We start from the raw sequence: 72,089 nt of genomic DNA, 5'->3' as shown, positions 1-72,089 counted from the left end.
CTGTTGGCCTTATTACACTATAGTCTTTCTAGTTTTAGTTGTTTGGACAGTCAAGTACTATGTGATCATTTGTGCCACATTTACAGCACTTAATACCCATTTGCCTTTCAAAGGCCTGTTGTAACGAATATGCAATTTTGTCATTATTACCTTTACATTCTAGTCTGTAAATCATGCCAATCAGTCGACATCCTGTCTCCAATTTCAATATCTCCACGCGTGATCAATTTCCATGGGGACTTGATTTCTTGGGAAGTCGAGTCTGGTTAAAATCTCTTAATCGCGCATTTGAACATTATGGTTTGTTATTTATCGCGATTGCGTTATCTAATATCCGAGGGTTATTTCTCCATACCTGTATCCTCATATACCTATCGCAAATTCCTGACGGAAATACGTTTAGTAGTTAAGTCGCCATTATCTATTCCATGTGATCATTTTGCGCAGCGTAATATTTTTCTGCGAGACCTAAAAATCTTTCGGAACACAGTTGAATGTTGTCGTCGCGTTTCTGGCGCGTCCTATAAAGCATAATAAATTCAACTTTTGCATATCACATTAGGCGAAGCCTACTAGAGAGATTGTATTAACGATGGTCTATGTTTGCCTCACATCATCAAAATGTTAACATGAAAGGTACGTATGTCTAGGTAGAATGATTTTGCAGTTTTGAACGACACAATTCAAGAAAACTCATTTTGTGCTTATTCAAGGGCCACCAATCTGGATATACTATGTGCAGCGGCGAACAAAATCACATGTGCATAACTTCATACCCACAGTGTCATGACTCTAGGTTAAACAACGTTTTTGAGTTTTGGTCGACACAGGGCCAGAAATTCCTTTTTGGTCATTCCAAAAGCCATAACTGTACTGCAGGGGGAGAGGAAGTCCAAGATGCAGAATTAAACCACTTAATAAATTTCCACTAGAGCTTCGTGACTCATAGGTCATATGGTTTCGGAGTTTTGAGAGACACAGGTCGTGAAAAGCCATATTTTGCTAAATAACTTACAGTAACTCTGGTTTTAGTAATTGCAGTGGGGACCGAAACCCTAGGCGCACAACTTCATGACATCAATAATATTCCGCAAAGGTTTCCTGCCTGAAGGTGAACTAGTTTTGATGCTTTGCTAATTCAAAGGTCGTAACTCTGGTTTTACTAAGTGCAGTTGGAATGATAGCCCAGGTAAACAACTTCATCACTTTAATAGCATACCGTCGAGGTGTCTTGACTCTTGGTGAAATACTTTTGAGCGACACAAGTCCACAGATGCCAGTATTTGCTAATTCAAGCGCCATAATCTGGTTTTACTTAGTGCAGCGGGAAAAGAAACTTCAGGTGCACAATTCCATCACCAAAATAACATTCCGCCAAGCTCAGAGATGTCAATTGTTTCTAATGCAAGGGTCATAACTCTGTTTTTACTAAGCGCAACGGCAAACAAAACCCCAGATGCAAATTCCTCTCAATAACATTCCACCAAGGTTTCTTGACTCCATGTAACTCCAAATAGTTTTAGAGTTTTCAGCGACACAAGTTCGCCTTTTGCTGAATCATGGACGCACGGACGCACACGCGGAGGGACAAGGGCTACTCCATATCCCCACTCCTATTTTTGAGGGACCACAAAACGTTTATGAAATTTGATACAGCCTCTGAATTTAGTAGATATGCTTACATCTGCTTTTGTTCGTCATATCTTATGGGGAAAATTGTGTTCTGACATCTTTTATCATTTTTTTCAAATGCCTTCGGATTCAAATGAAACACCTTAAATTTGAAAACCTGTAGCACCCCAAACGTACATTTGCATTTCATAAAGTCAAAATCAACCACGTCGGTTAATACGAGTTTTATTGTTTGTAAATATTTACTTACTAGTTGTTCAGTGTTTTGTTTTGCCGAGCGAGAGCAAAGCAGACCTTCAGATTTAAGCTCAGAATCAGATGTGCTTTATGCAATGCGTTGAAAAAAATGGTTTGTTAACCTGATAGAAATGCCATGCCTATATATCTTCTGCTTCCACCATGATGTTTTTTAGTTTAAAATATGTTACATTATAACTTTGACAAGCTGCAACAGTGATATAGAATGAATACATGTAGTTGGGTGTTGTAAATTCCTTTTAGAGAATAAAAGGGTAAATAATTGTTTCGGATAATCGTTTCACATCGGAATCATATAGAAACAATTGGTTTCGCTTCGCTATCGTTTTTTTTATGCGCAATGGATTTCGCTCGCATGCTCGAAAAAATCGGTTTTGTATAGTTGTTGTTTAAATCGCCGCAGTAATTCCATTGTTACGTTCAGAAAATATAATTATTGCGCTCAGGAAAAACAAAGACAAATGTAAAATATAAATTTAATTTGGCCGAAATAATGGGCTGCTAGATTGTAAATGAAATTAACATAGATATAAAGTTTTGTCAAAAGCAGCCAAAAATCCTCAAAGCAAGGATACACTACATCAGAAAGCATAATAAAGTGAAAAAAAAAACATAATATAATATTCAATATCCTTAAATAAAAGAGGGAAGAAAATGGGTAACTATGTAAGCAAAGATAAAATTGAGAACTTGTTCGACAAAAAGAAAGAAAAGAATCGGGCGGGAGGGAGGGAGAAAACACACGTCCGAACCGGATTAAAACTAGAGAACAAGTGAGAAAGGCGCCAAAATAAAGATGGGCGGACAATTAAACATTCGGCGCTAAGAAAGAGTTCCCTCCCTTGATAATTATTCAATTTTCTCAAAATTAGTTAAATTATTGCGCTCAGGAAAAACAAAGACAAATGTAAAATATAAATTTAATTTGGCCGAAATAATGGGCTGCTAGATTGTAAATGAAATTAACATAGATATAAAGTTTTGTCAAAAGCAGCCAAAAATCCTCCCAAAAAACGGCCAAAACCTGAACTTAAATACCAGAATCTAAGTTAGGAAGCCAAAGCGACAAGCCGTGCCGCGTCAGTCATGCTAGAAAATGAAAATCTAAGGTAGCGTAGGTAACAGTCGGATTTCCAGTTACCAAACAATTGAATAAGTTCCCCCGGCACACCGCATTTAAAAAAGAAGGAAGCTCCTCCGCGTCTGAATGAGTGCATGGTGTATTCGTGAGCGTGAGCAATCGGAAGTTGCGTCATAATACGTCGAAACATACGATCAACGCAGCTCGCGTCAAGCGGGATCACCTCCCCAACGGAAACTGTACCAAACAACGGTTCTGAGGGTGCCAAGGGAACTAACCTACACATGTTTTGAAACGCTTTTACTGGACATAAAGAAGAAGAGTCATTTTTACACAACGGAATAACTACGTTGTTGTCCCCGAATTGATTAGTTTTAGCATACTTAAGTAAAACAACAATGCCAAAATCTGTCACTGACACATCGTTTCTACACAGGTATTTAGACTTATCAAACTTAACACTAGAATCAGGAACTATGCTTGATTTCCTGCACATCATGTAAAATGCAAACAAAAATAAGCACCATATCGTAGCATGAAAAGGAATAGCCAAATCTAGAACATCATAAATTTGCTTCAAAATATCTGGCGTTATGGGCGGAGCCTGCTTTGGGGAATGAAATAGTAACTTTCCTAGCCCTCTGTAAGTGAGTTGCAAAGAAATGTTGGAAATATCAGGGAAAACTTCTCCTCGCAAGACATGATAAATACGAGCCCCGTTAATATAGTTTTTAATACTTTGGAGAGATTTCATGGTACGGCTTAAAAATTGGGCATATAAACAAAGTGTTTCAATATTTACAGGACAGTCTTGCAAAGAATAAAATACACAAAATAACAGAAATGAGCGAATTTGAGTCTTTAAGTTCTTGTAGGTCCCGTGCGAATAAGCAGACCGTTGGGTATGAACTAACTGTTGGCGAAGAAGATTAAGCCCCATACTATTGTTCGATCCTTCATCAATCGTTTTCTAAGATAAACACTGAATCATCCACATTTATCTCCGTATATCCATTCAGAAGCGCCTCGTGCGCAAATAGTTCTGCGTAAGAACGATCTAAATGCCAGCGACTGAGTAAGTCTGCAAGTCTGTTGCTGGCCGAGGACAGATGCACTGCTCGAAGCTCGAACTCGCGAGAGCATGCCAAGTATGCTACCTCGCGAAGGCACTTCTGTAAGATTGGATCCTTGGTTCTCCCAGAATTCAAAACAGAGCAAACTGCTTGATTGTCACAAAATATGGATATTTTCATCCCCTGCCATTTCACAGACCACAACTTTAAAGCGACTACAACACTGATACACTCAAACTGAGCTATATTTGAGCACGCTTCAAGCACACATTTGGGAAACGTTTTATGAAAGAATTCACCACACTGATTAATAGCTCCACATCCAGAAAGACAAGCATCTGATGAGAACACTTGATCAACAGTAGACCATTGACTGGTTTTAATCATGGACACACCATTATAGATATGACAAAACTTATCCACCACTTGATATCTTTCCTAAATTCATTACCCAACTTCACTTTTTGATCATTATTTTTCAAACCAAGTAGCAGCACTAATATACGCGATATGAACACACGGCTTGGTTTCACACATTTGCCAATAAACTGAAGTTTTCCAAGAAGTGACTGCAAATCCCTTTTTGAGGCCGATCTCTTCTTCATCCATCTTGGAAGTAGAGAACGAATTTCCTCCAAGCGCTCCGGAGTAATCCGTAACTCCAAACGATCAGAATCCAGATGTACACCGAGAAAAACCATGATGGGCGAGGTTTCACAGGCCTTCTTAACGTTCTCCTGCACACCAACACGGTGCAACGTATCCGACAAAGCACGGAAAGAGTGATGCGCACGAGAGGGTACGTCAGCACCACCGAAATCATCTAAATAATTTACACACAGTACATTTTGCAAAGATACAATATAACAGATCATGGATGTTACTCGCTGACATATAAAAGCTGCAGAACGTAATCCAAACGGAAGTGCACAGTCTATGTAAATCTTACCGCGCCAACTTATAGATAGAAAATGAATATCACCGGGGTCAACGCGAATCTGGCGATATGCACGTGATAAGTCTGTTTTAAACATCAAAGCACCAGGGCCCTGACACAAAAAGATATCCACTAAGGAATCAACGGTTGGAAATGTAAGTTTTATGTCCTCTCCTAAGTACATGTTTTTTAATATTCCACTGTTTACTGAAGTAAATTCTGGCCAGCTCAAATCAACAATCACTCTGCGGCTCGATTCATCTTTCTCAACAGTATTCAACGGCGAAAAAGCCAAGTCACAGCAAAGAGGATTCTTTTGAAATGGACCAACCATAGCAAAATGGCCTAATTCAGTGTCAATGAATTTATCAACATCCAGCGGGAAATTGGTAGCTCCTTTGTGATTTACACTGTCCGATACTGGTGAAATGTCCTTACAATATCCAATAGGTAACCCATATTCAAGAAAATCACATATTTCATAATCATGATAATCTATTAGAACTGACCGCAAAAAGGAAATATTCCAGTTTGTCTTCAACGGTATCCTAACACCTTTGTAATTCGGTACACCTGAATTAAACACAATATCATGAAGCTTTAAAATATCTTGAAATTTATGGTTCACTGAACAATTGATATCGGCACGAGCATTAAGATCACAAGCAACATTTACGTGAGAGTGCATAGACGAACATGATCTCTCAGGGACGAACGACGAAGACGTCGGAGACATACAATCGCTAGACGCAATGCGATTTGACTGTTCAACACACATATAATCCGGATATGACGAAAACGTATCTGACGAAGCTGAGGACGGTTCACAACCCTGAACACGAAAAGGATTATGACATAGCTCAATACATTCAGTTCTTGATGTTTGATGATACGGTAGTCAGGCTTGTTTATGGGGACATGACGCAGAGCTCTCTGGATGGTCTCGTAGTTCCCGATCCTTCAAAAAGCACGTGGCGCAAACGTGCTTCACTGTACGTATCTCCGAACCTATCCGCGCAGAGTGTGGGGATGTCTTGGAGCACTCGCCCTTTTGGAACTTAGAGCAAAACCATGTGCGTTTACCTGGCGTTACGTTCGAGGTTGATGATGATCCAGCCGTTGTTCGAAGACTAGCACTGGTACTACTTCGATCTAACAGGAGATTTAAGCTCTCTATGTCCGAAAAACTGTCATTCCAAGATCTATTGCCACGATCTATATCAATAAGCACCTCTTGGTGAATGTTCAAAATACATGTCCACTGATACACATGAGCAAAACACATTAGAGATTTCAAATGTACCACTCTACGCTTGATTTCCGCGAGCGAATCCCTCGTGCCCGTGGTGAATAAATGTGAGATTATCGCACAATAGCCGGCTACAAACTGGGTCATAGAGAGATCATTATATTCAATTTCTGATTGTTGGCAAAGTTGACTCGGAACAAAGGAATGAGGCCAGAGTTGAGTTTTTTTAACTTTAATGTCTGCACATTTATTGACTTTACCAGACTTAATTTTCTGAGAACTTTGCGAATGATGGATACCTTCTAAGGAATCGCTGATCTCTGTAGGCATTTTTATATCCGCCTTCCGGTTAAGCACATCAGAAGCTCGCAGATCATGAATTGTGTCGGGGCCTCTCGGGCCAAACTCTGGGAAGGCTGACTTGCTGCTATCTGCTATGTCGACGTCATCAAGTTGGCGTCGTAGCTCCTCGATCTCTTTACGCAGTCTTCGAGTCTCAGCCGACTGACGACGGTCTTCAACCAGCTGTTGAAGCCGCGCACGCTCACGCAAAAGTTCATCACGTAAATTAACATCAGGAGAGGGTTTCTTTGGCGTCAGCTTTTGTAAGTCTGATTTCAAACGCACCTCTTCATTTTCAAGACCAACCAGCTGATCTTGAATGCTTGCAGTATGCTTTGATACTTTTTCTTTGGGACGAGCCCCAGTATCCGCCATTTCTGGCAACGAACAAAGAAAACACACGTCCGAACCGGATTAAAACTAGAGAACAAGTGAGAAAGGCGCCAAAATAAAGATGGGCGGACAATTAAACATTCGGCGCTAAGAAAGAGTTCCCTCCCTTGATAATTATTAAATTTTCTCAAAATTAGTTAACTATACATTGGAATTTGTATTAATCTTAATAAACGTATGTTTTGTGGTTTTATGTATCGTTTTAATAAGAACATACACCAATTGCTATATGAACTGCAATAATAAAGTAAAACTTGGATAAGCCTTACACTTTTTAGCATTGATCAATAAAAGCAAAAAATGTTCTGAAGTTGATTAGGAAATACTAATTTTATATTTTGTCCTAGGGATGTTTGCACCAAAACATGGAGCGGGCAAATAAAATAAAAATATAAAATCAAACATTTCTTTTTCATTTTGTTTTAAAGCAGAAGTGGTGGAAGGTTAAACCATTATTTACATCTATAGGTTGTTTAAGCGTGATAATCCAGAATTATAAATGTTTTATTTCTTCTTAGGGTGATGTAAACAAAAACGCTACAGAGTTTTCATATTCTGTTACTGTTGCAGTATTTTGCAAGTTGATACAGATGTTTAATAGCGTTGCTTGTGTTTCATGTCAATTTGCGAGTTTTTGTAAAATATAGATGCGGTCGCATTAAATCAAAATATTTTGCTTTTCATAAAAAAGAGCGGAAAATCCGGTTACATCAATTTGGTGTGACTTTAAGTTACAGTTGCATTTTTGGAAACTTTCAAACAATGTATCACTTACCATGGAGTCGATATAGTCATATTTTAACTCATAGTCATCTAATATTCCCGGGCGGGCTTGTATATCCTCCAATGCCATTTTCACAGGCGGCAGGCACGCCATTCCCCCCGGCCAGGCACTTCCAGTCATCGGCAGCTGTCCCAGGAGTCGTAGCTCCCTCAAACCGAAAGTGGTGTTGACAATTTCTATAGCTATGATCACCATCACGAATGTGAAATATTGTTCATTCAACTTCATGTCGATTTAAGTCATAACCCTCAATCGTTCACACTTATATTCACTAACTTTAAATTAATTTTAAATTCCTTCAGTACTTTTGAGCAAGCATGGAAATAAACAAACGCTTTTGTACATGTGTTTTCTTTGAGTTATTATTTTCAATTGGAATGAAAATCTTGAAAGAAATCCTCTTTATTTCATTTGTTTTGTACAATTCCCCGCCTTTCCAAATTATTTTCATGTAATTGCCTTTAACTCGTAATGAAACGTGCTTTTAGCGACATATTTTTTATCAAGACAAATTTGATAACGGCTTTGTCAAAGTTATAAAGCTTCCATTAGTTATATATCAGCTAGCATCAGAGACATTCTGAATTAGCGATATCAATATTCGAATATATACCAGGTTGTCTCAGGTGAGGTTTTGATGCGAAAGGCAAAAAATACTCAAATGACATGACTTGATCATTCCTGTACAGAATGCAGTTGTTAATGTTTCCGATTCCTAAAAGCTTTCTTTTTCAATATTGGTCTTAGTCGCAGGTAAAACCAGGTATGCATAGAGCAATTAACTGGATTAAAAACCAGTGTTGTATTTAATATGATTAAAGAAAGAAACCGTTGTGGCACGGCATGCAATTTCCATTACGCTTATTAAATATCATCCGTTGAGGCTCTTTCAATTCTATTGAAGGTGTATATACAGTTACATTACAGTTGTGCCAAATTGTTAAAATTTAATCGTTTTTTTCATGCAAAATTACAGCTCTGCCTGTGAAGGCGTGTCGGTACCGACACTCGATAAGGTCATGGGGAAAAGACTGAATAAAGATGAGTTTAAGGAGACCTAAAGGTATGATGTTGTCTAGTTTCTTACAATTCAGTTAATTTACATGGTTTCTGAATGAAAAGGAACTATCATTAAACAAATACCTGGCCATGGAAAACCAGCGATTGACCAGTGTTTGAAGGTGGTTTGAATATTGGACGGAATTAGAGATTGTTTCTGATTAAGATGTTGACCGGTAATAGATATTTATGCGTTCATTGTTTATGCGAAAGAAGAGAATAAACTATGTCCAATACGGCATAGGTTGACCTTGACCTATAGCAATCCGTCTATCAGATCAATCCAGAAACTGTTTCATATTTTGTCATTTTTCTCGTTATGTATTGCCGAAATATAGCAATTGTCTTTTTTGGGGGGTAAATCGTTCGCGAAAAATTATTTGTTTAAGTTTTTTTAACAGCCACAGGGCTGAAAAAAAGCATTCGATTTTTATTCCATAATACTTTATTTTACTTAACTCTCTTAACAATAGAATTATTAAGAGGGCAATGAAATTTCAAGTTTCATTTCATAATGACCAACGAAACTATTTTTTTAAGTTCATGTTAATCTATGTTCATTTCATAGGAATTCAGGGTAAATTCAGTGGGTTATGGCCGAAAATCAAACAGCAACAGGAAAATACTCACTTTTACCGGATAAGTAAAACGAGGCCTAAAATTAACCCATTTTAAAAAGCGATACTAACGCTTTTTTGGCAAAAAATAATTAGTATTTTCCGGATAAATTTAAGACTTTGTTCAAATGGAGCCTTCTTTTCGCTTTTTGTTGTGCGTGTCTCGTTTGTTGTCATTTTCACTAATTTTTGCCAAATTTAACCTTATAAGTAAGAATTTAATAACTTAAAATTTAAAAACGTTTTATTGAAATAAATACAGTTTAAAACAAAAAAGCCTTTTATTCATGATTCTCACGAATAAGTTTACATTCTAAGACGTGAATGAGTCCATATCATTGCATTTGAACATATGTTGTTTGATCCTTGTAAAGCGAGATAATGAATAGCACATGCAAACACAATTTGACAATTTCATGAAAAATCTCATTTTTAAACAAACAACTTTCTTAATGCCGAATGTTAAACACACTACTTGGCATAGGTATGGCATGTTAAAATTGGACCAAAGAGCAAATGGCATATTGACATTTGCATGACCATATTGCGATTACTGAAAAATAGCATAGTTAGATGGTTTTGAAAGGAGCAATGTTTGTGTTGTATCCGTGAACTAAGGATAGCACACTTGACTGTCAATCTAGGAGCTGCAGGTTTGATTCCAAACCGCGCCAATAAAATACAAATTGTGTTCCGGGTGGGACGTTAAATAGGTCCCGTTTGACAGTGCTGTACACTTGTGCACGTTAGCGTTTAACAGGGTTAAATTCTGTGCAAAAAAACTCATATGACTTACAATCTTATCAGAGCTTTCGCGGAATGGGCATTGCCCGAGTAAGCGTATAAACAAACTTAAAAACGGAGGAATAGAAATTGTGTTACCTCGTGTTATACCAAGTCCAGTATACCAACTCTGTTATACCAACTCTGATAGTCATGAATCAACATAATAAGAAAACAGACACACTTTAAAGAAACTAGTCCTTATATTTCTTTATCAAAGTCCAACTGTTCAAAAAAATATTAGTGATAATGTCCATGTAGCTACGACATTGTGTCTGCGAATAACCAAACAGGTGTTTATCTTAAAGTGGTTTGTGACATATGAAGGTTAAACGTCTAAATGTACAAAATTTGTTTTGCACCTGTAACAAGTAAGCCGCTGTGTTGACGTTTTGTGTACCTCTTAGCCTTAGCACAACAGGATAGGTTGGGAAAGATCATGCACCAGCTGACGCAACTGCTGAACACGGAGCATCCATGGTCAGGAGAGTTTATGTTCCTGATGTACCGTGTTTGTTTGTTTATAGGCGGTTATTGACCAACCATTGATTCGGAATTCATTCTGGTTGCACAGAAAAGAAACCGCATTCATTTTAAATATCTCTGATCACTCAATATATTGACCGATATCCTTACCTGTCCATTTGAGTAAGTGTTACCTTACATCTGAATCTGTGGCTTACATGTATTTATTTTTTAAAAACCTTAATCAATTTATAGCAGTTAATCTGATTCGTTACAAAATACGGTTTATAATATACGGATGATTGCTTAATAATATCCTCCTGAAAAGGCTTACCAGGTTTGAAGGGAAATTGCTGAAGGAAATTGGAACTTATTAAGTGTTGTAATTTAAAATCGAGTTATAATGAAGTTTCTCCCTATACATTTTCAAGGAATTAGCACCAGGTTTTAAATCGCGGCTGTATGAGGGTTTCAAAAAGCATTGAGGAGAACATTATCATAATCGTTAATCACATGTTACAGAATGTCATTAAAACCAAAATGTCTATACCATATTATTCAAAAGATTTAGATAATAAAAGATGAGTGCCACAGAACCGGCTTTTGAGCATCTTTAGCCAATGATGCAAAACGTTAACACATAAAGTAGATCATGTAGTCCCAACATTTTTCTCGAGAATGTTCACTCAAAAAACTAGTTCAGTTTATAACCTATGTATACTGAAAGGATCTGCTTCCTGATTTGGTAAAAACATTCTTTCATTTTGTACAATGTTTTAGCAAATAGGGGAAAAAGCATGTTACACTGAAAAGTCACTTCCGAATTGAATTTGTGTTTTATAGGACCTTTCCGAAGCAGCACTGAGTTCATTAGAATTGTACAACACTTTAGAGAATGCATCGCAGTCTATCCTGGGGCAGTTTTACAATAGCATCGTTCACAAATCAAACTTTTTATCCATAAAGTCAGGCGAGAATAACAAAATAATGCATTACATAAATGTAATATCAACATAAATTGTGTCCCTTTAAAGATGCACTATTACTCCCAAATAAGATTTAACACATTTAATACAAATGTTTTAATATACCAAAACGGATGAACAAATGTCTAAAAAAATGATGCTTATGAAGTATACCGAGTGTAATTTAAAAGAAATGTGCAGTAAACACGGTATTGCTACCTTATTAGACCATGGTAATCTCAGTAAAACTATCAGCATTCACCAATCATATAATATTTTGCGATTGCAGCTAATAATTACACCGTTATAATATTGTTAATAGTAATTATTATTTTCCATAAATGCATTATTTAGTAAGTAGTCGAGGGTGTACCACTCAAAATTTATGTTTGTTTTACATATGTATGTTTTGATTTTGAATAAGAGTGTCACTTTAATACGAGGAAATGTTTGATGCTTTCAAAGAATCTCCAAAGAATGTGTTTAAGTTATAGTAACGGCACCAACAACCCGAAGTTTGAGTTAATATACAATCACTTTAAAGCGAGTGTAAACTTAAATGTGTTAGCAAGAGGGTACGGTTAACGTCACTGTTTTATACCATGTTGTCAAGGGCAACGTTCTATAAATAACGTGAGGTATAATTGAAAAGCATTGTAATATATCCTCACGGTAGTTACCGTCTCCGTGGACTAATGGTTAAGGCGTCCGCCTACGTAGCGGGAGGTTGTTGGTTTGATCTCTGGCCGCGTCATACCGAAATACGTTCAAAGCTGGTAGAAGTAGCTCCCTTGCCTGGCAATCGGCATTTAAAGGGTAGTGCTTGGGAAAGTGGTGTACTCAGTACTGGTTCAACGCAGGAAAGTTGTATCCCGTGTATCGGTGCTTTACAAAAAGCACAATAAAGAACCAAGAGGTTTCTTTGCAAATAGCTACGGTATCGTATCCGGATCTCTTGTATCCCACTATGTTTCTTCAAGTCTTCCAATGCCTGGAGTTGACGGCAGATTGCTGTCATTTCTATCTTATGTCACTTATGGCATTTACAAACAATTTAAGTCGTGATGGCGTCACGGCGGGGTCAAGCCATAATGCAGCAAATGGGCGCGGGCAGACCTTGAATAGACAAAGAGGGGGAAATAACTAAGTCTTATAGTATCATGCTCGTAGAACAGATCGTTGATGCTATGCGTACCGCACCTTATTTATCTTGATTAAGCATTATCGAACCTCTGATAAATGGGAACGTATATTGTCTGTTTGCTTTCCCATTTTATAATATATATTGAAAATAGTTTGACTGTTTATTTGTTTTCTTTTGTTGTTGTTTTTTTAAAAATGCCGAGATTTCGCAAAATACCCTGCGCGAGGGTCGGGATGAACCTATCTTATACGAGCGGCTATGGTAGATGCTTTTTCTCTCAGTTAAACAAAATTAAGTGAAATTGTATTTTTTGTCGGACGTCTTTTGTGCTAAGTGAAAGTAATTGCGTATGGATATGCGATAGCACGTGGTTGTCATGGATATGGCGTGAGACCACAGTTATTTTTACTATATGTTTAATATAGACACTTACCTGGCTTTTGACTTTATACACATCCCAATTGAAAAACAAGGACATGGCATCTCCAGAACAATTCAAGGCACAAAATATAATCACAAGAAAACACCATGTTGACCATTGACCCGACTGTCAAAATTGAGTTCAAATACATAACCCTTCCGCCAAGGAGTCAATCGGCTACAGACAACTAATTTTCAGACTTCCACAAGCTATGATTTTTCCAATATTTACACTGAAAAATATCAATTTCTGCAATGGAGTGTCAAATTCAGTCAAGTTCTTTGCAAAAAGAACATTTTTTGCTTCTTTTTCATTCAATTTTAATAAAATATTGATACTTGAACACAAGCACTTTTTTGTGTATTCACATCCTGATCTTGGTCAACGGGGGGCAGATAACTGTGGTCTTGAACCATATGCGCGCAGTTAATGTTAAAAGTCAAATCGTTCGTTTTAAATAGTTCTAAGAAGAATGAAGCATTATTTCTTGAATAGTGCGTAAAAACTCTTTTATGGTGACATTTGAGGCGAGAATTAATTAGCGTTTTAAATATTACCATAAGACAAGATTTCCTTGATGCTACTGACGACAATCTTCAACAAGGGAGGTAATTACAATGTGGTGACCATTAAAAAGGACTTCCATACGGGCATTTTATCTTCGCCCGTGGGCAAGATAAGAATATCTAGCATAGTTCAATTATTGGATCTACTTATCTGAGGTGGGAGAAAACCTTTGTTCACTTTCGATAGGATATAATGCCTTATTGCCTCCCTTTGGTAATAGACATTGCAGGTAATACAGCATAAATAGAATTCTCGGGTGCATAAAAATACCTAGATGTGGTCGTTCTTCGGAAAAATCAAGAAGCTTGCGGTGTTAGTATGCCACTTTACCTATAATTACGGAATGTTTAGATACTGGCGCTTTGCGTATGCCACGTAACCTTAAGTAACAAATTGCATACCTGTTTATGCGTTTCTTTTTAACCTTGCTTAATTTTATGCGTCCGATTCAACCCTGTAAGAATATTGTTCTGCTCTTGAGCTTGTTCAGGGCCAGATACCATCAACAGAAGATTAACATTTTCATGACGAAAATTTCCTTGAAATTATTTGAGCTTTATTTGCAAATTATTTAGCGTGTATAATTGTGCCCCCGCCGTGTTGCAGTGTTTGTTTTTGTGAATAACAAACAGACAATAATAACCTCCACTTTTATGCAATGAATATTGCTGAGTGTTTTTAATAATAATTTACCATAATGTGTTGTTGTCGAATTCACAGGCGGTAATATATTGGTTTCTTGCAAATAATGAAGTGTAAAGCTTGATACAAGAGAGGTAGCTTCTGTCCTTTCTGTCTTCCTTAATAAAACACTATTCATTTCATTATCAATCGATCAAGATCGGGTTAATGCCGACACTTAACGTGCGGCTTCATATTAAATTATTTGTATTTCTCTTCTTTTTCTTTTTCATACACTGTACATCTATAACACACCACATCACATTCTTGAAGAAGCCGCACATATGAAATAAATATATTGTTGAGAGTTGTTTTGTTGACTTTGAATTTGATCATCATCATTTTATTAAATACACTTGATGCTAAATTCTGTAATTTGGCATTTAAAGTCATCGCTAAGTGTAAGACCTACGTGCTTGCGTTTCTTTGAAAAAATATATCATACTGACCCTAGAGGTACACCAGCTTTTGTTTGTAGTAATGACGAAGTGGTATTTCCAACTCCAACTTGTTGTACCACAGTAAAACTGTTTCTGTTGTTCAACCTTGTCGTTTGCAGCTAATAAATACTCCGTTATAATATTGTTAATAGTAATTATTATTTTCCATAAATGCATTATTTAGTAAGAAGTCGAGGGTGTATTTCTCAAAATTTATGTTTGTTTTACATATGTATGTATTGATAGTCCAGTATGCCAAACTCAATTAAATGCTTAAGAAGTAACACAGAATATCATACATGCTCTTTCCTTATTGTCAGCTGAATAACATATGTGATTATATACATCTACAAGTTGACACACGGTAAAATACCCTGGAAGAAATCCAGATTGATTTTAAAGTATAACTTCGTTTCTTACTAAAACGTTATAAATATAATTAAATAAAAAAAAATCCGAAACCTTTGCAACAAAACTAACTAATGACATATGGTCTGTAGTAAGATGGCTTTGATGTGTATCATTTTTAAATAGTGGATAATATATTTTGACTTCAATTTAGTTGTCCGGTTAGTGCAGTGGTTCGAGTACTCGCTTCTCACCCAGGCGACCCGAGTTTGATTCCCGGCCTGGGCGCATGTGAGTTTGGTTAGTGGTCACCAAGCCGGACATTTCCTCCGGGTACTCCGGTTTCCCCTACAACACAAGACCGCACTCTCGGGCAACATAGCTTTCTCCACAATCGTTGTATATAAATATATGAAGCTTAAACTAACCTCAATTTACCTGGAAACTAACTATTTGCCAGTGATTTATTAAAAAAAGTTGACATAATGGTTTGATGTTTTATTTTAGCAGGTCCAATCACTTTTTCACGTCAAAATTACGACGTATTTCGATTATATATTGTTCTGGTGATATTTCAAAATTATAAGACGAACGAAGGTTACTCCACTCTTTTATTGTCAATTGTAGGAATGGATGCAAAATATTCCTGAAGTTCGTCTGTCTTATCTTTAAAAGTAAAGAAATAATTACTGTCATCTAATTAAAGGATGTATTTCATCTAGTTCAGTGTCGTTTAGACCCGCTTTGCCTCATTCCTCTAAGGAGGTTTTATATTTGAGTATTCGGCATATGTGCTTGTCCCTGTCGTTTTATTGTATTATTAACACACGAGAAATAAAGAAATGACGTTTGTTTCTTAACGATATTTAATCCACTTTATTCTTGTCTTTTTTCCTTTTTTTGATTCGTTTATTTTTCAAGTTCCTATTAATGCAAATTTATACGTGATGGCTAAGGAGGAAGTGGAAAATAAAACAGTATGTCAAGCTGTTCGAACAAGTGAATCTCCATAGGAAAGCTCCATATACATCGTAATTATATTTATAATGGAAACTGTGCTTTTACAATAAGAAAAAAATACTATTGGCTCTTCCGTTTATTTTATCCATTTGGATATTAAAAGAATCTATATTTCTTGAGGATCGTTCTGCTATGCCTTATATTCTTTGTGTATATCATAAGTTCTTATGTTTTATATATAAATATATATATATATATATACAAAGATAATAATATGGTTTGTATATTATTGATAATTTACATGTAACATGATGGTCCAGGTAACATGGCAAAGAAATCGACCTATAAAAGCCATTTTGGCTCCATTACCACGAGGGGTACCATCTCATGGTCTCTCAAAATGTACACTATGAGTACCAACAACCTCGGATGTATTTGGACGGTTTACATACTCAAAACGCGGTACGTTTAAGTCCGCTGCAAATAGATCGCGTAGTAATCTTATTTAGCAGTTAAACTTTATGACTTAACTCTTGGGAATCTTAATTATGTTTGCAATAAAACACTTCACTGGCAATCAATTTAAACTGATATCAATTAATACAGCTCGTAAACCCTACATTTAATTAATGATATTATTCAAAAATCTACGAACTACTTCAGCTGATGTACCGGCATACATCCGACGTTGTTTTCGATAAAATGGCTGAGGAGTTCCGAATGCATGAGTACTAGTCTCCCGAGCGTGATTCTATAAGCTGTCAGCTATCGTCATTGTTCTTAAATCAGCTTTGCCGCGATTTCATCTAATATTTGGTGGGGATATTGTACGTTTAAAAACAGTCCATTACGTTAATGTATAGTGTCATGGGTGAGCAACTATTGTTGACCAACAATTATCTCTCAAGGGTTCAGCGCCCTTATAAATACGCGCAAACTGAAGCGTGCAAATAGTATTGAACAAGAGTTTCGTTCGTTGCATATGATTTTTTTTTAATATAGTTAATTTAATATCAGAGGGTATTATGAAATTCGGTGGTCAGTGTTTGGGAACACAGTCGGATGTTTTATACTTTAATAAACTTATACATCTCACGATAGTAATCACAGTTCTTCATGTACAAAACCTTCAGCAATACAAAGAATTAAACCTAATATTAGGTAATCATAGCAGCAAGTTCTATGAATGGAATAGCAATCAAAGGTTTACAAACAATTGTGATTCAGCATCGTGTGTCAACATAAATAATTGTAATATTTAAATATGTAAAATTTATAAAGAGGGTTGCAAACACTTTCTTAAGACGTCAAAGCGCGAGAGGAGGATAACAGCACAGATGACGGTAGGTGAACGATTAAGCACTTAAATCTTACTTTTGGAAAAACTTTTAATCATATTTTGTATACCATGACACAAACACCAGATCGCGAAATGCATAAAGATTGGCGAAACATGCAAAGAGACACAGTTCTCCTACAAATGTAATGAATCGAATTGCTAGATTTGTCAGTTGAAGTTGAACCCTTACTCCCAAATAAGATTTAACACAATTTATTTCAGGTTATCCCTTTAAGGATAGCTTTCGTTATTGGTATCTTGGTAATACATCTAATTAATAGTGCTCTACAACCATATCGCCAGCAATTACATGACGTAACTTAGTACACTGTTCTGATTGGCCGCAGTGCGCGCCCCCTACAAAGCACATGGTTATTCAGGTCTCTTTTGTTCTGATTATCGTAAGAGAAAGGTCAGTCTGTGGCAGCTCTTATATTAAATTCTGATTTATTTTGATTTAATGACTTTTTTATTTTTTATTTCTTTTTTTTTGTTGTTGTTCTCTAACATCTGTTAAACATTATTTAGTTTTATAGTGGCACGTTTAGTTTATATACACCGAAATTAATATTTTTACGAATTATCGTCCAATTTCTTACTGTCATTTTCGCGTACTGGCAGTGACTCGTCTCCATACTAATTCTAAGTTATAACAAAGCTAACTTATTTGAAGAATATTAAATGTTTATATTTCGTGTTTCATGTTGAGATGACTGAAATGTTTCGAATGGTGGAGGAGATCCGGTCCGCCAAGCGTGCCCGGCTGAATCCTCCTGCACCACCGTACGCTCCCAGGGTTGAACTCCCGCAACCAGACCCCCCACGTGTTGTTCCAGTCCAGTACGAGGATCAAGCTGCCGAAACAACGACCCCCGGGACCAGGTATCCACGCAGTCTCCCCACCACGTTACAGCAACTTCCGGCCAGAGTCAGCCGCCGACAACCAGTGCCTCGCCAACGGCCGTTCAAACGCATGCGATAGCTGAGCCAGACCATGGGCAAGGTATGATTACCCCTCCCCAGTTATGTCTTGATTTCGATGTGCCCGCTATGCTACCTAGCATACACGCGCAGTTAGGGTACTCTGTCTCTTCGTCTATACGAGATAAGATCGTCTCGGGGTATTATGTCGAGTTTGCGTCCCTGCTTGGAGAGACGCACACTGCGAACGAGCAAGAACTAACACTTGGTCCGAACGGGGAAATTTTAATGAAAGCAAAATCATCTCGATCAAAAATTAAAGATAAATCATCATGGACGGACGCTTTTTTTATTTATGCGTCCATCTTTTTGGCCGCACATCCACATAGAACCCAAGAGATACTTAAGTACGGCAGGGACATTCGGCTTGGGGCTAAAACATATCCCGGCCTGGGATGGCTTGAATACGACCAGCAGTTTCGTTTGCGTCTCTCCAGCGACCCGACTGGCCTTTCATTTTCAAAAATCGATTATGAATTGTGGCTCCTTTGTATGAGCTCTCCCAACTCATCTGCAGATTTAGCGAGAACCTTGCCCAAGAAATGCAATGATTTTAATTACAGACAGTGCACACGATATCATTGCAACTTCTTGCATAAATGCTTTAAATGTAGCTCAGATCATCCTTTTAGATCCTGTCCAAATAACCGACGCCTCGGCTCATACGGAGCATCATATCAGGCCCGTGGCGCAGCATACCACGCCCGGCCTGCCCCTCCGCAGTTCGCGCCATCCCGTCCGCAGTTCCGACCTAGGTTCCCCGCTAGATACCAATGAAAAATTCGCTCGGTTAAAAGCCCCGGGATATAGTCCAATAAACGTAAATGCAATCGAACATTACCTTTTTTCATACCCAAACAAGGATCACGCCGATATACTTCTAAACGGGTTTAAGCATGGTTTCCGGTTAGGCTATTTAGGTCCGCGCCGCTATTATGAGGCGAGGAATTTACAATCGGCGGTAACAAACGCAGATGAAGTTTTAGAAAAGATATTAAAGGAAGTAGATGCGGGTCAAATGACTGGTCCCTTTTCAACTCCTCCCATAAATAATTTAAGAATCTCACCCGTGGGACTAGTCCCGAAATCTGATGGGTCGTTCAGACTTATTACACACTTAAGTTTCCCAAGAAATGACAATACAAGTGTAAATGAAAATATAGACGTAGAACTGAAAAGCGTATCTTATACATCATTTGACAAAGTTGCCGACATGGTATTCGAATTGGGTAAAGGTTCACTCTTGGCAAAACGCGACATTAAATCGGCTTTTCGGCTTCTCCCGATTATACCAGATGATTTCAATTTACTAGGAATTAAAATAAATGGGAAAATATTCATAGATCGGAATCTCCCCTTTGGCGTGAGTTGTGCCCCATTTTATTTCGAGTGTTTTTCAAAATTTATTCACTGGTCAGTTGCGACACTATCCGGTCAAAATACACTCGATCATTACTTGGATGACTTTTATTTTTGCGGTCAACATGGAACGGGAAACTGCCAAAGCCTGGTGACAACATTTACTACCGTATGCAATGAATTAGGCGTTCCAATTTATACTGATAAAAGCGTAGGGCCGACAACAGTGATGTCTTTTCTTGGAATGGAAATTGACTCGGAAAAAATGTGATACGCATACCTCTTGAGAAGCTCTCGGAATTAAAAGCTATTATATTACAAATTTTACCCCAGAAAAAAATCACTGTTCGAAATTTGCAATCCTTTGCCGGCAAACTTTATTTTTTCGGTCGAGCAATACGATCAAGCAGAGCTTTCACTAGACGCTTTTACGATGCAATGTCGGGTGCACGAAAAGAGTTATTACCGAGTCAAAATAACGCGAGGCATGAAAGAAGATCTATTGATGTGGTTAGAATTTTGGCACGACAGCAAAACCCTGCAGCTTTTCACCGACAGCGCTGGCAATCCAGACTTAGGTTGTGGTTGCTATTTTCAAGGGAAATGGGCATATTTTCAATGGCCGGTACACTGGAAAAATGAGGACATTATGCGAGACATAACATTCTTGGAAATGGTCCCGGTATTGTTAGCTACGACCTTATGGGGTACCAAACTATCCAATTGCTTAGTTCTCTTACATATTGACAATAACGCACTAGTATCTGTGTTAAACAGTCAGTCGTCAAAGTCAAAAAGACTAATGCATTTAGTCAGGCAATTTGTATTGGCATGCATGCGCAAAAATATACTGTTTAAGGCTGTCCATATAACATCTAAACACAATTTTATCGCTGATTTTATTTCCCGTTAACAGTGGGACAGACTCTTCCACAGCGTGCCGCTGTCAACCTTCCCTGAAGTAATTCCAGACGCTTTTCGGAAAATGATCTCCGGAATGAAGTTAAACGACTAATTAAATCATCCTTGTCAGAAAATACTTTATCATCTTACGCTGTAGGTGTAAGGCGGTTCGAAACATTTAGAACTAAGCATGAACTATCTCAAGCCTGGCCTCCAACAGTTGAGGAAATTATTTTGTTCCTATCATCACTGTCCTTGGAAGGGGTGTCGCATAACACCGCCAGACAATTGTTAGGTCATGATGACATAACAGATAACTATATTGTGAACAAAGTATTAATAGGTATTCAGAGATCAAAGCCGTCAATAAAAACTAGACTACCAATTACCGTCAATCTGCTTACGGACATTGTTCGGAACTTACCATCTGTCTGTCATAATGCTTATGAGAGCTGTTTTTTACCGCTGCTTTCACGTTAGCATTCTTTGGGTTCTTCAGGGTCGGCGAAATAGCTTTAACCAGCCGGGGCTTAAGTGATAGGGTTCTGACCAACAGGGACGTATCGTATGATCCTGTCGAAGATGCGCTTTTGCTTACTTTAAGGGGGTCCAAAACCGATCAACAATCAAAAGGGCAGGTCATCAAACTCAAGAAAACTGGAAAGTCACTATGTCCAATAATTAGCTTTGAACAATACGCGATACCCAGACCGAAAGTAAGCGGTACACTGTTTTGTCATCCAAATGGCATGCCATTAACTCGTACACAATTCTCTACAGTTTTAAAGAAAGCGTTGATTCTTTTAAACGTCGATTTTGGAGAATACAACACTCATTCCTTTCGTATTGGGGCTGCAACAACCGCCGCAATGCTAGGCTGCTCTGCGGATACAATAAAGGCCGCGGGTAGATGGAAATCAGGGGCATATAAGTCGTATATTCAAGCAACTACCTCTGGAGTTATCCCGAAATTGATTTAACTCTCTCCTTCTCATTTAGGTGTCAGACACGTGTGGATTGTGGGCTCCTCAATCATAAAATCAGCGTTTTGCCACGCCAGAAATAAGAACATAAATCTTCATATTCCCAAATGTGACATATGGTGGAAAGGATACGGTGGTATGCGATTAATGGATGTCGGAAGAAAGCTACAACACTTGGTCCGCGCTAATACTAACCTTCCATCCGTCTTGGTTATCCACTGCGGCGGTAATGACATTGGAAAACGTAAACTAAAAGTAGAGATGGGTGAATACATTTCTTTGCTCGACAAGGTCAACCGCTTACTTCCTAACGTTAAAGTAGTATTTTCTCAAATTTTACCACGAACCCGATGGCGTCATTCTTCCAATAATGTCGCTATGAATAAAACGAGGCGGCGCCTTAGTAGTTTTTGTAAAAACGCCACTCTGTCAAAAGGCGGTTTCTACATTTCCCATACAGTTAATAGATCGCACCTACTTCCCGACGGCGTTCATTTAACGCCGGAAGGAAACGACTTGTTCACAAATGCCACCGCGTCTAAACTTCTTGAAATCCTCCGCTCATTATGATTTGCATAATACATGCGCAGTCATTTCATCTTCCACGTATATTCCATTGCGTGTTGCAAATTACTTTCTTTGTCCCAGCTTCATATATTTACATTAGAACCATGCTTTAACTATTTTACTTCAAAGTCCCTTGCTGTGAAACACTTTTGCGCATGAAACATTAACAATACAATAATAAGCATGAAAAAGCAGACGGACAATGTCATTATATACTCTATGCTATGTCATTATACACGCTATGCTATGTTTGCCTGCTATGCTAGCAAGACCCATTGTACGCCATACTTGTCTATGCAAAATCATATTGCTGCAATTTTATCGCGTCGCCATGAAAACGCCAACCAAATTATTGGCAGGTGACACAATTATTAAAACTTTCCTGAGGCTACTTTGGCCCGGCCTCAGCTCTTTGCAATACATGATTAAGATGGGTATAAAACAGATATCCAACATTCAGCTTTTAAATCTTGCGAAATGCTTAATGCTCATGCTCTTCATTACGCAATTTATTTATACATATATGTATGCATGTCGGCTACGCTATGCTATGTTTGCTACAGCCGTGACAAAGTCATTTTACTATGTGCATAACATTTGGCGCTTTGCAAAAAACACACAAAAAACAGCACGCTCCATTTGTAACATTTCGTGTTACCAAGCCAAAAAAATCCAAAATATTTGACCCACTCAGTTTAGTATTTGGTGTTGTTGTTGTTGTTGTTTTTGGGCAGATCGGCTTCTACTATCTCAGCCTCTCATTGGCGATTGGCAACTCTCAAAGAACTGTTTATGGACAATTTGTGGTATTTAAATAGATTGGTCGGATCTGATCATAGGTATACCCTGACAGAACCGTTGATGTTTTATCTACTTTTCGTCCGAGCCTTGTCCATTATTTTCCAAACATAAGATAAAGACAATGAAAATGAAATAAATATTGAAAAGGCTATGTTTTCCTTGATTGAAATGATGGGTAATAGGATATCCACTACGGGCTTGCCCTAGTTGCTGATCTACTTCCGATCATAAGTATACCAATAATTCAAGTTATCCCTTTAAGGATAGCTTTCGTTATTGGTATCTTGGTAATACATCTAATTAATAGTGCTCTACAACCATATCGCCAGCAATTACATGACGTAACTTAGTACACTGTTCTGATTGGCCGCAGTGCGCGCCCCCTACAAAGCACATGGTTATTCAGGCCTCTTTTGCTCTGACTATCGTAAGAGAAAGGTCAGTCTGTGGCAGCTCTTATATTAAATTCTGATTTATTTTTCCCACCCTCCCAAAACCCCAAGCTTCGCCTACGTACATGCATATATGTTATGAATGATACTTTTTTCGATACATGTGTTCTGCTTGCTTACTATATATATTTTCAGTGAATTCGGAAATTGACTCGAAGTTACAAACGAAATCGTACTGCACATCGGGCTGACCACTCGGCTTTCTACCTCATGCCGAATTCCAGCTGACTGATTCCAATTCAAGATGTGCTGCTCCTATTGTGTTTCTTTTGCTATTTGCCATTACAATATTTTGATGTTGCTTTGTTCGTTTTTTTGTTTTTTTGCTTTGTATTTTTCTTCTTCTCTGGTAAGGCTCTGACGATTTAAATTACAATCACACCTAGCAGCTGAGTATTCAGAGGGAGTAGTATACCGCTTCCTCAGCATATTCTTTTGCTCGGCGATTGGCAACTCTCAAAGAACTGTTTATGGACAATTTGTGGTATTTAAATAGATTGGTCGGATCTGATCATAGATATACCATGACAGAACCGTTGATGTTTTATCTACTTTTCGTCCGAGCCTTGCCCATTATTTTCCAAACATAAGATAAAGACAATGAAAATGAAATAAATATTGAAAAGGCTATGTTTTCCTTGATTGAAATGATGGGTAATAGGATATCCACTACGGGCTTGCCCTAGTTGCTGATCTACTTCCGATCATAAGTATACCAATAATTCAAGTTATCCCTTTAAGGATAGCTTTCGTTATTGGTATCTTGGTAATACATCTAATTAATAGTGCTCTACAACCATATCGCCAGCAATTACATGACGTAACTTAGTACACTGTTCTGATTGGCCGCAGTGCGCGCCCCCTACAAAGCACATGGTTATTCAGGCCTCTTTTACTCTGACTATCGTAAGAGAAAGGTCAGTCTGTGGCAGCTCTTATATTAAATTCTGATTTATTTTTCCCACCCTCCCAAAACCCCAAGCTTCGCCTACGTACATGCATATATGTTATGAATGATACTTTTTTCGATACATGTGTTCTGCTTGCTTACTATATATATTTTCAGTGAATTCGGAAATTGACTCGAAGTTACAAACGAAATCGTACTGCACATCGGGCTGACCACTCGGCTTTCTACCTCATGCCGAATTCCAGCTGACTGATTCCAATTCAAGATGTGCTGCTCCTATTGTGTTTCTTTTGCTATTTGCCATTACAATATTTTGATGTTGCTTTGTTTGTTTTTTTGTTTTTTTTGCTTTGTATTTTTCTTCTTCTCTGGTAAGGCTCTGACGATTTAAATTACAATCACACCTAGCAGCTGAGTATTCAGAGGGAGTAGTATACCGCTTCCTCAGCATATTCTTTTGCTCGGCGATTGGCAACTCTCAAAGAACTGTTTATGGACAATTTGTGGTATTTAAATAGATTGGTCGGATCTGATCATAGATATACCATGACAGAACCGTTGATGTTTTATCTACTTTTCGTCCGAGCCTTGCCCATTATTTTCCAAACATAAGATAAAGACAATGAAAATGAAATAAATATTGAAAAGGCTATGTTTTCCTTGATTGAAATGATGGGTAATAGGATATCCACTACGTGCTTGCCCTAGTTGCTGATCTACTTCCGATCATAAGTATACCAATAAACATTTGTTATAATACACCGAAAAGGATGAATAAATGTCGAAAACAATGGTTCGTATGAATGACCAATATATCCTCCAAGGCCATTTTCACAGGCGGCAGGCACGCCATTCCCCCCGGCCAGGCACTTCCAGTCATCGGCAGCTGTCCCAGGAGTCGTAGCTCCCTTAAACCGAAAGTGGTGTTGACAATTTCTATAGCTATGATCACCATCACGAAGGTGAAATATTGTTCATTCAACTTCATGTCGATTTAAGTCAGAACCCTCAATCGTTCACACTTAAATTCACTAACTTTAAATTAATTTTAAATTCCTTCAGTACTTTTGAGCAAGCGTGGAAATAAACGAACGCTTTTGTACATGTGTTTTCTTTGAGTTATTCTTTTCAATTGGAATGAAAATCTTGAAAGAAATCCTCTTTTTCTCATTTGTTTTCTACAATTCCCCGCCTTTCCAAATAAGTTTCATGTAATTGCCTTTAACGTGCTTTTAGCGACATAGTTTTTATCAAGACAAGTTTGAAAAACGGCTTTCTCAAAGTTATAAAGCTTCCATTAGTTAGTCCATCAGCTAGCATCAGAGATATTCTGAATTAGCGATATCAATATTCGAATATATACCAGGTTGTCTCAGGTGAGGTTTTGATGCGAAAGGCAAAAATACTCAAAGGACATGACTTTATCATTCTTGTACAGAATGCAGTTGATGCTTCCGATTCTTAAAAGCTTTCGTTTTCAATATTGGTCTAAGTCGCAGGTAAAACCAGGTATGCATAGTGCAATTAACTTGATTAAAAACCAGTGTTGCATGGTGCAAATAATTGAATTAAAGAAAGAAACCGTTGTGGCACGGCATGCAATTTCCATTACGCTTATTAAATATCATCCGTTGAGGCTCTTTCAATTCTATTGAGAGTGTATATACAGTTACATTACAGTTGTGCCAAATTGCTAAAGTTTAATCGTTTTTATTTTTCATAAAAAATTACAGCTCTGTCTGTGAAGGCGTGTCGGTACCGACACTCGATAAGACCTAAAGGTATGATGTTGTCCAGTTTCTTACAATTCAGTTAATTTACGTGGTTTCTGAATGAAAAAGAACTATCATTAAACAGATACCTTGCCGTGGAAAACCAGCGATTGACCAGTGTTTGAAGGTGGTTTGAATATTGGACGAAATTACATATTGTTTCTAATTAAGATGTTGACCGGTAATAGATATTTAGGCGTTCATTGTTTATGCGAAAGAAGAGAAAAAACTACGTCCAATACGGCATAGGTTGACCTTGACCTATAGCAATCCGTCTATCAGATCAATCCCGAAACTGTTTCGTATTTTGTCATTTTTCTCGTTATGTATTGCCGAAATATAGCAATTGCCTTTTTGGGGGGGAAATCGTTCGTGAAAAATTATTTTTTTTAAAGTTTTTTAACAGCCACAAGGCTGAAAAAAGCATTCGATTTTTTATTCCATAATTCTTTATTTTACTTGACTCTCTTAACAATAGAAATATTAAGAGGGCAATGAAATTTCAAGTTTCATTTCATAATGACCAACGAAACATTTTTTTTAACTTTATGTTCATTTCATAGGAATTCAGGGTAAATTCAGTGGGGTATGGCCGAAAATCAAACAGCAACAGGAAAATACTCACTTTTACCGGATAAGTAAAACGAGGCCAAAAATTAACCCATTTTAAAAAGCGATACTAACGATTTTTTGGCAAAAAATAATTAGTATTTTCCGGATAAATTTAAGACTTTTTTCAAATGGGGCCTTCTTTTCGCTTTTTGTTGTGCGTGTCTCGTTTGTTGTCATGTTCATTAATTTTTGCCAAATTTAACCCTATAAGTAAGACTTTAATAACTTAAAATTTAAAAAAAAACGTTTTATTGAAATAAATACAGATTAAAACAGAAAAGCCTTTTATTCTTGATTCTCACGAATAAGTTTACATTCTAAGACGTGAATGAGTCCATATCATTGCATTTGAACAGATGTTGTTTGATCCTTGTAAAGCGAGATAATGAATAGCACATGCAAACACAATTTGACAATTTCATGAAAAATCTCATTTTTAAACAAACAACCTTCTTAATGCCGAATGTTAAACACACTACTTGGCATAGGTATGGCATGTTAAAACTGGACCAAAGAGCAAATGGCATATTGGCATTTGCATGACCATATTGCGATTACTGAAAAATAGCATAGATGGTTTTGAAAGGAGAAATGTTTGTGTTGTATCCGTGAACAAAGGGTAGCACACTTGACTGTCAATCTAGAGGCTGCAGGTTTGATTCCAAACCGCGCCAATAAAATACAAATTTTGTTCCGGGTGGGACGTTAAATAGGTCCCGTTTGACAGTGTTAAACACTTGTGCACGTTAGCTTTTAACAGGGTTAAATTTTGTGCAAAAAAAAAGCTTATATGACTTACAATCTTATCAGAGCTTTCGCGGAATGGGCATTGCCCGAGTAAGCGTATAAATAAACTTTAAAACGGAGCAATGGAAATTGTGTTACCTCGTGTTATACCAAGTCCAGTATACCAACTCTGTTATACCAACTCCGATAGTCATGTATCAACATAATAAGAAAACGGACGCATTTTAAAGAAACTAGTCCTTATATTTCTTTACCAAAGTACAACTGTTCAAAACAATATTAGTGATAATGTCCATGTAGCTACGACATTGTGTCTGCGAATAACCAAACAGGTTTTTATCTCAAAGTGATTTGTGACATATGAAGGTTAAACGTCTAAATGTACAAAACTTGTTTTGCACCTGTAACAAGTAAGCTGTGTTGACGTTTTGTGTACCTCTTAGTCTTAGCACAACAGGATAGGTTGGGAAAGATCATGCACCAGCTGAAGCAACTGCTGAACACGGAGCATCCATGGTCAGGAGAGTTGTGTTCCTGATGTACCGTGTTTGTTTGTTTATAGGCGGTTATTGACCTACCATTGATTCGGAATTCATTCTGGTTGCACATAAAAAAAACCGCATTCATTTTAAATATCTCTGATCACTCAATATATTGACCGATATCCTTACCTGTCCATTTGAGTAATTGTTACCTTACATCTTAATCTGTGGCTTACATGTATTTATTTATTTTAAAACCTTAATCAATTTATAGCAGTTAATCTGATTCGTTACAAAATACGGTTTATAATATAAAGATGATTGCTTAATAATATCCTCCTGAAAAGGCTTACCAGGTTTGAAGGAAAATTGCTGAAGGAAATTGGAACTTATTAAATGTTGTAATTTAAAATCGAGTTATAATGAAGTTTCTCCCTATATATTTTCAAGGAATTAGCACCAGGTTTTAAATCGCGGCTGTAGGAGGGTTTCAAAAAGTATTGAGGAGAACATTATCATACAGAATGTCATTAAAACCAAAAGAACCGGCTTTTGAGCATCTTTAGCCAATGATGCAAAACGTTAACACATAAAGTAGATCATGTAGTCCCAACATTTTTCCCGAGAATGTTCACTCAAAAAATTAGTTCAGTTTATAACCTATGTATACTGAAAGGATCTGCTGTCCTGATTTGGTAAAAACATTCTTTCATTTTGTACAATGTTTTAGCAAATAGGGGAAATAGCATGTTACACTGAAAAGTCACCTCCGAATTGAATTTGTGTTTTATAGGATCTTTACGAAGCAGCACTGAGTTCATTAGAATTGTGCAACACTTAAGAGAATACATCGCAGTCTATCCTGGGCAGTTTTACAATAATATCGTACACAAATCGAACTTTTTATCCTTAAAGTCAGGTGAGAATAACAAAATAATGCATTACATAAATGTAAATCAACATACATTTTGTCCCTTTAAGGATGCACTATTACTCCCAAATAAGATTTAACACATTTAATACAAATGTTTTAATATACCAGACGGGATGAACAAATGTCGAAAAAAATGATGCTTATGAAGTATACCGAGTGTAATTTAAAAGAAATGTGCAGTAAACACGGTATTGCTACCTTATTAGACCATGGTAATCTCAGTAAAACTATCAGCATTCACCAATCATATAATATTTTGCGATTGCAGCTAATAATTACACCGTTATAATATTGTTAATAGTAATTATTATTTTCCATAAATGCATTATTTAGTAAGTAGTCGAGGGTGTACCACTCAAAATTTTTGTTTGTTTTACATATGTATGTTTTGATTTTGAATAAGAGTGTCACTTTAATACGAGGAAATGTTTGATGCTTTCAAAGAATCTCCAAAGAATGTGTTTAAGTTATAGTAACGGCACCAACAACCCGAAGTTTGAGTTAATATACAACCGCTTTAAAGCGAGTGTAAACTTAAATGTGTTAGCAAGAGGGTACGGTTAACGTCACTGTTTTATACCATGTTGTCAAGGGCAACGTTCTATAAATAACGTGAGGTATAATTGAAAAGCATTGTAATATATCCTCACGGTAGTTATCGTCTCCGTGGACTAATGGTTAAGGCGTCCGCCTACGTAGCGGGAGGTTGTTGGTTTGATCTCTGGCCGCGTCATACCGAAATACGTTCAAAGCTGGTAGAAGTAGCTCCCTTGCCTGGCAATCGGCATTTAAAGGGTAGTGCTTGGGAAAGTGGTGTACTCAGTACTGGTTCAACGCAGGAAAGTTGTATCCCGTGTATCGGTGCTTTACAAAAAGCACAATAAAGAACCAAGAGGTTTCTTTGCAAATAGCTACGGTATCGTATCCGGATCTCTTGTATCCCACTATGTTTCTTCAAGTCTTCCAATGCCTGGAGTTGACGGCAGATTGCTGTCATTTCTATCTTATGTCACTTATGCCATTTACAAACAATTTAAGTCGTGATGGCGTCACGGCGGGGTCAAGCCATAATGCAGCAAATGGGCGCGGGCAGACCTTGAATAGACAAAGAGGGGGAAATAACTAAGTCTTATAGTATCATGCTCGTAGAACAGATCGTTGATGCTATGCGTACCGCACCTTATTTATCTTGATTAAGCATTATCGAACCTCTGATAAATGGGAACGTATATTGTCTGTTTGCTTTCCCATTTTATAATATATATTGAAAATAGTTTGACTGTTTATTTGTTTTCTTTTGTTGTTGTTTTTTTAAAAATGCCGAGATTTCGCAAAATACCCTGCGCGAGGGTCGGGATGAACCTATCTTATACGAGCGGCTATGGTAGATGCTTTTTCTCTCAGTTAAACAAAATTAAGTGAAATTGTATTTTTTGTCGGACGTCTTTTGTGCTAAGTGAAAGTAATTGCGTATGGATATGCGATAGCACGTGGTTGTCATGGATATGGCGTGAGACCACAGTTATTTTTACTATATGTTTAATATAGACACTTACCTGGCTTTTGACTTTATACACATCCCAATTGAAAAACAAGGACATGGCATCTCCAGAACAATTCAAGGCACAAAATATAATCACAAGAAAACACCATGTTGACCATTGACCCGACTGTCAAAATTGAGTTCAAATACATAACCCTTCCGCCAAGGAGTCAATCGGCTACAGACAACTAATTTTCAGACTTCCACAAGCTATGATTTTTCCAATATTTACACTGAAAACTATCAATTTCTGCAATGGAGTGTCAAATTCAGTCAAGTTCTTTGCAAAAAGAACATTTTTTGCTTCTTTTTCATTCAATTTTAATAAAATATTGATACTTGAACACAAGCACTTTTTTGTGTATTCACATCCTGATCTTGGTCAACGGGGGGCAGATAACTGTGGTCTTGAACCATATGCGCGCAGTTAATGTTAAAAGTCAAATCGTTCGTTTTAAATAGTTCTAAGAAGAATGAAGCATTATTTCTTGAATAGTGCGTAAAAACTCTTTTATGGTGACATTTGAGGCGAGAATTAATTAGCGTTTTAAATATTACCATAAGACAAGATTTCCTTGATGCTACTGACGACAATCTTCAACAAGGGAGGTAATTACAATGTGGTGACCATTAAAAAGGACTTCCATACGGGCATTTTATCTTCGCCCGTGGGCAAGATAAGAATATCTAGCATAGTTCAATTATTGGATCTACTTATCTGAGGTGGGAGAAAACCTTTGTTCACTTTCGATAGGATATAATGCCTTATTGCCTCCCTTTGGTAATAGACATTGCAGGTAATACAGCATAAATAGAATTCTCGGGTGCATAAAAATACCTAGATGTGGTCGTTCTTCGGAAAAATCAAGAAGCTTGCGGTGTTAGTATGCCACTTTACCTATAATTACGGAATGTTTAGATACTGGCGCTTTGCGTATGCCACGTAACCTTAAGTAACAAATTGCATACCTGTTTATGCGTTTCTTTTTAACCTTGCTTAATTTTTTGCGTCCGATTCAACCCTGTAAGAATATTGTTCTGCTCTTGAGCTTGTTCAGGGCCAGATACCATCAACAGAAGATTAACTTTTCATGACGAAAATTTCCTTGAAATTATTTGAGCTTTATTGGCAAATTATTTAGCGTGTATAATTGTGCCCCCGCCGTGTTGCAGTGTTTGTTTTTGTGAATAACAAACAGACAATAATAACCTCCACTTTTATGCAATGAATATTGCTGAGTGTTTTTAATAATAATTAACCATAATGTGTTGTTGTCGAATTCACAGGCGGTAATATATTGGTTTCTTGCAAATAATGAAGTGTAAAGCTTGATACAAGAGAGGTAGCTTCTGTCCTTTCTGTCTTCCTTAAAAAAACACTATTCATTTCATTATCAATCGATCAAGATCGGGTTAATGCCGACACTTAACGTGCGGCTTCATATTAAATTATTTGTATTTCTCTTCTTTTTCTTTTTCATTCACTGTACATCTATAACACACCACATCACATTCTTGAAGAAGCCGCACATATGAAATAAATATATTGTTGAGAGTTGTTTTGTTGACTTTGAATTTGATCATCATCATTTTATTAAATACACTTGATGCTAAATTCTGTAATTTGGCATTTAAAGTCATAGCTAAGTGTAAGACCTACGTGCTTGCGTTTCTTTGAAAAAAATATATCATACTGACCCTAGAGGTACACCAGCTTTTGTTTGTAGTAATGACGAAGTGGTATTTCCAACTCCAACTTGTTGTACCACAGTAAAACTGTTTCTGTTGTTCAACCTTGTCGTTTGCAGCTAATAAATACTCCGTTATAATATTGTTAATAGTAATTATTATTTTCCATAAATGCATTATTTAGTAAGAAGTCGAGGGTGTATTTCTCAAAATTTATGTTTGTTTTACATATGTATGTACTGATAGTCCAGTATGCCAAACTCAATTAAATGCTTAAGAAGTAACACAGAATATCATACATGCTCTTTCCTTATTGTCAGCTGAATAACATATGTGATTATATACATCTACAAGTTGACACACGGTAAAATACCCTGGAAGAAATCCAGATTGATTTTAAAGTATAATTTCGTTTCTTACTAAAACGTTATAAATATAATTAAATAAAAAAAATCCGAAACCTTTGCAACAAAACTAACTAATGACATATGGTCTGTAGTAAGATGGCTTTGATGTGTATCATTTTTAAATAGTGGATAATATATTTTGACTTCAATTTAGTTGTCCGGTTAGTGCAGTGGTTCGAGTACTCGCTTCTCACCCAGGCGACCCGAGTTTGATTCCCGGCCTGGGCGCATGTGAGTTTGGTTAGTGGTCACCAAGCCGGACATTTCCTCCGGGTACTCCGGTTTCCCCTACAACACAAGACCGCACTCTCGGGCAACATAGCTTTCTTCACAATCGTTGTATATAAATATATGAAGCTTAAACTAACCTCAATTTACCTGGAAACTAACTATTTGCCAGTGATTTATTTAAAAAAGTTGACATAATGGTTTGATGTTTTATTTTAGCAGGTCCAATCACTTTTTCACGTCAAAATTACGACGTTTTTCGATTATATATTGTTCTGGTGATATTTCAAAATTATAAGACGAACGAAGGTTACTCCACTCTTTTATTGTCAATTGTAGGAATGGATGCAAAATATTCCTGAAGCTCGTCTGTCTTATCTTTAACAGTAAAGAAATAATTACTGTCATCTAATTAAAGGATGTATTTCATCTAGTTCAGTGTCGTTTAGACCCGCTTTGCCTCGTTCCTCTAAGGAGCTTTTATATTTGAGTATTCGGCATATGTGCTTGTCCCTGTCGTTTTATTGTATTATTAACACACGAGAAATAAAGAAATGACGTTTGTTTCTTAACGACATTTAATCCACTTTATTCTTGTCTTCTTTCCTTTTTTTGATTCGTTTATTTTTCAAGTTCCTATTAATGCAAATTTATACGTGATGGCTAAGGAGGAAGTGGAAAATAAAACAGTATGTCAAGCTGTTCGAGCAAGTGAATCTCCATAGGAAAGCTCCATATATATCGTAATTATATTTATAATGGAAACTGTGCTTTTACAATAAGAAAAAAATACTATTGGCTCTTCCGTTTATTTTATCCATTTGAAATTAAAAGAATCTATATTTCTTGAGGATCGTTCTGCTATGCCTTATATTCTTTGTGTATATCATAAGTTCTTATGTTTTATATATAAATATATATATATATATATATACAAAGATAATAATATGGTTTGTATATTATTGATAATTTACATGTAACATGATGGTCCAGGTAACATGGCAAAGAAATCCACCTATAAAAGCCATTTTGGCTCCATTACCACGAGGGGTACTATCTCATGGTCTCTCAAAATGTACACTATGAGTACCAACAACCTCGGATGTATTTGGACGGTTTACATACTCAAAACGTGGTACGTTTAAGTCCGCTGCAAATAGATCGCGTAGTAATCTTGTCTAGCAGTTAAACTTTATGACTTAACTCTTGGGAATCTTAATTATGTTTGCAATAAAACACTTCACTGGCAATCAATTTAAACTGATATCAATTAATGCAGCTCGTAAACCCTACATTTAATTAATGATATTATTCAAAAATTTACGAACTACTTCAGCTGATGTACCGACATACATCCGAGGTTGTTTTCGATAAAATGGCCGAGGAGTTCCGAATGCATGAGTACTAGTCTCCCGAGCGTGATTCTATAAGCTGTCAGCTATCCTCATTATTCTTAAATCAGCTTTGCCGCGATCTCATCTAATATTTGGTGGGGATATTGTGCGTTTAAATACAGTCCATTACGTTAATGTATAGTGTCAGGGGTAAGCAACTATTGTTGACCAACAGTTATCTCTCAAGGGTTCAGCGCCCTTATAAATACGCGGAAGCAAACTGAAGCGTGCAAATAGTATTGAACAAGATTTTCGTTCGTTGCATATGATTTTTTTTTAATATAGCTAATTTAATATCAGAGGGTGTTATGAAATTCGGTGGTCAGTGTTTGGAAACACAGTCGGATGTTTTATACTTTAATAAACATATACATCTCACGATAGTAATCACAGTTCTTCATGTACAAAACCTTCAGCAATACAAAGAATTAAACCTAATATTAGGTAATCATAGCAGCAAGTTTTATGAATGGAATAGCAATCAAAGGTTTACAAACAATTGTGTTTCAGCATCGTGTGTCAACATAAATATTTGTAATATTTAAATATGTAAAATTTATAAAGAGGGTTGCAAACACTTTCTTAAGACGTCAAAGCGCCAGAGGAGGATAACAGCACAGATGACGGTAGGTAAACGATTATGGGCCTTAAAATGGCTAGGTACCAGATGGGCCCAAAATCGGCAAATACATTGTTTCCACAAAACAAGCCTAGAATTGTCAATACGAGCTAGAATGAGGTCGATTATACATTATCTAACATAATAAATATGATGTTTTGTCGATGTCTTAGATGCGTTAACTCGTTTAAAAATAACGCATAATGGTTTCTCCTTCACAGTGTGTATATTTAGTAAGTAGTACAGATACATATACTGAAGTTTTTTTTAAAAATAACTTGGATTAACGTGGCAGACAAGCCAAGTAAATTGCGAACTGGAACAATACGCAAAAACTGCGAAAGATACATGTGTTGTGACCGATATGATACATCAGTACATAAGATTAAATACTTGTACACAACGATATCAATTGTATGTAAGTTTTTGAACACAATTTTCTTCATTTTTCTTGCAATTGTATCATCTGGTGCACTTAAATCTTACTTTTGGAAAAACCATTAATCATATTTTGTATTCCATGACACAAACACCAGATCGCGAAATGCATAAAGATTGGCGAAACATGCAAAGAGACACAGTTCTCCTACAAATGTAATTAATCGAATTGCTAGATTTGTCAGTTGAAGTTGAGCCCTTACTCCCAAATAAGATTTAACACAATTTATACATTTGTTATAATATACCGAAAAGGATGAATAAATGTCGAAAACAATGGTTCGTATGAATGATACCGAGTTTAATTTAAAAGAAAAGTGCAGACAACACGGTATATCTCTTTATGACACGATTGTAGATCACAGTAAATATTTTAGCACTCACCAATCATTTACTATTTTGTGCTTTCAGCTATAAAAACACGATTACAATCTTGTTATTAGCGATTTATATTTTCATAAATGTATTATTTAGTAAGTAGTACAAGACGTGACACTAAACATTTCTGTTTGTTATACATTTGTATGTATTGATTTTGAATAAGAGTTGATTAAGGATTTAAAGTTATGATATAGATAGGTGTCAGAGAATATCGAATATGATTTTTATGTTTTTTCAAAGGTACCATTAAAGACCTAAAAATTGCCTCACATATATATTTTAAAACCACTGAAAGGAATTATATGTTTCTTGTTTATGCTTGTTTGTTTTGTTTTTCCGTTCCGTCATTAGCGTTGACCCTATGCCATTGGAGGGGGTTTTGTTTACACTTTCGACTTCTGGATTTGTTTCCGTAGTTTTTCATATAAATATTGGGGGAATATTATAGTGCCGATAAAAATGATTTAGTTAAGTAAATATTGCTATAAAATAAGTAATAAATGATACGTAATACAATATCGTTGTTACTTTGATCAAGATAAGGCGGGTAAACATTGCAGAATGTTAACTTCTGTATTGCCTTATTGGCCTCGCTCCTGACTGTAAAAGACAAAAACAACACAACACCAAACTTTGTTCTTAGCATCGCGCATCGATAACTGTAGAGACAATGGCTCAAACATAATATTATAACATTGTGGCAAACACTCGACTGTTTCATTTGTTGTACGACCCTTTAAACCTCGTTTACGAATGGTATGGGCATCGTGTGGCATCGTACTGTCCTATATGTTATTGAGTGAACAACTGAACAAATATTCATTTCGGAGTATTGGTGGTGCTTGACTTTGGCGCCTGGTTATTTATGGCGCGTGTTGCCCCTGTTACCGTGCTTGCCCCAGGAGCCGAAGAGTGTCCGATCGTCTGTATTTTGTTGTGTACAGCATGAATCTGTAAAGCAACACATAGCGAATATATTTTCAGTTGTAGTATTGTGTTTAAGGCTTAATTAAGTCACAATTCCCATTGAATACCAAAACAGAAATGAATCTACGTATAAGACCATCTGTACTTTATCATAATTATAACGATTGTGAAAGGATTTGAAAGTGGTAACATTTTTGATGCATTTATAAAAGATACGTCTGATAGATACAAAAAGCCCTGTTAAATCTGAAATATAAAGTTCGTCATGCAGAATTGAGTAATGGTTAAGGATTGTTAGAACGAAAAATATGATTTGTTTGGACGCGGTCGCATGATCCTTTCTATTTAGTGAGTACTTACACTCTTAACGTTTGTAGTGGTCTACATCATATTGGGTAATCTATAATTCCCATTATCTATGCAATGCCATGTGTACGTTGAACTGGTAATTTTTTTATAATTAGATCTTACTATTAATTGCCATACCCTCTCTCACTGTCTATTCAATGAGCATTAGCTCCAGTATAAAAGAGCTTTGTTCTCGTCGATTTATTACTGCAACTCACCTTTGGAATGAAGACGACCATCTGAGTAACAAACGTGCCGATAATGAGACAACCGGAAGTGATTCCGTAGAGCAAAACCGCTTGGTCGTTAAGAACAAGGGACAGAGTGAGGCCAACTGCGCTGAGGACGACAACGTTGTAAAGGCAAAGGCCGATTTGTTGGGAGTCATTGAGGGCCTCGATTTTCACCTAAACGAGTATAATGTTGCTCAAACAATTGACATACATGTTTTTTGAATAATCGAAATAATGAAGAACTTTTTTAACAGTTTTAACTTGAAGGATGGTGTCGCCCTTAAAAGTGAAAGGCTTTCTTATACTCATTCCATACCAATTTGGAATTTAAATGTGTGTATGTTTTGTATATGGAAATTGCTCGTGATGTTTATATATCCGATATATATCCGATACTCAGTTAAGTGTCTATGACGGATGACATATCCTTTAAACGGGCTGTAAGTTTAGAAGCTTACGTAAATATTATACATAAACATATATTACAAAAGGCACAATTTATCTTGAAAGATTGCAAAGTGAGCCAATAATTATCGTCACGTTTTAGATAGAAATAAAGAACAAAAAAACTCCAGTAACTAGATCGGGCAATATATATGTTCAGTCGTTATTTGTTTTATTTTTTGTTCTTTACTATACATACCCGTCTCGTCTCCCAGGCAAGAAACGCTCCAAATGAAAGCAATGTACCCTCTATTATGTAAATGACCCAGTTATAATAGGCGCCGTTCTCCGAAAAGCAAACACGCACATACGGATGTACCTCCTCGTCGTTTCCAATTTGGTAAATCTTTGGGAAGGACATAAATAAACATGAAAACGTACCAAGAGAAAAAATATTAATCATTATAAAATAATAATAATAATAATAATAATAATAATAATAATAATAATAATAACTATAATAAAAATAACAATAATAATAGTAATAATAATAAAATTAATAATAATCATAATAATCATACTACTACTACTACTTATAGCAATAATAACAATTCTTACTGTAATAATAATAATAAAAATCATAATTATATAATAATATTCATAATAGTTATAATAAGTATACAAATATTTTATTGCAAAGTTCACATATACGTTGAATATATTTTAAAATGGTAAACTCAATTAGGTGTCCTTATATAGAAACTGTTCATGACATTGCCAAAGTCTCAACGCGTGTCACTTGATTATGAAATTAATGTTGTCAGCAAAACACGTAAAGGTGCATGTTGTTACAAATGTATACAAGTTAATCATGGTTATGACCAGGATCAAAACTCAAACTTGCCATTATCAATTTCGTTGTAAAATTGCTATTTGAAGGTTAAGTATACAATTAGTTAAAATATGTTTATCTTAAAATAATTGACACATTTTTGATGTACAAACTAATAAGATAGTGTGTAGAAATTGCTAAAAATGGCTTTTCTTTGTGTGAATTCTAACATTGATTGACGTTAGCAAGTTTCAAAGTTTCAAAGTTTTTTGGCAGATCGGCATAAAATAACCTTTGGCCATTAACAACATTAATATGGCAAAAACATAAATAAACTATAAAGAGGAAAGGAATAATAATAAATATACATCACATAATTAAATATGACAATATAAATTGTTAAACACTTAGAAGGAAAAAGCATAAATAAACAAAGGTTAACATAAGGAGGATTACTATTGTACAAGGAAAGTATTTCTTAAATTCATGGCTTCTTTAATGTAGATTGCTATCTTAGTTTGTCTTTTGCTTAACATTAGTCGTTAAAACATATTTAAATTTGGCCATGATATATTTTCTAGATATCTTAAGCGTACGAGTCCAAATTTACTACAGCATAATACAAAATTATAAGTTAGCAATTATGGGCTCCGGAGTCATGGTTACGATCTGCTCAAATCATGATCTAGACTATGAATCAGAAAATTACTTTAAATATAATACAAAATCTCCTCAATTTCTGTCCTTTTATAAACATAAATGGGATTTTTTTACAATTTCGAAAGTAATAATGTTCCGCAAATTTCATCATTAAAACTCAACTCAAAAGAAAATGAAAATGAGAAAAAAAAAATGAAGATTTGCAATTTTGCCACTTCAGTTTGGCCCAAACATAACGTCTGTTTTAATCGTCATATATTAAAAACTGTAACTTGTGGATTACAAATACTTTATTATATGCTATCCTGTGGTTTAAACAGGTTTATAAGTGAAAGAAATATGACATTTCACTGTTTCAAAAACTGAAAAAACACTTTGATAATTTTTTTTAAATTTGAGCACCATCAAATAGGGCTGTGACACAATTTAAACGATGTCATTTCCGCATTTTTGCGCAATTTTCTAAAAACTAGCAATTAATATCCTTCATGTCCTTTTAAGGCATAAAAATGAAAAGAAGGAAATTTTGTTTCAGTCAAAAATATTTCACCTCGTGAATGCCGAAAGTAATATAGCTTTAAAATATAGCAGTTGGGGCGAATTAGGTGAAATATATACTGATATTACACTGAACATTACATATTGTTACTATATATTGGTGCTTACCTCCTTTTTGAGAAATTCTGTTACGATGGAATGCGGAGAGAGTATACCCCAAATGATTAACACTGAGGACACGACGCCGACCAGAATTGCATTTATAGCTAGAAGTTGCCTATCCTTTATTGTCTGTGAAAAATATACGGTATAATAAATACGTGTACGTGATCATGACTATTTTTACACAGCCAATATAAAACCTTTTACTTCATTAACTGCGTCGAAACATTGACGAGAGTAATGGCTGATGTTATGTAGTTGACTTAATTTATACATCTATAAAAGCCCCGAGTTCATTTAAAGCTGCGCTGTCACAGATGAACTGGTTTGTTACCTTTTTCGTCTTAGAATAAGCCAATTTTGGGGTAAAGGTCTAGAAACTAGAGTAAGAGGAAATAGCAGTATTTTTAGATTTACGCTCGAATTTTGATGCTTTATGTCGAAAAACTCTTTTTTTCTTAAAGCGTTTGTAACGCTTTTGGCCATAAATCTTTTTTCGACCGGGAACGTTTAGACCCTCGTAACATATCACTGGTTTCCAGATATAAACGCAAAAATCGGTTCATTCCAAGACAAAAATTAAAACAAAAGTTGTTAAAATGGTCAATCTGTGATCGTGCAGGCTAAGGCAAGCAAGCACCTAATTAAGATAAAGTTACAGAAATGTTTTGTTCTGTATCCCTTTTGCATCGCAACGTATACGCTGCAAGCGGGAAACCAATGCCGCAAATGCTTTATCTGAACGAAGGGCTGAATTCAATTATTACACTCAAAATTAAAGTTGCCCTTTGTGATAAACAACAAAGAAGATGAAGGGGTGTGTATCAACTCGTTCTATTGCATGTTGGCTGACTAATACTTGCCACATAACAAACGAAGGTGGGATAGACTATCGTTTGATCAAATATCTATTTCATGCTTTTTGATTAAATATGAAGTTTTATTAGTAAAATAACAACAGTGAAAATATTTCACTGCAAACTAAGGAGTGAAAATATCGACTTTAAGAACACATTTTGAAATCCTTTGCAGTAACTACCCTTTGATCGAAACTGACCACGTCACTTTTGAATAAAAAATGTTGAACAAAATCATGTTTAAAAAAGGCTGCATAATATAAAATAAAAATATAATTGAAAAAAAACCCACAACAAATAACCATTAATAAGACACATGGCAATTCTACCTTTTTAATGTTTTCTTAAATTTGAAGCTGAATGTTCGAACATTTGCATTTATACCAACTTATTATAGACGAACACAACTGCTCGAAAATAATATATGATGTTATAAATCAATGTTCAAATATATTTTTGTACTGTTTGTCGTTGTTATACGAGATACAACCTTACAGATTTACTGCAGATTTTTTTTTTTCTCCCTCCTCAGATAACTAGATCCAATAATTTAACCATGCTAGATATTCTTATCTTGCCCACGGGCGAAGATAAAATGCCCGTATGGAACTCCTTTTAATGGTCAACACATTGTAATTACCTCCCTTGTTGAAGACTGTCGTCAGTAGCATCAAGGAAATCTTGTTTTATGGTAATATTTAGAACGCTAAATAATTATTTCTCGCTTCAAATGTCACCATAAAACAGTTTTCACGCACCATTCAAGAAATAATGCTTCATTCTCCTTAGAACTATTTAAAAAGACCGATTTGTCTACTAACATTTACTTGATCACTGCGCGCATATCCATGACAACCACGTGCTGTCGCATATCCATACGCAGTTATTTTCACTAAGCACAAAAGAGTTCAGCACAAAAAACATTTTTACTTAATTTTGTTTAACCGAGGTGGGAGAAAAAGCATCTACCATAGCCGCTTGTGTAAGATAGGTTCACCCCGACCCTCGCGCAGTGTGTTTTGCGGAAACTCGGTAAACATCGTTTCCGCAAAACACCCTACGCTCGGGTCGGAATGAACCTTTCTTACACTCTCGGCCACGTGGATATCCCATCCACGGCTCACAATAAGTCAATAGCCAAATGCGACCATCACTCGTTATCTTAAAAACAACCTGTGTTCAAGCGAATCAGTTTTGTCTCTGACAAGTACGGAAAACTGAATACCTATGTGTCATAAAAATAATTACCCTAAATCTAAGTAAACTGTTTTTATCTAATGATTTTCCGCAATTATTTGCTAAAATGTTCGACATTTCAAATTTTCTTTCAATATATAAAAAAAAAATCATGTTTAAAAAAGGCTGCATAATATAAAATAAAAATATAATTGAAAAAACCCCACAACAAATAACCATTTATAAGACACATGGCAATTCTGCCTTTTTAATGTTTTCTTAAATTTGAAGCTGAATGTTCGAACATTTGCATTTATACCAACTTATTATAGACGAACACAACTGCTCGAAAATAATATATGATGTTATAAATCAATGTTCAAATATATTTTTGTACTGTTTGTCGTTGTTATACGAGATACAACCTTACAGATTTACTGCAGATTTTTTTTTTCTCCCTCCTCAGATAACTAGATCCAATAATTTAACCATGCTAGATATTCTTATCTTGCCCACGGGCGAAGATAAAATGCCCGTATGGAACTCCTTTTAATGGTCAACACATTGTAATTACCTCCCTTGTTGAAGACTGTCGTCAGTAGCATCAAGGAAATCTTGTTTTATGGTAATATTTAGAACGCTAAATAATTATTTCTCGCTTCAAATGTCACCATAAAACAGTTTTCACGCACCATTCAAGAAATAATGCTTCATTCTCCTTAAAACTATTTAAAAAGACCGATTTGTCTACTAACATTTACTTGATCACTGCGCGCATATCCATGACAACCACGTGCTGTCGCATATCCATACGCAGTTATTTTCACTAAGCACAAAAGAGTTCAGCACAAAATACATTTTTACTTAATTTTGTTTAACCGAGGTGGGAGAAAAAGCATCTACCATAGCCGCTTGTGTAAGATAGGTTCACCCCGACCCTCGCGCAGTGTGTTTTGCGGAAACTCGGTAAACATCGTTTCCGCAAAACACCCTACGCTCGGGTCGGAATGAACCTTTCTTACACTCTCGGCCACGTGGATATCCCATCCACGGCTCACAATAAGTCAATAGCCAAATGCGACCATCACTCGTTATCTTAAAAACAACCTGTGTTCAAGCGAATCCGTTTTGTCTCTGACAAGTACGGAAAACTGAATACCTATGTGTCATAAAAATAATTACCCTAAATCTAAGTAAACTGTTTTTATCTAATGATTTTCCGCAATTATTTGCTAAAATGTTCGACATTTCAAATTTTCTTTCAATATATGGCGAAATATCAATTAGGTCATGCAATCATGCCCCGTTTCATTAAAAAGGAATTTAGTGCATTAACTTTTATTACTTGGAACGTAGATGCACTAAAAGTTCATTAACTAATGTTCCAGAAAGGTTTGCTCTAAAAACAAGTGAATTTAACTATAAAAAATATCGAAGAGCTTTTTCTCCACGAACCGGAAAAAAAGATAATTGACAGCTTCATCCTCTTTAATCTTACGTGAGGGGCGTTAAACGATAACAGGGTATAGAAAAAACGTGTTATTAAAAATACATATCTGAAACAAACACACATTAGAAAATATGCATAACATAAATAATAAATATGTTGCTTTCATTGTAAGATCGCATTTTATTTCACTAGTTATCATTGAAAAACTATATTTACCCACGTGGCGTCGCCATTGTAAATGTATGTTTTTTTCTATGACACTCATAAAATAACACTTGATCTTATCAGCAAATTTCATCTATTCCATGTATAAAGTAGTAAGTGTCATAAATTATATTGAGTGTTTTACTGGCGAAAACAAGTACACTTCGCCTTTACAGACCAATGGTGCCCTTAATTCCAAAAATATATTCTAGCCATTGATTAATCCCACCTAAAAAAACACACGATCGAATGGTACTTCCGTTGATAAGTATGCCTCAAGCACTTGGTAACTTACTACTTTGGCACATTCAGGTAAAGAATGGAAAATAATTATATTTAAACCCCGTTGACCCCGTGTTTTACTGATTGTTCCAAGGCGGAATTCCTATATTTTATCGGTAAAGCTAGTTTAATCTGTGCGTGGTCTGTTCAAGGTCTTCGTATTTGTGTAAGTGGTTTTCATACGTTTGTGTCTCTTGTTCATTGTCGTTAGGGCCCTTGTCTTGTGCCTCTTGTTCATTGTCGTTTGGGCCCTTGTCTTGTGTCTCTTGTTCATTGTCGTTTGGGCCCTTGTCTTGTGCCTCTTGTTCATTGACGTTTGGGCCCTTGTCTTGTGCCTCTTGTTCATTGTCGTTTGGGCCCTTGTCTTGTGCCTCTTGTTCATTGTCGTTTGGGCCCTTGTCTTGTGCCTCTTGTTCATTGTCGTTTGGGCCCTTGTCTTGTGCCTCTTGTTCATTGTCGTTTGGGCCCTTGTCTTGTGTCTCTTGTTCATTGTCGTTTGGGCCTATGTATTGTGTCTCTTGTTCATTGTCGTTTGGGCCTATGTATTGTGTCTCTTGTTCATTGTCGTTTGGGCCTATGTATTGTGCCTCTTGTTCATTGTCGTTTGGGCCCTTGTCTTGTGCCTCTTGTTCATTGTCGTTTGGGCCCTTGTCTTGTGCCTCTTGTTCATTGTCGTTTGGGCCCTTGTCTTGTGCCTCTTGTTCATTGTCGTTTGGGCCCTTGCCTTGTGCCTCTTGTTCATTGTCGTCTGGGCCCTTGCCTTGTGCCTCTTGTTCATTGTCGTTTGGGCCCTTGCCTTGTGCCTCTTGTTCATTGTCGTTTGGGCCCTTGTCTTGTGCCTCTTGTTCATTGTCGTTTGGGCCTATGTATTGTCCCTCTTGTTCATTGTCTTTTGGGCCCTTGTCTTGTGTCTCTTGTTCATTGTCGTTTGGGCCCTTGTCTTGTGTCTCTTGTTCATTGTCGTTTGGGCCCTTGTCTTGTGCCTCTTGTTCATTGTCGTTTGGGCCTATGTATTGTGTCTCTTGTTCATTGTCGTTTGGGCCCTTGTCTTGTGCCTCTTGTTCATTGTCGTTTGGGCCCTTGTCTTGTGCCATTTGTTCATTGTCGTTTGGGCCCTTGTCTTGTGTCTCTTGTTCATTGTCGTTTGGGCCTATGTATTGTGTCTCTTGTTCATTGTCGTTTGGGCCCTTGTCTTGTGTCTCTTGTTCATTGTCGCTTGGGCCCTTGTCTTGTGTCTCTTGTTCATTGTCGTTTGGGCCTATGTATTGTGTCTCTTGTTCATTGTCGTTTGGGCCTATGTATTGTGTCTCTTGTTCATTGTCGTTTGGACCTATGTTTTGTGTCTCTTGTTCATTGTCGTTTGGGCCCTTGTCTTGTGTCTCTTGTTCATTGTCATTTGGGCCCTTGTCTTGTGTCTCTTGTTCATTGTCGTTTGGGCCCTTGTCTTGTGTCTCTTGTTCATTGTCGTTTGGGCCCTTGTCTTGTGTCTCTTGTTCATTGTCGTTTGGGCCCTTGTCTTGTGTCTCTTGTTCATTGTCGTTTGGGCCCATGTATTGTGTCTCTTGTTCATTGTCGTTTGGGCCCTTGTCTTGTGTCTCTTGTTCATTGTCGTTTGGGCCCTTGTCTTGTGTCTCTTGTTCATTGTCGTTTGGGCCCTTGTCTTGTGTCTCTTGTTCATTGTCGTTTGGGCCTATGTATTGTGTCTCTTGTTCATTGTCGTTTGGGCCTATGTATTGTGTCTCTTGTTCATTGTCGTTTGGGCCTATGTATTGTGCCTCTTGTTCATTGTCGTTTGGGCCCTTGTCTTGTGCCTCTTGTTCATTGTCGTTTGGGCCCTTGTCTTGTGTCTCTTGTTCATTGTCGTTTTGGGCCCTTGTCTTGTGCCTCTTGTTCATTGTCGTTTGGGCCCTTGCCTTGTGCCTCTTGTTCATTGTCGTTTGGGCCCTTGCCTTGTGCCTCTTGTTCATTGTCGTTTGGGCCCTTGTCTTGTGCCTCTTGTTCATTGTCGTTTGGGCTCTTGTCTTGTGCCTCTTGTTCATTGTCGTTTAAGCCTATGTATTGTGCCTCTTGTTCATTGTTGTTTGGGCCCTTGTCTTGTGCCTCTTGTTCATTGACGTTTGGGCCCTTGTCTTGTGTCTCTTGTTCATTGTCGTTTGGGCCCTTGCCTTGTGCCTCTTGTTCATTGTCGTTTGGGCCCTTGTCTTGTGCCTCTTGTTCATCGTCGTTTGGGCCCTTGTCTTGTGCCTCTTGTTCATTGTCGTTTGGGCCCTTGTCTTGTGCCTCTTGTTCATTGTCGTTTGGGCCCTTGTTTTGTGCCTCTTGTTCATTGTCGTTTGGGCCCTTGTCTTGTGTCTCTTGTTCATTGTCGTTTTGGCCCTTGTCTTGTGCCTCTTGTTCATTGTCGTTTGGGCCCTTGTCTTGTGCCTCTTGTTCATTGTCGTTTGGGCCCTTGTCTTGTGCCTCTTGTTCATTGTCGTTTGGGCCCTTGTCTTGTGCCTCTTGTTCATTGTCGTTTGGGCCCTTTTCTTGTGCCTCTAAACAAGGTTAGTTTTTGAATGTTCGAATACTGGACTGTCCCTGTAGATTTCATTGTATAAATGACACTATTTTATGATATGCAAAGCCAATATCTTCTATTTAGGCTAGCATTAAAATCTAAGTGTTTAATTACAGTGTGACAATTGGGGAGGTCTATAGAAATCCCTTATCTGGATTAGTTTCCTTACCATTCTAAGAAGTTTCTTGTTTGTGAAGATCCTGTACACTCGCCAGGTTTTTGAGAAAAGGGAGCCAAAGGTGATGGTGAAGCCCAGGCAAAAACACCAGGTACGGGCCTAAAAAAGAACATGTCAAAGACCTAATTCTACGTTGCCTTTTGGAAACAGGCAATATTTCCATTCCACGATTCAGATTGGTTAAAAAGATTTTACCAATAAAAACCACTTACTATCGAGAAATGTAATAAGGTTAGACTTTAAAATACTGTGTATAAATTGATTTAAGTGTTGCATTTTTATTTGTATGACCACGGTATTGTATAACTTATCTACAAAACTATTAAACGTTCACGGATTTATATAAGTTAAAATTTGCGACGATATAAACAGCAAGTTTGTGACGGAATGTTCACAAACTTCGCTACGTTCATTATATACATTTGTTACTGGAATTAGATTGCACATTTAACAAGTGCGTTAGAATAGCTAGTATTACTACAAAGAAGTATTGATTGGAAAATATTTCGTACGATACGATCATTGGAATGATGCCCCCTGTTACGAAATCCAATACAATTAATAATTCAATCTTGTCTTCATGTAATTGCTATGTCTCTAAGGAATTTGTATTTCATAATACTCTTTCAACGTGTCAAATCAAAAGATAATGTTTTGTTATTATTTTGTTTTTGTCCCTTTTCTCGGATCTAATACGAAATGCAATCATCAGAATTATTATGATTGCGTTTTTTCCAAAATATTTCAAATGTAATATCATAACCGTATTTTCAGATCATACTAAGTAATTATTATTAACAGTGGTATATTTTGAGCAAACGTAATTGGCATGTTCAAGGTGCACTACGTAGCAGATCTGCTAGAAGACGCCTAGTGTTATAGCACATATGCCAAAAAAACACGCTTGACCCAATTTTTTTAAATCAGAACAAAATACAATGAATGCATATGATCAGCAACGATAAACACAATTATTGAGCACACACACATTTGAGGGAAAGTAAAAAGGATTTTGGTTTGGATAGCCAACACACTTTACTTCTGTACGTTTATACTTTGATATGATGTTTTACTGTACAGTATGCAACTGTATAGCATAGGCACGCTGAAAGAAACAACCCTATACCTCACACACAGATGTGTTATCGGTGCCGGTCGTTTTGATGAAGACGGTGGTGTAGCACAGAAAACATCCGAGCAACAGAACATTGTTGATGTTAGGGGATGACAGCTTTACAAATCTGCAACATAAATGGAAATGAAAAAAACAAAAACATTTTTTTTATGGATATCATTTCGTTTAAAAATAATTTAAACCTATAAGTTATGCCAAATTGTATCTATTATTTATAATGAGACTGTATTTAATGACACACTGGGTGAAATCTAGTGAACTTACGATGTTACTCATGACCTTTAAGGCCTTTTTGAACGGAACGTTCGTCCTGCTTTATCAATACCAACAATGACCTTTATTTGGTATAACGTCGATTTGACATAGCAACAACCATGAAAACAATCAACTGAAGTTAACACGATAAAGGAACCCAAATGTCATTTCAAAATTGGTAAAACCGATTGGTATAAAAAAATATAAATTGATTATAAAATTCACTTACTGATTGCAGTAATTTATCGAAAATTCAAGGAAATGGTAGTATAATAAAATAACGTAAATTTACGTTTCGTTAGCGAGCGGATTTTTGTTTTTACATTTGCCTAGCCGGGCCCAATATTTGGTTGACGTGCAGATGGCACGATTTCTGCTGTTTATCCTTTTCGTATACTTATGTCGAATGTTTAAACTAAAATAAATTCATGTTCTGTTCCAAATTAAACAGCGGTCACTTTCTCCAATATCATTATATCCTTATCATCAACAAAACTTTTAATATTGTTTATTATTTGTGAAGAACAAGTTAGAACATTTACATCAAACAGCTGATTCATAACGGCATCCCATCACCCTTCCATACGATTTGTCAACATCAATTGGGTAAAAATTAATTCACAATTAAGAAACTTATTCATTCATATCCAAATTGAAACGTTTAGATACAGCCATATATGCTAGTTTTGTATTAACCAGCTCTATTCAAATAATTCAGCAAGTTTCACGAAATTGATTTTTTTTTTTTGCTTTTGATATCTCGTGGTTTTGGCACAAGAGGCTTTGAATAGTACATTTAATGCAATAATAAACATGTTTACACTTGTAACCATCTGCATAGGTCATAAACATAGGTAACACAAACCCTGGAACGATTTGTCAGCCTGAGTTGGTATCAACTGAAAAACGGCGTATAAACTCATTGATTGCAAGTCAACCTACTTGTTGTTTCTATAGACGATATTGAAGGCGAGAAGGCCTGCGGTGACACACATACCGATTCCCGCTATGGCACACATGCTGATGTACATGGGCCATGGAATAATAACCTCCTCGTACTTTTTTGATGTGGAATCCCGAGGTATTTGGTTGTCTGGAAAAAAGAAGACTTATTCAGTTATGCCTTTTCTCTGACAATTTGAAGCCGTTCGATTTCATTATTTGTTATGGCGTTGAAATCGCTGCACCAATTGCTGTTGTCAATAGCATAGTTCTCTTACCTCAGACTGCAATTCGTTAATTCGTTATGGCGTTGACATTTGTGCACTTGTCATTGTTGTCAATAGCTTAGTTCTCACAGACTGCAATTTTCATACTTGGTGTCTTGTTTGTGCTTTCGAGTTCCCGTGCGAAAGGTTTTTGTCTTATTTTTTCCAACGACAAAAAAGAAGAATAACAGTGTCATTACATCGTTCTAGCGGTGACATGATATGTATCGTAGCATAAGTTTGTGAAAAGGGGTTAAGTGTCCCGGTGTGATTTAAATGAAGAACATATACAGTAGTTAATTCATTAACTAAAGAATTATATTAACTCACCATAATGGTGTTAGCTTGAATCGATACCATTTTATTGATTTACTGGCATTCATTGTTAATCATCGTTATATTCCCTCTAGCTGTAACTGTGTGAAAATGCCGATCAGCTGTACTCACTTTAAACAGATTGCATTTTTATCATTTTTCGTTAAGCAAACTTCATACAAACAAAACTTTCAGGTTAATAATTACATTGCTTTCTATAATAATTCATCACATTGAAAACGTTGTTAATTTTCTTAAGTCTTAACTAAGGACACGGTTTTCCTGCAGTTTTAAGCTGTTATTGTAATTTCAATCTATTTTTGTATTATTTTTCGACGAATATTCCTTAATAATTGCTATCATCATCTTGTCAAGGAATTCTAACATGCACTCACGTGACACGGAAACAACTGCGATTTCATACCAAGAATGAGATAAAAACAATAATCATAATTCATTTATCATTAAATAAATGTGGCACACTGTGAGTTAAGCTTAGAGTCACGCCGAGTTCATAACTCGTCTTTTGTAGCATGTTAGTTAAATTGATGTTGTTAATGGGTTCGCCTCGGGAATTAACTACGAAATTTAAAATCGTTTCGATATCCCGCCGTTAAAACACTCTTCGTACGAAACTCGCGATGCATTTTTGCAATCTGTTGCACACGTTGTCGCCTTTCGTCGTACTTGATCGCCTGTTCTCACCGTCAAAAAAAAAACACCTTCGGAATCTTTGCTACAATGGGTAATACAACGCAGATAATAACATGTTGCCATATATTGTTTTAAGCGATGGAGGATTCACTACGACATTTCTTCAACGAGTGTATTCGACGTCTGTTGAATACTGCGCGAAAATGCTACGAGTTACCTGTAAAATGCTCAAAACCCCGTACAAAACTCGTCATATAACGTACTCATGGTACTTTATATCGTATCATATTGTAAATAATCGTACTAATAATTGTACAAAACTTCTTGAGATGCATCGTACAAATCTGCCGTAACACGAATCATATCGTACTAGGGGGGCTTCATGCTCGTGCATTCCGTAATAATATCGAATACATTTAGAGTGAGTTTCGTACTTATGTTGAAGCAACTCGTGAAATATTGTAACAAACTCGTAACTTTGGCCGAATATCACGGAGTTTTAGTAGAATACGCTGGCAATCATATTACCATCCTTGGTGATATCTTGCGATTTCTATTTCGCATAATATCAAAGCATGTCTGGCAAAATATCTATTCAGTATGACAGAGGTCTTCACCTAGACCATTCGTGGCCATCTGCGGTGACTACAGTTCATGATCGCAACTACGTATCTTAAGCATTCGTTCATAGACATAATACTAAATATTACAAAGAAAGGCAAAGCGAACTGATACGGCTCCATGAAAATACTTACATTTTAAGAGAAAGCTAATTCGTGTATGCTATTAACTGATTTAAATAAATGTAAGTACTAGACATCACAAAATACCATTGACCGGTTGATGCACGTTACTAATTATACGAGAAGTATCAGTTGAATGAACACAGATAGAATCTACCCGTCGAATATCACACTGCTTTGCAATTTGGCATACACATACATGAACACAAAACATATATATGCTTTCTTTCAACACGTCTAGATATTAAATGATAGCTTATTCCTAGCATCTTTTTGCATATAACAAAAGCAAGAACAATCTTCTAGACTTGGGCGATTCCAAGGCAAGGTGTTTTACTTGACTAGATTTTAAGAACATTTTGTCCCTAGTATTTCCGAGCAATCATTCAAGACACCGACTAGGGTGGAGAAAATAACCCGGTCACCAATGCGTCCAATACATACTCTTCAACAAAAGAGCAACCTCAACCAATTTAAAGTAAGGCGGCCATTAATGCGTCCAATACATACATTTCTACACAAGAGCTCCTCGACCAATTCAAAGTAGGGCGGCCCTCAATATGTTTCATACACACCTTTCCATTCAAGAGCTCCGTCGACCCATTCAAAGTAGGACGGTCGTTTGTCCTGACGATAGTAAGCGATAAGCACTCTTTTTCCACCTGTAAAACCACAGTCACTATAATATGGTTAGCAAGAAGGGATCTTTTACCACAGAAGATATTGCTAAATTTTTTATCGTACTGAATAATAATTTTAAATATTAATATATCAATCATATTCATTCTTGCATTTATGCTGTATAAACGCTGTAGGCCAAGCGAACATGTATCAAAAAGCGCTAGCGCGCTTCATGGAATTTCCTCGCGAGCCCCACTGCGTGCATACAGCATAAACCTTTAAGAATGCGATCTATTCTTAATTGGAATACAGAAATTGGTCAAGATAAATCAGGCGTACAATAACATTCAAATGAACATTCGAGACATCGTACTATAATATCGTTTATGGGGAAAAGATAACGAGTCAATAGACAAGCGAACAAAGGAGAAAATGTATTGTGAAGGTAAATGACACATAATTGACAGTAATTGTACTAGATCATGTACCAACAATTGCTGGATATGGTAAGCAGTACACATAACAGGCAATAGTTAAAGAAGAAAGAAAAGCTTTGAAAAGCTATGTTTTGTGAAACCAAAATAATAACATATGGTCCCTCGCGAAATTTGAGTAGTATATATACGCATTGCCATTTAAGAGTATGAAAGACGGAAAATTATCTATGTACCTGATTTAAGCAGTAAAAACACTACACTCGTCAATAGAAAACAGCTACGTTTGTTCACATTTGAACCTTAACTCGAAATAAATAATAGTGTTCACATTTTACTGTATGTTGAATGCCAAGTAACGAACATATACCTTGCACTCGCTCAATCCGGACAATTTTGTTCGGGTCTGCACTCTCACGGAAAGAGATTCTGCCCGACGTGCCGACAATGGAAGACTGTGTCATGCACTCGAATATCTCCTCCCCGATGTCCGCGTCAGCGTATGTGAACTGATCTAGGGTCTTGTTGTGACCTAAAATACGTACAAGACATTTTGTCACCACAATAAGACATTTCTTAAGCTTGGATAAGTGTGAGGTTGTGCATGGAAACAAGTCAAAATCCCAGTAAAAATATTTTTCGCCGACAGTTCCAAGGCGGTACCGCAACAAACCTTGATGAACACACCTAGTTTTATACATTCAACATGTTGTTTGTGGATGCGTGTGTTGTTGTTCTGTGTTTCTGGCTTGGCCCTGGATCATTGTGCGATGTTTATGTTTAAGCGTTTGACTCTATTCTATTTGTATACAAAAAATCAAATGAGTTCGGGTTACGGTATGAGAAAGCGTATATTTTAGTTTTGTAATTATTGGTAAATGTTGGTACAAGTGTGAGGATCTGACCATACAGACTAGATTTAGGCCAAAGTAAACTCGGGTCCCAGTGAACTCGTGTTTCAGTGACACGTGTTTCGTGTTTTTAGCCAATGCAGTTATCCAATGAATTATCGGTAAATCTATTCTGATACGCGTTTGGTCTGTTTGGGCTGTTGGTAATTGTGAATATGGTGTTTACACGTGTGTGGCTCTAGTTCATTGTCGTTTAGATCCCTTGCCCTGTGTCTATAAAAAGGGTTTATTTTTATTGTTAGAAAACTAGGGTTTTCCCTGTAGTTTCCAGTGTATAATTGTGCCAAAAATGTTAAATTTCACGTTCATTAATTGCTGCACTTCAATGGATGATTGGAAGTAATATAACACGTCCAGCTATGCAAACATTAAGCTTGCATAAGCATGGGCATACAGCAAAATAGTTTAGAGAAATTATTGAATCGTTTGGTAAATTAGCATAGACTTTCTCTACCCTATTTTTGACATGGCAATAATTAGCAGGAGCGCTTTGTTGTAATTGCTTATTTGAGAAGAACTTCTATATCAGAATAATTAAATGTCTATTCACAATCATTCATGCCTGTAAATCGTAGTTCCATGCAGATAACAGCAATTACTGCTGATATATTGTTTTGAGAGTTCTTGTTACCTATGCAAACCATAAGTTGGTGCAATTGCTCTCATTATGTTTCTTTAAACACGAATGGAGAGTGAAATTCAAGCCGACAATCTCCAAGAAATATAAATATGGTGATTTAAAATCGTCAAAACTCACAGTAATGTGATCCGGACAGTGTTGAAGGGATATTGCATTGCATAGCATTAAGACAATCCCTTACCCATCGTCATAAGTCGTTCGTTTGTGCAGTTCAGAGCTAATGCCGCAAGCCATATATGGTCATAGCACTGCGCCGCTACTATGTCATACGGCTTAGAACCTTCATTGTACTCGGGGTGGCTGAGGAACCTCTGCACGAACTCTGAATCTATAACAAAGGTCGTAATGATATATATATATATAGAAATAATACAATGAGAAACAAACATAAATAACACATTAAACATTTCCAATCATGATATGTGGAAAGTTTTCGTATTTTGGGCGAGGCGACCCATTTCGCGACGTTAACGGTGAGAAAACCTGCACACAATGCGACCAGTGCTTGGGAAGACGTATTTGATTGTATGGCATTATAAAGCAATCAAGTAAAATCTAGAAAGATTTTTATCATTATCATTATGCCGGCAGTTGCAGCGTTTGCTTCTACAGTGTGTGTATACCACGTGATAAAATTCGTCATAAATGCTCCGTCCGCAGGCAATATTTTGCTTCGAATAAATACTTTAAATAGATAACTTAACTTGTTTTTCACCATTTAAATGAGACCTAAAGCAGTCCACGCCGCTAACAGGGCCCCTCCTTCGATCTTTCACTAGTCTAAGAGTTTGTTTAGTTTCTTAAAACACTTCGACAAACCTTTTCACAGACCCGCCGCCTGACGGATTAGCACTGTCAAAACAGTATTTTGGAAAAAGTTTTGTGGAAGTGTCTGTGAAAATAATCACATAATCAAGTTCCGGGAATAACACGAAGACTGGACTCTTTAAGCGGCATACACTGCCCTTTGTTTCATTTAAAATTTTGAAGATAAATAAAAGTTATCTTTAAGTCTTCCTTCGAAGCAAAATATTGCCTTCCGACGTTACATTTATGATGAAATTTATCACGTGGTATACACACTCTTTTCCCACTCTTGTGCACAGTGGTCAGAAATTGGCTCAGTGTGAGCATTATTTGATAAGCTCATAGAGAGCTGAATTTTCGACCATCTGTACCTTGTGCGTAGGAGTGTTCCAGCATGTTGCGATAACGCGGTTAACAGATGTTGTTTTCTCAAGCTATGATTTATCGAAAAGAAACACAATTATGCACCTAGTCACATGAAGATATTAATAAGGATGTTTCAAAAGGACTTTAAATGAGCATAATTACCAATACAATTAGCGTGGTGCTGCACTTATAGTTTATAAGAAATATAGTACTTAAAAGTATAAATAGGTTTGATTATAAGAAAATTGTACGCTATACGAGTTTCAGACATTCAACTAATGATTATGAGAAAAATGTACTTTATGTGAGCATCAAGCAGTCTACTAATGATTATGGGAAAATTGTAGGCTATGCGAGCTTGAAACAAGTAACCTAAAAATTCGTGAACTGTATTCCGTTAATTAGTGTACGTGAACGTCGATCCATATATTGGACGTCGCACTAATGAACTGAGTTTCCGCGGGAAATTATATGCCGTTTATAATTCACGAATTACAAATTTCAGATAACATATATTTTGTTCCCACCTCAGATAAGTAGATCCAAAATTTTGCCAGGTTAGGATATCCTTATCTTGCCCACGGGTAAACATATAACGAATACCCGTATGGAATTCCTTTGTTAATGTCATTATACAATTACCTCCCTTGTTGAAGACTGTCATCTGTGGCATCATGGAAACATTGTTTTGTGGCAATATTTAAAACCAAATTAATAATTTCTCGCTTCAAATGGCACCATAACAAATCTTCAATCTGCATTCAAGAAATAATGCTGTACTCCCCTCAGAACTTTTTCAAGAACGATTTGACAATTTACATATTAATCCATGACAACCACGTATCATCAAATATCTATACGCAAATTATTTTTCTACGCACAGATGATCCAGCAAAAAAAAATACATTTTTACTTTATTTCGTCTAACTGAGGTTGGACAAAAAGCATCTACCATAGCCGCACGTGTAAGATAGGTTCATCCCAACTTTCGCGCAGGGTGCTCTACGGAAACTCGGTAAACCCTACGCTCGGGTTCGGATGAACCTATCCTACACTCTCGTTCATGAAAGATACTTATAATCTTAGATGTAGGTGCATATTTATACAAAATTAAAGTAATTCGAATCACGTGTACGAACACGTGCACTTTATGAATTTCTTGTTTAATTACAGTGTGTGTTAATCTTTAATGGCCGTCCACAGTGCACAAGAAGTGTGAAGGACTTCTTTTCATTCTTGAGGTTCAATATTTACCAAACATAATACAAATATCCTTTTGTAACATCAGTAGTCATGAAAAAGAACTTGAGCGAATTTGACAAAAGAAGATGTTATCAGATTTTTGCTAACATATGTGCATTGTTTTGAAAAAGTCTTCTTACGAAATACATACGAGTTTGATTCAAATGATTCAAGACTAACCTTTTAACACTGTATTATAACTGTTAGATGATTGCATCTTTGTAACCAGATAGTGAATTGTATTGATTATTATTTAATAGCATCAATAAACTACAATACAATATTGGGTATGTACTCTGGGGTTTCTAAAAGAGACACATAACTATGTTGTTGACAGACTTTTCCTAAATTCTTAAACATCGTTCTGAACCTTTGCCCGGCAGCTTATAAATCCAATACATATTTCAGAGGATAAATATTTTGCTCTTGAACACGAGACTTTCTCAAACATCAATAAAATATGATTTTTCGAACATTAAATTTCGCTTTCCCCACCCACCTTTGCACTGCGGAAGACCCTTTTTGTGTTTTGGACATTGATGTAAGAGTGAAGTCCTTACATTGTTGGCTATCTATGTTATTTACTCTGATTCGCCATAAAACGTGGTAAAATTGCAACGTACAATAAAAAAAACCTGTTGCGATTTCGGACATTTTTAACAGCCGAACACTATTGATTTGGCATGAATTTCTTCTCCTAAAGCTGTGCAATGTAGCGCAAGTAATATGATAGCGAATACTTATCTGTTTTGGTAAAGTGTTTACTAATGCTTTGAACGACAGGTCAAACATTTACTTAGAAAACCATAATCTGCTTTGTGAAGAACAAGCTTGATTTCGAAAGACGTATAGTACTATTGATCATATATTTTCTCTTAAAATGCTTGTTGATTTTTACTTTGGAGCTGAAAAATAACTGTACTGTGCTTTTGTAGATTATAAAAAGGCCTTCGATTCAGTTGATCGTGTTATGCTGTGGCAAAAACATCTAACGCATAATATTGATGGAAAATGTATTCGTGTTATATATAATATGTACAGTAAAGCAAAGGCATGTGTGAAAGTTAATAACACTTTCTCCAATTTCTTTAGTTGTCAAGCAGGAGTCCGTCGGGGTGAAAATCTATCTCCAGTATTGTTTTCTATCTTTTTATATGATTTGGCAAAATGTATGTCAACAAAATTTGAAGGCCTAGCTACTAAGTCAAAAACAGCTTTCAAATGTTTAAGTGACGAGGATGTAGATGTTTATTTAAGGATTTTCCTTCTCTTATATGCTGATGACACTGTTTTGTTGGCTGAAATTCATTCTCAATTGCAAATTGCTTTGAATGCCATGTTTGATTATTGTAAAATGTTGAATTTAGTGGTTATCGAAGATAAGACAAAAATTGTTGTTTTTAGTAAACGTAAGTTGAATTATGTTCCTGATATATTTTTAAATGGGAAAAAACTAGAGTTAGTAGAAGACTTTGCATATCTTGGTGTACATTTTAACTTTGATGGTAACTTTTCAAAAACTAAAAAAGACTAGTTGAGCAAGCAAGAAAGGCTATGTTTTCAGTCGTACAATAATCAAGAAGGCTTAGTATTCCAGTGTCCCTGCAATTAAGCTTGTTTAATGCTATGATTGCTCCAATTTTGTTATATGACAGTGAGGTGTGGGCTTTTGAAAGCCTTAATATTATAGATCAATTTCAATTGAAATTTTGTAAAATTATATTAAATCTGAAAAAGTGTACTCCAAACTGCATGGTGTTAGGGGAATTAAGCTTGTCACCTCTTTCAATTCAAGCAAAATGCAGAATGCTTTGTTACTGGGGAAATATCAAATGCAATAGTAAAATATGTAAATTATTGTACAATACTTTGTTAGTTTTACACAATAATAATATTCTTATTTCTCCGTGGATATCTTCTTTTGAAAATATTCTAAATGAACTTGTGTTATCTGAATACTTCTTAAACCAAAAAGTTGTTAACCTTGAATATTTCAAGAAAATTGTGTACACTAGTATGACAAATCAGTTCTTACAACAGTGGCAAAGTACTGTAGAGGGATCTTCAAAATGTACTGTTTACCGTTATTTTAAGAGTGTATTCTGTTTTGAAAAATATCTAGATATAATTCCGTATAGTCTTTTTAAATTACTATGTAAGTTTAGACCTATAAATCATCTTTTATCCATAGTGAAAGGGCGACATTTAAATATTGAACAAAATATTGAACAAAAATTTGTTCTCTTTGCGATAAAAATGTCATTGGTGATCAATACCACTATTTGTTAGCATGTAATCATTTTCACGATATAATATTTTACTTTGTACCGCAGCTTTATTATGCTCATCCAAATATGTTAAATCTTAAATTACTTATGAACAATAAATATAAAAACCAATTAGTTAAACTTGCTTTATTTTGTAAGATAATTATGTCTATTTTCCATTAATCACAATATTTTTGTTGACTCATTCTCCATAACTACAAGGACTCTTAAGCTGAAGTTTTATTTAAAACATAATTTTCGCTAATTTTCACATTTACAGTCATAATCTGATATTATTGGTTTTTGTTGTAAACATTATTTTCAATTTGATCTCAACTAAAGTGCTGCACGCATTCTGTTCACTGTGTTTTATATTATGTAGTTACTGATAGTTGTTTCATTGTTTTGTTTAAACCGTTTCAAACTCGTTTCTATGTCATCATCTCATGCATATTATATGCCAAAGATGTAAATAAAAACTTGAGAATTTGTATGGTTGAGATGAACCAAGACTTATAATATCTGTCATGTGTTCCCGTTCCGGATAGAAACATCCGACCCGAGGGCACCTGCGTTGCCAGGTAACGAGGCTTGCCGAGTTACCGACTACGCAGCGTGCCCGAGGGTCGGATTTTTCTGTCCGGAACGGACACACATGACAGATATTTTTTCTAGCATACATAAATTACATTTTTTTGTGAAGAAAGTACATAAAATCAACATTATAATGTTATTATTATGTCAAACAACAATACTCGTAATCTAGTTTTTTCAAGAGTTAAACAAACATATTTCGCAAAAACTTTGGTGTTAAAAATGAGTTGTGCAATTTTTACGAAGGACTTTCTTACAGAGATGTGTTAAAATTCCGTTTGCATGTTTACGAAAACGTCGTTCGCCAATATGAATGTACGTGTTCCTGTCAAAATGGGTGGACTTTCCAATTAAAAATAACCTGTGACTTCTAATTTGACCTTAGTTCACGACCTCTATCAATTGCCATTACTATTATACCAGCCTTAACCCCTGAACGTACATTGCAGGACCGAGACGCACGTATCATCGTTGCAGGAATGTACAAGGAAATCCGATAAATCCGACCCTCGGGCACACTGCGTAGCCGGTAACTCGGCAAGCCTCGTTACCTGGCAACGCAGGTGCCCTCGGGTCGGATGTTTCTATCCGGAACGGACACACATGACAGATAGTTTTTCTAGCATACATAAATTACACTTTTTTGTGAAGAAAGTACATAAAAAGCGCATTATTGTACACATCACCAAAAAGCACGTGCGATGATCTTTACTGACGTCATGACGCGCAGTAATTTTTATTCAGTGCATTACGTCGAAATAGGGTTATTTTGTTTTGTTTTTTTAAAGTTCATTTTTGTAAAGTTAATGTTAATGGAACTCATTTATTTAAATCTCATAATAATGATTACATAAAGTGTATTATAAAAGAAATTGAAAGTATTACGTCACAGCGCGTGACTCATCTGGCATGGGGGATGCCAGATGGAGTTTTCCAGCACGGCTGAATTCACCGGAAATGCCTATCCGGTGTACTAGAATTATCCGTTCCGCTATCCCTCTCGAGCTATCAAAAAGTTCGTTGTGTGGTTTTGTTTTCTCAAACCTAATACCAAAACCTTGAGGTCGGGGTGGCTCAGAGGTAGAGTGTTCGCCTCCCGACCATTAGGTCACGGGTTTGATCCCCGCCAGGGGACTTTCTTGTGACTTCTCATATGGACACTCAGTACTGGTTTGACCCAGGAAACGGACTCTAGAGAGACTCTATAAGCTCAGCTTTCGTCGTAATCGAGCTTAAATAAATTGGTATAAACCAAACCTAATAATTACGTGGTAATAATGAGGTTGGTTTCTTAGCATATGTCCTTTTTGGGTGTAGGGGGAATAATTATAAGTGAAAATACAGTCATGTCCGGCTGAAAAATATGTCGGAAATATCCATCAGCATTTAGCTTACAAATGACATAAAACATGTGATATTGAATGCAGGAATATAAGCTGGTCTTCTACTTACTTGTCATATTGGCTATACCACGCTCCTCAATCGGGTTGTTGAAGACCGGATTCACGAGGAAGGTGCCCTCTACAACTTTGCTCATTTCCTCTGCTGTGCACGATATCTTTTCTAGTCCTTGACTCCAGAACTCTGTAGACAGCCATCCTTGTAAGATCCATACAACCTTAGGCCCAAACAAGCCAACTTTGTATGCCTGGTATACGTAAAATTAATGTCAGAACCAAAATATTCTGATATTTGTTATTACAATGTATTATAATTATTTGTTTCTATACAATCGGGTTATAATGAACAATGCTAACAGTCCCATGTTAGTATTGCCCCATCGGGATTTAAGCACATCCCGACCCCTTCATTCGGGTTGACTCTCCTCCCATTCTGAACGCTCACTCTTAGACAGTTTTAGTTTGCCTGCAATATAGTCTTTCAACTGAGACCATTAAACTGAAATTGAATTAGTGGACTAGTGGTAGAGGTGCTCGCTTCTCAACACAGAGGTGTCTTGTCTGCTCACCACAATATGCAAACTGTTATGTATCTTATTGTCCGATTAGCCAGTAAAAGAAGCAATTCAATCAGATTACTAGGTTATTACTTATTTAGTTTAACGACATCAGTTTTTCAACAAGTGCTGTGCGGGGAGCTCCGCGCGGCGGCCAAGCTGACCCGAGTGTGCGCGCGCTGCGATCATCAGCGCGCGCTCGCGCCGGGCACCGGGGACGCCGCCGTGCCGGGGCTCCCCTTTCATTTTTGTACAAGTGCCAGGCTCACAGCTACTTCGTTTGTTGTTCGGGTGTGGACGGAAAACGCGAGAAAACGCGAGAATTTTAGATTTATTCAAAGAAACTACAACTATTCAATGTCATAAAGTAATGATACATAACTTCACAATCGTTGTAAACAAAATATAGTTTTAATCTAATATATTATTATGCGATTGTATGGAGCACAAAATGAATAGCAGACACACACATACCAGAAATAAAACATATTACTAATAGTAAAAGGGTTATCAGACATCATATGGTCAGTAACAGTCACATGGACCCCATTAGTCCATATTTAAGCGATAATAGCGACTGATTATACAAAACCAATAAGAACGTCGTTTATCATGATTATACTGGATTCTCACGGGAATAATATTAGAGATGGAAGTATCGAATAACAGGGAATGACTGGAATTGCATCATTAATTTATAGTGTGATTCATTGAACATTGTAGTTCTCCAAACAAAATGTCTGTTCAAGATAATCAAACTATTTTCTTGAAAAAATAGAGATACCTAACATGGGTATCTATAAACCATAAAAATTTTGATACGAAGGGCTTTCCTTTAGATCCAATTATGTCGGTGATTTTCAATGCTTTGAACTCTTAATATTCCAAGCGACACTTCATAGTTTAGTATATACCGGACTGAGAGATTTAATATACCGTGTTTTTTTATTATGGAGTTTAACTGATATATATGAGTTATCAATACATATGTAATGTTCAAGTATTTAAGTTTTCTTATCGCTTAAAAATAAAACAAAGCAAAACAGCATTTACATGAAAAAAAACAACTATGGCAAACGTTAGCTTACAGCACACAGCACCATCCTTGCTTTGTCCTCGTACATTCCTGCCACGATGATACGTGCGTCTCGGTCCTGCAATGTACGTTCAGGGGTTAAGGCTGGTATAATAGTAATGGCAATTGATAGAGGTCGTGAACCCAGGTCAAATTAGAAGTCACAGGTTATTTTTAATTGGAAAGTCCACCCATTTTGACAGGAACACGTACATTCATATTGGCGAACGACGTTTTCGTAAACATGTAAACGGAATTTTAACACATCTCTGTAAGAAAGTCCTTCGTAAAAATTGCTCAACTCATTTTTAACACCAAAGTTTTTGCTAAAAATGTTTGTTTAACTCTTGAAAAAACTAGATTACGAGTATTGTTGTTTGACATAATAATAACATTATAATGTTGATTTTACTATAAAGCATGCTAGGACATCAATGTTTAAAGATGCACTCTTACTCCCAATTGAGATTTTCCACACTTAATACAATTGTTTTAATATACCAAAAAGGATCAATAAATATCGAAAACAATGGTTCTGATGAGGGATACAGTACCGAGTTTATTTGAAAGAAAGGTTCAGAAAACACGGCATTTCTACCATTAGATCACAGTAAATCTTTTAACACTCACCAACCATTTAATGTTTTTGCGTTTTCAGCTATTATATACACAGTTACAATCTTGTTATCAGTAATAAGTATTTTCGATAAATGCATTATTTAGTTAGTAGTTAAAGGTTTATCACTCAAATCTATGTTTGTTATACATGTGTATTGATTTTGAATAAGTAGACTTTCAATATTCAATATAACCAATTACAACCAGTTTTATCATCAAGTAAATCAGTCACAATCTATAATAGGGCGAAAAAAACATACGCAGGAGACACTTATTGAATAAGAAAACTTCGAAAGAAAAAATAACCAAAATGTGTTCCATCATAGAAATATCAACAATGCGCCATCACTATGTTTTAATCGTTAAATCTGTGTGATTTGTCAATGGTTTATGTCTATGTTTGCGCCAGACGTTAGAGAAGCCAGCTCTCTTGCTCCATACACGATTCATATATTAGCAGGTGATATCTATTTGAGGTCGTTGAGTAAATCTTTCAGTTGATAGGATTTTATATTTTATATTTTATTTCTTAAAGTTGACGCTGAGTACGATGATGCTTATATTTCAAATGTTACAAGTATTGACACATGTTGGAACAAACGAGTGAGGTCATGTGGGGTTGGATACTCGTATATCGGTTTAAATATCATACCCAGCGATATTTTTCGAGTTTCACTGACTGCCAAAGCGGCTATTTAAATCCTGATTCTTTATGAATAGAGGTTGGGACTAAGCCTCGATCTCGACCAATCAGCAGTTCTCTAGAAATCGTCTGTTCAATGAATAGCAGTTCTACTGTAAATATCAATAAACTAGCTTGTTTGAGTTTGAAGTTGAGTGGTCATAAACCGATGTTAACTCCAATTTATTCTTAATATTTTTTTCACTAATCTTGCTAAGGCGATATCTTCATTAATTGCTCAATTAATTTACGATATTTGATATGTGTGTAATGTGTAAATTATTTGATTACGTTAGATATGTTTCGTTTAGTGTATGTGGGGTTCTTCATTGTGACTTTAACATTATATTGAAAATATCGTAGGCTAATGTGTTTGTTTATGTAGTTCAATTGTTTTATCAAGTTTTTTCCATCCTTTTTCAAACATTATTTCAGATAACTAATCGGTTATTAATATGAACATTTTAAATGTTTGCTTGGATCCAAAAGGAAACCTCGTGGGAGGACTAATAGCATATTATGTTCATGCAGCTGTGGTATATATTCTTCATTATATATTCAAGATTAAAGAGTCTTCATTATAAACGCAGTTGACAATTATATAATAAATTATGCATATAGTTGCCGAGGGTACCATTCAAAACTCTTTGATATTAACCAATGAATTTGTACCTTTAAGTTCTTCACTCTGTCAAAAGGATCATGTACGAACACTTCTTGAGAAATGATTTCAATTTCTGTTTTTTTCACGTCTTTGATGAATTCATCCATCGACTGAAAATAAAAAAGTAACGGTTTAAGCCATAAAACATCAATTTTCGAACGGAAATATGAAAATCTACGGTCTGATATTTTGTCTTTTATCACTGGTTTGCAGATATTTACACAAAATTTTGCTCAAAAAGTTGTAAAAACGGTACATCTGTGAGAGTGCAGCTTTATGAAGCTTTTGCGTATACAAACCTAATCTAAATGCAGCGAGTTTGCGCTTGGGTTTGTAGCATTGGTCATTTTTATAATGATAAGTGAAACAAACTACTGATGTTCGGCTGAAATATGTCCGAATTATATATCAACATTCCGTTTACAGATGACAACAAATCACGTGGTATATAATTATATCGTGTTCACAGTCAAGCTATAAAGTATAAACGCTTTATCACAAATGCATGTTGACGCAGTATGAATGGACAGCTGAATTTACAAATTTGATTAAAAAGCAAACGCTTTTGAAATTAAAAATGACCGAAAGATTTAGAAATAAAACCCTGCTCTTTCAACTTACCACGGAGAAGAATTCCAACGCCTCATGTATGGTTGCTATTTTTTTCCAGTTGAAAGCTCTCATAATGTCAATTCGGGTTGGATTCATCGTTGTGTCGGGGGCAGACAGTCGAAAAAACTTACGGAACCTATCTCTGTCCGACAGTATTGGCGATGAAGAACCATATGCTAGCTGGACAAAGAAGTATAAATTCTAGAAATACATTCTCAGTCTTATTTATTTTAACAGTTTTCGTTTTTCGATTCTTGTCTTATACATCGTTTATGACTTTCTTAGGCGGACAAATATCGTTGTCGTTTGAAAAGAAGCCATTAGCTCATTTAAAGTATCAGGAAACGGGCAGTTGGTTAAATGAATTATTGTGTAAAATATGGTATTTTTATAACTATACACGGATTTAAAAGTTACCCTTTATATGTATGATATTATTTGCTAGAGATCAGTTAAATGTAACTGGTCGTCATTAATAAGACCACCTACCTGTGTTATGTTGTAGAAATGGGAAACTTCCGCCGTAGATTCGGAGGATGAAGAACACGCCGAACCTAGCAACATCATATAGGGAGGATTGTCATGGAGCGCACGAAATGTCCGATAATTAGCTGCACCTCTATTGCACTGAAATAACAAAGAGCCAGAAAATAATGAAGGCGCACACTAAAGGTTAGTGCAAATATTGTCTTCATAATTTAATGCATTATCATGTTTACTTTATAATCCTCATTTGACTTTAATGGTCTTAACTAAAACAAATATTAAATGTGTAAAAAATATTAGCGATATTTTCGTGTTGTTTTAACTTGGGAAGTTATAACGTCGACCATTCTCTCACTCTGCCAAATATGGCATCTGCCGAATATCAGACACTGCCTTTGTCAACTTGAATGGCAAGACACTGCCTTTGTCAACTTGAATGACAAGACACTGCCTTTGTCAACTTGAATGGCAAGACACTGCCTTTGTCAACTTAAATGACAAGACACTGCCTTTGTCAACTTGAATGGCAAGACACTGCCTTTGTCAACTTGAATGGCAAGACACTGCCTTTGTCAACTTGAATGGCAAGACACTGCCTTTGTCAACTTGAATGGCAAGACACTGCCTTTGTCAACTTGAATGGCAAGACACTGCCTTTTATCAACTTGAATGACAAGACACTGCCTTTGTCAACTTGAATGGCAAGACACTGCCTTTGTCAACTTGAATGGCAAGACACTGCCTTTGTCAACTTGAATGGCAAGACACTGCCTTTTATCAACTTGAATGACAAGACACTGCCTTTGTCAACTTGAATGGCAAGACACTGCCTTTGTCAACTTAAATGACAAGACACTGCCTTGGTCAACTTGAATGGCAAGACACTGCCTTTGTCAACTTGAATGACAAGACACTGGCAGTGTCAACTTGAATGGCAAGACACTGCCTTTTATCAACTTGAATGGCAAGACACTGCCTTTGTCAACTTGAATGGAAAGTACTTGGATTGTAGATACTTTTAAATATTTAGAGTACATCACATCTAATGAAGGTTTTACAAATGCCTGCATACTCTGAATGGCACAGTCTTTTTTTTTAAATAATAATATCAATATTGTCATGTTTCCAACTTTGCCAGCGATCCCTGCATAACAGGAAACATTATCGAACAAAAGGATTTTCACTCTTGAGACCAACAACATATTGGATAAACATATTTTGAACAATTATATTTTTCAAATATAAGTGTGGTTATTTTCAACTTTAATACTGTTTTTATTATTAAGGTAAAATACTTAATTATATCTGGAAAGCTAAATTAAATTTAAAAGCTGTCATTAAAAACACATAAGTGTACTTAATTAATCTATATATTGTAACACTATATCCTAGAAATTTTAATATTGTTTATTAAATATTTCTTGACGCGTGTGGCACTTATTGCTTCTCTTCTGAATGTATATTTTGTTCGCGCTATTTAAACTTGTTTACGAGTGAGGAACTTCTTTACGGCTGGTTATAAATGAAAATGCACTGAAAAATGACAATCTAAACACCTCAATCATTTAACCATTTCATCCATATCAACCTGAACAATATTTTTCAAGTTGCCATAGCAACATAACATTTAATGGAACAAATTGAAAGCGAATCATATGTTTTATACATTTCTCAAAGAGCACAAAATTGTTTTGTCAGGTATTAGGCCACCTGATGGAACTACAGGTAGTATATGGAATTATATATTCGTGCCGCAGATGGACACTTGTGGAAGTTGATCTTTCAAGACGTAGGAATTTCTCGGTTGAGCCGAAAGATAACCCGTTCAATTCCGCAGTAGATCCAAATTAACTTTTCCCAACCACAGCAATTACCAACCGCCTCAAGGCGTTCCTACTTTGTGTTGAATCTACGGAGATTTGCAAGGGATACATTTTCAAAAATGTATTCTAAAATATAAAAACCAAATGTTTTAGAATTATAGTGTATTAGTCAATGATTTATATCTAATTGCCTACGTCTACGTGTTTTTTTATAGTATGCAAGACTTTTCTTATTCTTAGACGAAACCATTTCTGTTTACATGAACAAGTAAGAAAAATGTCCGCTTAACAATAATCTAGATTCGTAGTTTAGAAAAACGTTAACACTTCTGTTCTGCATTTAACCTACTTTTCAGGCGACTTGATTGAGTAAACACCTTTGTATGTGAGCTTATAATTGGTACTCAACATTTTGTTGATCAGAACTTAAATTTCCAGTTGTTTTTAAACTCAATTTAGACAAGTAATGCGCTGGTGCACGGCTTCAATATCAGCGCATGCATACGGTTTACCAGAAAATAACGGTCAAATATACGACCCAAACACAATTGCTTTGTGAGGGTATTCGTTTCATTCAAGTTTATATAGCGCAAACAATGTTCTAGAAAGCATTTTTAAACGATTTGAAAAGAAAATCAGACCGAGCCCATCGCTTTACCAAATGTCATCAACAATTATTTTTTCAGCAATAGGGTTTTGGTGTACAACAACAGCAGCTTTAACAACCAGTGCGTGTAATTAAATATATGGCATGTCGCTTAAATGCTTTCGAGCGATTAAAAAAGGTTTGGTAGAAACCTCTTGGACATTTCAAAAAAGACGAGGGCTAGGTTGCAAATGAGGACCGCCAAGGTAACCTTTCTCAATGACATGCAAATAGCGAAACATAATTTATCTGTTGCCAAACCAGTCTCATTCCTCAACAACTTTCCAGTAAAGTTGGCACGAGTTTTTCCTGTGTGCTTCCGCCAAGGATGAAACCACGTACGGTCGTAACTAACACAGTATATTCATGTAGTTTACAAACTCTGATTCCCGCTGCTAGGCAATATTTGCCATGATTATATTGTAGTTATTTTCCGTCAAATACCATTCTTAAGAACAATTGATTCCTTCCTCATTTCTAAAAGGTGTTGTTTTTTAAGTCGTTGCCTGAAATTTAGAGGAACGTGTCGTTCTAATAACATCAATACGCTGCTTTTAAACGATTACCTACGTGCAATTTATAATAAGCCGTTAAGAATATACGATGATGGTATTTTTCTTTAGTCATTATAAAGCTTTTAACTAATCCAAATCAATCCATTTCAAAGGAATACGCCGCGATTGAAGCAATCAATCAGAAATCAATTCTGTGAGCATGGTTTATATTTGTACCACCTTTATTTGCTAAATACTTGCATATCGCGGTAAGCCGCATTGCGGCGATACGCCACGTGCATTTTCGAAGGTCGTACGCGCTAGCAGCAGATGACGCGCACCACTGTGTTGGCTACCGCGGAATATATCGCCGCGATTTCCCGCGATGACGCACTCTCTCCCGCGTGATGGCAACGCGGCTTTTGCAAAAAAAAAAACGCGTGTTGGTAGTGTATGTCTGAAATATTAATGTTTAGTGCATGTATTTTCATATAAAAGCTTCAAAGGCACAACCATAACATTTAATGCAGTGAAATGATTGTGTCTAATACGTATTCCACTATTTTTATATGTTATTATATATTCAATATAAGATCAATCCTTAATATTTGCTAATACCATATGTCTGGTAGTTTAATTTTTATAAATGCATTTATATGTCATTAGAAACTGTATATTTTACGTGAGTTAAACACTGTTCTTTCCTGTTCCATGTTCTGTATTCTGGTTTTCAGTTTTTGTGTGTTCACTCCTTGATAGGCCTTAATATTTTTTACTCTAATAAGTGTCGTCGTCATAAGTATTGGTACTAGTCTTGTCCGCGTAATTAAATTGATAATTATATATTGTACGAGGGTTCTTCTGAAAGCTCCTGGACAGGAACATACTTCTTCCACAAGCTATAATTGTTGACATAATAAGAGATAGTCAGCTTGTAATTCATGACATCGGTAACAATTATAAAACATTTTAGAAACCTTTGTGTGTACGTTTATTTACAACCAGTAATTATGCTAAGGAGCACTTTGATAACGTCAAATCGTTAAGAGGTTTAACCATACTTTATTCAAATTCAAATTAAATATGCCTTTTATTTTTGTTAACATTATTCGATTGTATCTTGTTCAACCTTTTATTTTTGAAAAACTAAAAATCTGTCCTTGATCATTTGGAAATCCTAAGTGTAAGCGAACTACAGTTTCTCACCACTCATAAAATATTTCTTCCCAGGTTGATTTAGGGTGGTTTAAGGTCAGAAAGTATTCGTTTTAACCAAAAATCTAATAAAAATTATACTTTATATGCGAAAAGCATATTCATGTATAAATTATATAGTTTAAAAGGTTAACAGTTTAAGATTGAACCCCAAGTCATGTTCATTACTTTGATTTAATTTATCCGTAACGGAAATTTCATGTTTTTAACGTACCTATTTAAACCCTTGAGTTTCTTAATCATTTTTTCATGTTTATGATCATATCATAAAAAAACATGCAATGACTAAAGAGGTATTGAAATTGTTAAATACCATATTTTTCATTGACTTAAAATACATATACATCTTGTGACACCACTCTTTGTTTAAGCTACTGTACTGCTCAAAACATTTCCCGAGTGCTACGGACACGAGACATGTCGTTTTATAAGCTACGTAACGGTCATTAACACAAAATACGTGACTTAATTGATCCGTAAAAGGTGACTCTTCGAAATGTATGTCATTTATATAACACAATCATTTCACAGTATACAAATGTAATTGAAGCCTGTTCATAGCCTTTTAAGATCAACCCTTGTAAATAAACAATTTTAAGGAAGGTTAAATAAACAGTAACCTCTACAGTGAATCAGAGCTGAATAATGCGCTGATTCCATGGATAGATTTTTATCTTCGCCATGGCGCTATATAATGGCACGAAACCCAAGCCGAGTGATGGTAACTGTACCTGATTGATTATGTGTTGGTCCCTAAGGACAAATTGGTACTGCAGAGCTTGAGAGAGTTGAGAGTGTCATGTTTTATGAGACACATTTAATGTCTAAATCTAACAAGAACAGCTAGTTTGATACTTGAGACAAAGAAAGCAGTATATGCGTGGGAAGGATGTTTTTCCAGAAGGAAATATTTCAGTTATATTTTAAGTTGTTATAAACCTTAATTATAGTGATATTGCATGGCACTTTGGTAATTGCATTCTGAATGAGCGATCCTTTTATAAAGTTTGTTTTGTTATTCTATGCTAAAGATAGCAATTGGAAAACGTGTAAAATTAGAGTTCCGAAGCCCCATGGTTGATATGTCATGTAGTCTGTATTAACTTAGACAATGTATAAGGAATTAGTAGAAACTTAGCTATTACATGAAAAACATATAAAGTCCTATACGTTTTTGTCCGTACAAAAAGCATGTGTTTTTGTTTGTTTTATTATTAAAGTCACCTGCGATAAAAATGTAAATGTATTAGAAAATTAGGTATCCTCAACCTTTAGTTTGCTTCCTTCAGGTGGTCTTCTTCCAAATGAATAATTCCTCGTTAAATATAACAATACATACAAAACATTGTCCTGCGAGGATACAAGAATTAATATTTTAATTACAATAGAACATTGCTAGATTAAAAACATTCGCACCAGCATTGCATGAGATCATAAGGCATTCAAAATGAACGTAATGGAACTATTGGTCTATGAGAAACTTAGTTTAAGGAAGCACTCTTACTCCCAAATAAGATTTACTACATTTAATAATATTGATTTAATATTCCAAAAAGGATAAACAAATGTCAAAAATGGTTCTTATGAAGGATACAGAGTTTTATTTGAAATAAATGAGCATAAAACATTGTATTTTAACCTATATGAAACTAAAGTAGACCACAGTAACTATTTTAGCATTCACCAATTATTTAATATGTTTGCGCTTTCTGCTATTAGATACACGGTTACAATCTTGTTATCAGTAATTATTAGTTTCCATAAATGCATTATTTAGTAAGTATTTAAAGATATAACAGTCAAAGTTGATGTTTGTTATGCATGTATATGTATTGATTTTAAATAAAAGAGTGTCACTTTAAGTATGAATGGATTCCTAACAACCTGTACCAGATTATTCTAACTTGATGAGTTGGGAGTCCGAGCATAGTTATAAATGTATTTCAATTTCAATGAGTGGACGAAATAGAGCCATATTTCCTTCTCGGAACTATTTCATGAATATCATTTTGTGCATAGAAATAGAGACACGGCTTTACTTACACGAAGCATACACATCTCAAATCGTTAACTATTTGTACACACACGTACTTCTAATACCAGCTTGGATGCATTCAAACATTGAACACAACTGGGTAACACTTGAAACATCTATTGCATAAGATGCATTGGAATGTTTTCAAAAAAATAGTACTTGTAAATTATTCAAATTGACCATATCTTTTAGCAGATATATATTTCTTAACTTCGTAATTCTTAATTAATGTGTACCTAAAAACATAACGAAAAAATACACCTACCATAGAGTCAATATATTCATATTTCAACTCGTAATCGTCCAGAATCCCTTGCCGAGAGTTTATGTCCGCTATAGCCATTTTTATGGGCGGCAGACACGCCTTTCCGCCCGGCCATGCGCTCCCGGTCATGGGCAGCTGTCCAAGGAGTCGTAATTCTTTTAAACCGGCTGTTGCAGCAATCAAAGTGGCAATTATCGTAACCACGAACATCACGTTCAAAACCATAATTGTTTTGATTTATCTTTTACAATTCAGACATAACTTATGCTATTTTAAAAATATATAATTGTGACTATTAACAACTTCAATTAGTTATATAAGTATGTTTTGCTAAGATGTTGCTTTTTTATAGATACGATTGAACTACTTATAAATTTATACATGATAAATGTTAAGGTAAGACATTATTCATAGTTCTATGCCACTCTTGCTACATTTCCACATCTTACAAAATAAGTATTTATTCTATTTTCACAATGTTATTTTTTCCTGACGGTAATCGAATCATTAAGAACACATCAGCAGAATTGTGATATGAACATTTTCAATAAAGTCTCCTCATTTTCAGAAAGTGTCTGAGCCATTCTGAAATAATGACAATATATATATCAGACAGATTCAAGTGCTATTCACTCTCTCTCTCTCTCTCCCTCTCTATCTGTAAATCCGCAGTAGACAGGAGTATTTGAGATAACAAAATACGAGGGGTGTTCAATTTAGTATGCAACTTTGGTTATATTTCAGAATGCGTATCGATGGTAAGGTAAATTTAAACACATTTCGATACACCAACCCTTCCTCTGTATACTGTGAATTGTTGGAAGTACGGAAAGTCAT

General features: G+C 36.0%; 2 protein-coding genes across 2 annotated transcripts; both read right to left on the bottom strand.

Moving 5' to 3' along the window:
- Window positions 1–36,559: 36,559 nt before the first annotated feature.
- LOC128226954 (gamma-aminobutyric acid type B receptor subunit 2-like) lies at window positions 36,560–52,317 on the bottom strand. The gene is made up of 9 exons (XM_052937088.1): window positions 52,224–52,317; window positions 51,374–51,460; window positions 48,821–48,971; window positions 47,615–47,729; window positions 46,480–46,587; window positions 39,791–39,913; window positions 37,892–38,038; window positions 37,234–37,422; window positions 36,560–36,691 (listed from the first exon to the last, which is right to left on the bottom strand). The coding sequence occupies exons 1-9, from the start codon at window positions 52,315–52,317 to the stop codon at window positions 36,560–36,562; spliced, it is 1,146 nt and encodes a 381-aa protein (XP_052793048.1).
- Window positions 52,318–53,568: 1,251 nt separating this feature from the next.
- LOC128226948 (gamma-aminobutyric acid type B receptor subunit 1-like) lies at window positions 53,569–71,477 on the bottom strand. Its single transcript, XM_052937075.1, has 7 exons — window positions 71,253–71,477; window positions 64,778–64,915; window positions 64,298–64,468; window positions 63,685–63,786; window positions 61,726–61,791; window positions 60,133–60,328; window positions 53,569–53,732 (listed from the first exon to the last, which is right to left on the bottom strand). The coding sequence occupies exons 1-7, from the start codon at window positions 71,475–71,477 to the stop codon at window positions 53,569–53,571; spliced, it is 1,062 nt and encodes a 353-aa protein (XP_052793035.1).
- Between the last annotated feature and the right edge of the window lie 612 nt (window positions 71,478–72,089).

The sequence above is a fragment of the Mya arenaria genome, chromosome 1 (assembly GCF_026914265.1).
Source record: "Mya arenaria isolate MELC-2E11 chromosome 1, ASM2691426v1".
Lineage (NCBI taxonomy): Eukaryota > Metazoa > Mollusca > Bivalvia > Myida > Myidae > Mya > Mya arenaria.
Note: the sequence above shows the minus strand (reverse complement) of the source record. Positions and strands in the feature narration are given on the sequence as shown.

What these genes read in the sequence shown, in the direction of transcription:
- LOC128226948 (XM_052937075.1), bottom strand. Translation starts at nt 71,477, where the DNA reads ATGGTTTTGAACGTGATGTTCGTGGTTACGATAATTGCCACTTTGATT. An exon ending in ATGAATATATTGACTCTATG is followed by an intron (nt 64,916 to 71,252) that starts GTAGGTGTATTT and finishes TTGTTATTTCAG; the next exon opens with TGCAATAGAGGTGCAGCTAA. An exon ending in CAAGGATGGTGCTGTGTGCT is followed by an intron (nt 60,329 to 61,725) that starts GTAAGCTAACGT and finishes TACGTATACCAG; the next exon opens with GCATACAAAGTTGGCTTGTT.
- LOC128226954 (XM_052937088.1), bottom strand. Translation starts at nt 52,317, where the DNA reads ATGACACAGTCTTCCATTGTCGGCACGTCGGGCAGAATCTCTTTCCGT. An exon ending in CCGGATTGAGCGAGTGCAAG is followed by an intron (nt 51,461 to 52,223) that starts GTATATGTTCGT and finishes GTGGTTTTACAG; the next exon opens with GTGGAAAAAGAGTGCTTATC. An exon ending in ACAAGAAACTTCTTAGAATG is followed by an intron (nt 39,914 to 46,479) that starts GTAAGGAAACTA and finishes TATTTTTCACAG; the next exon opens with ACAATAAAGGATAGGCAACT.